This window comes from Sphaeramia orbicularis, chromosome 2 (genome assembly GCF_902148855.1).
Source record: "Sphaeramia orbicularis chromosome 2, fSphaOr1.1, whole genome shotgun sequence".
In the NCBI taxonomy this organism is placed as follows: domain Eukaryota; kingdom Metazoa; phylum Chordata; class Actinopteri; order Kurtiformes; family Apogonidae; genus Sphaeramia; species Sphaeramia orbicularis.
In genome coordinates this window covers 3542691-3603638 of record NC_043958.1, presented here as the reverse complement: position 1 = coordinate 3603638, position 60948 = coordinate 3542691, and the positions used below count along the sequence as shown (strand labels likewise).

Genomic DNA, 60948 nt, shown 5'->3' with positions numbered 1-60948 from the left:
TTGTGATTTAAATTTTTTACACTAAAACAAACTGTCCTTTCACAAAAAATGTGAATAACCTGATCAAATATGACCAACATGAAATATTTTCAGAAAAATAAGTGTCATTTGACCAATATTCTGCCTGTTACAAAATGTTTTGTGTATTTGTAGATCCACTGTGATCTGTAAGTTATAACGCACATGTATAAATGATAAACTGAGGCAGAATATTGTCAAAATTGCACAGGTTTTTCATGTTATTCACATTATTTTAAAGGATAGTTTGTAGATGTAAACATTTTCATAATGTAATTCTACTTTTTTCACTCTAAAATGTGGAGAAAAGTCTGGAGTTGACATTATTTAAAGGTTATTATGTTATTATTTTACTGGTCTGAATATGAACTGAACTAAAATGAGTTTAACAGCCCTGGTTTAAAGCCAGAAGGATTAGTTGATTTATCGTGTAAATGCTAAATTAATTTCCAGCTTTTTCCATAAACAATAACTAGTTTAGGTAATTTTTGGGAGAAAAACAAAATAGAAAATGTAGTAGGTCATTTTCAGCAAATACCATGTCTGGTTTATTCTACAGGTAGAAAATCAAAGAATCAAAGAATAAATTCAGACGGTGTGTTTTCTTTCCTTTCTCATTTGAAGATGAAATATCTCAGTTTTCTTTGAAACCCTGGGTCTAAGTTCCTCTACTCCACCATTCATGTACCCAATAGACTTGGATTTTATGTCTTAATATAATCATTTATTACAAATATCCCTACCATTGTCTTCCAAGTTGTTTGGATTTGTAAAAAAAATCTACCCTTATTTTTATCAAAAGTACACTCTGTTGATTGTTCTTGTAGAATTTAGATTGAAATTGAATGAAAGATTAAATTTGAAGGATTTTGATGAAACCAAAAAAAGACCCAGAAGCAAAACAGGAAGTGATAAAGGGAAAGTGTGAGGTAGAGGAACACGACGAACACTGAAGGAAAGGAAACAGGACGGGTAGAATGTAGTAAGAGGTAGAGAGTGTCCGAAGAAGAAAGACATGAAATGTCATAAACAGAGGCTTCAGTTTATGATTGAGCAGCTGTTTCCACTTCCTGTCTCTGTATTGATGATCCAAGACTTCAAAACCAGACGCTGGGATTTACAGATTCCCCCTGAACGTTGCATTAAAACCAAACATCCGATATCTTTAACATCCAGGACGAACGCCTGAGTTTGAGTTCCCCGACGTTGACACGATTCCACGGCGTCTGAGCTCCATTTTCCACCCGAAGCAGGCGATGTCGACGGTTCAGACGGCGAAGTCTCCGTAGCCGGTGGGGCAGAAGGCGGCGCTGCGGAGGATGTCCAGGCAGTTGACCAGGATGAGCGTCCCCGTCAGGTGCTTCCACCTCTTGGTGATGGGGTTCCTCATCCTGTCCAGACCCGTGTGGAGCTCCTGGATCACATCGCGGTAGCTGTCGCCGATGTGGGCCGCCCACGTCAGGAGGAAGTCATAAGCCGGTTTCCACATGGACTGAAGGATCAGAAACAGAGGGATAAAAGGACATGGTTACATTATTTAATATTAACCCATAAAGACCATAAAAACCATTTACTGATCTAAAGTGTTAAATACCTGCTGATCCACTAATCCTATCACAACATGAAAATAATTGGTATAAAATACAGTTTGTCATCTTTTTGGTCATCAGATATGACCCATTCAGACATTCACAGGCTCTATAGTTACCATGGAAACACCATCATCTTCTACAACACTGATTCACCAGTAAAACCCATGGAGTTGGATCAATGACAGTGGATGGACACACTGGGTTTATGTTCAGTTAATGATAGATTTGACTGGAAAAGTCATTTTTTCCTCCATTTTCTCTGTTTTTCATATAATAATCCTTAACTTTAATTTGAGCTTTTATGGACATTAATCATCATCAGTAAATTAAATGTAGAAAAATAACTGATTTTTGCTTAAGAATGCAAAATACTGACCATATTATCAGAATAAATGTTGATAAATCACTTAAGCAAAGTTAGACAAATAGAGAGAAAATCATTTAGGAACTGCCACAAAAGTAGCACTGGGTCCTTATGGGTTTAGGTTACTATCAACATGGAAGAATAGAATTTTACCACCGGAGAATCCTTTGACAAAAATAGAACCAGTGTCCCTGTATGTCAGCGTCATGTTCTATCAAGAATCAATCCCCAGTTGAATTTGTGAGGTTGTCAGGTTCTGTCTCTGTTAGAGTCCTGTGGTCCTGATGCAACAGAAGAGGGTGGATCTTTCACTGGAGGAGAACTCAACTAATTCAGTCAAAGTCCAAATATGACTTCTATCAGTGATCAGTACGAACTATATTGATATCTGGAACCATTTACATGTTATAAACCATTAAAATATGAACCATTATAATTAAAGGCACATTTTGAATAATTCAGAAAGTCGTCAAAAATTCTAAAATCGAAATTTCTCAAAACTGTAAACTTTGTAGACTTTCCCATGCGATTAATCACTATTTATTATAATATTATCCTCCGTATTTTGCATTTTTCTGTGAAACTCAGGTATTTCCTTATATTTCATTCACTGATCATGTAGATGTTCATAAAAGCTCCGAGTAAATTCAAATATTATATTAAAATAGAAAACTGAAGAAAAAACAACTTTCTAAGTCAAATCCATCAATAACTGAACATAAAAGTGTGTTCATCTTCTTTTATTTAAAATCATTATGAAAGGCAAATAAGCTTCTAATGATAAAAAATAAAAAGTTAAATTAAAAATAATTTAAAAATAAAAATTAACCAGAAAAGCACTCAGAGAGCACAGACCTCCACCAAGGCAGATCAGTGCCCCCCCACCCCACCCCCCACCCCGATCACCACCAAAATTTAATCATTTGTTCCTTGTGCCAGTATCAACATTTCCTGAAACTTTCATCCAAATCCGTCCATAACTTTTTGAGTTATCTTCCACATGGACAGACAGACAAACAGACAAACCAATGCCGACAAAATCATAGCCTCCTTGGCGGAAGTAATAAATTAATTATTGATTTAATTTATTTAAGCTAAAGGTTTTTTTTGCAATAATGTATGGCAAATTTGTAAAAGTTAAAAAATTCTTCAAAAATTCAAAAATCTCAAAACTGTGAACAAACTGTGTGACATTGTTTGAAGAAAACTAATTTCTTTATTTTTTTATAGTTTCACCAAAGTAGATGTTTGAAGAAATTGCTAACGAAGTTGAAGACGCTGACGCTCTATCGCCATTGAAGAGTAGAATCTGATCACCAGTGTCATCATCGACACATGTTAGATTTATTGGTTGTTTTTGACGTACTTCGTTGTCCAACAGGCCGTTTTTGTCGCGGTGCGGCGCCTCGTAGGCCTCCATCTGCTGCCTGGACACACGGGCCAGTTTCTCCGCCAGCTCCCTCCACCGGGACGCCACCTCCACCGCCGTGGTCAGCAGGACAAAATCCAGAACCAACCTGGCAACCAGACCCTGGCAGTCCATCTTCAGCAAAGCCTGAAACAGAGAAACAGACGACAAAATGAAGTTTGGATACTGGACCCGCGCTGCGTTCAATGCCCATGTGGATTATATGAACAGTGGTCGTACGGTCGTCTATAAATAGCCCCGCCCCTCAGGCTGCCGCTGTAAATACGGTCTTGCTCGACTAAAATGAAGCTTTAAATATACTGAGCATTAGTGAAAGCAGCTGACTGGAAAACACGCTGCAGGGGAGGTTTCTTATTTCCTCCTTAGGAACTGCCAGTATGGACAACAAATGCATCCCATTAGTGTTTTCACTCAGAATTAAGACGATCATTTCCCTCTGCAGTTCTAGAGCGAAATGAAAAACTGACTGAAGTCGTCCTGCAGCTGCATCAGGTTCCTCCACTAGAAGAACATGTAGATGCTGTCAAACAAGATCCTGTTTGGGCTTTTACATCGTTTTATCTTCTTGAAGTCTCATCATTTTTATTATGTGTAAGTATTTTTGTCTCTGCATCATTTTTTATCTTGTTTAAGTCTTTGTCTTTTTCACCATTTTTATTTGAAGTCTTTTTCCTTGCTTCATCTTTTTTGTCATTTACATTTTTATCTTGTTTCATTGTTTTTGTATTGAAATTAGTGATGCTCAGATCGGTGGGTTACCTGCGGGATACTTTATTTGCGGGGCGGGTCATTGACTGAGCAGAGACACAAAAATATGTTCAGTATCGTGTATAAATTCCCTATAGCAAGTTACAATTTTTAGCGATATATTCATTCATTCATTCAAACAAATAAGTGTATTTCATGTCTGTATGTTTTTTGATGGAGCCACTTGAGAAGGGCCCAAGAGCCAAATGTGGCCCCGGAGCCACAGGTTGCCCACCCCTGCTCTGTCTCATCTGATTCTGTAATGGGACGTTTTCTTCAAATGATTAAAACATAGAGGGAAAAAGGTTAAAGTCTGTTGAAGTACTGTGATGCAGTGTTTGTACTGGGGCTCTTTGTGTGTACTATGTCCAGTGTCTACAGCAGGGGTCTCAAACTCAGGTTCTTTCAGGGACCACATTCAGTCGGATTTGATCTCAAGTGGACCAGTAAAATAATAGCATAATAACCTATAAATAATGGCAACTCCAAATTTTTGTCTGTGTTTTAGTGCAAAAAACCCCATTAAATTATGGAAATACTTACTTTTATAAACTATCCAAGCAAAAAAGATGTGAATAACCTAAAAAAACCAGAAAATTCTTAAGAAAAATAAATGCAATTTCAACAATATTCTGCCTCAACTTGTCATTTCTACATGTGCATCATGGATCGGATCTACAAAGACACTAAACACTGAGGAACAAGCAGAATATTGTTAAAATTGTGCTTAATTTTCTTTAGACATTTCAGGTTGTTCATATTTGTTCAGGTTATTCACATTTTATTGTTATAGGATAGTTTGTAAATATAAATATTTTCATAATTTAATGTTATTTTTTGCACTAAAACAAAGACAAAAATTTGAAGTTGTCATTATTTGTAGGCATAGTGTAATATTATTTTGTTCACATCAAACTGAGAGGAAAATATGGAGTCATTATTTTTTGAAGGTTATTATTATTATTTTACTTGAGATCATATTGAACCTAAACTAAAATGAGTTCTACAGCCTTGACTGTGGAATTTTTGCACTTTGCAAATTCATTCCACGGGCCAGACTGGAACCTTTGGCGGGCCGCATTTGGCCCCTGCGCCGCATGTTTGACACCCCTGGTCTACAGTGTGTACATGTGTGTCCAACCACAGATGAGATTATGATCCAGAACGCAGGGGTCTGTGCCACTGCAGCGTCTTACTTCCAATAACACATACATGCTTCAAAGTGATGCTCCGTCCTGTGGTGAAACCTTTCAGTTTCTTCACAGGGGAGGTTTTTCTGCTGCCGGCCTCACAGAACACCTGCGGACTTCTTCCTTCAGGGTTTACTCAGGCTTCAATAAGCTTCCACACTCAAGTATCAGGACTCTTTTCTTTTTGACTTTTGTGGCAGTTGCACTTTTCGCAAGTGATTTATCACCATTTATCATAATATTATCCCCTCTATTTTGCAACTTTTCATTGAAAATCTGTTATTTTCCTGTGTTTAATTTACTGATAATTTACTTTATACATCATGCTGAGACTACATTTAAGAATTATTATGTCAAAAACAGAGAAAACTCACACAAAAAAGTGACTTTTTCAGTAAAATCTGAACATAACCAAGTGTCCATCCACTGTCATTGATCCAACTCCATGGGTTTTACTGGTCAATCAATGTTGAAGATGATGGTGTTTCCATGGTAACTATGGAACCTATGACTTATTTTTTTTTGTTAATTTTTATTCATTATTTTATTTGTTTTTGTTAGTTATTTTGTTTATTTTTATACATTTTGTTGCCTCTTGTTATTTTTTCTTCAATTTTGTTCAGTTTGTGGCGTATTATTCCATGCAACTTATTATTTAATTGATTTATTATTCAGGTTTTTTTTGTCATTTCATTGATCACCTCGGCTGTTTTCGTCATTTTGCGTGTCCATCCACTGCCATTGATCCACCTCCATGGGTTTTACTGGGTAATCAATGTTGTAGAAGATGACGATGTTTCCACGGTAACTATGGAGCCTCTGAACGTCCAAACGGGTCATATCTGATGACCATGAAAAGACGACAAATTGTATTTTACACCAATCATTTCCATGGATTGATAGAATTAGTGGATCAACAGGTATTAAACACTTTATATCAGTAGGTGGTTTTTGTGGATGTTTGGGTCTTTATGAGTTAAGTGGTTTAGGTCTTCTCTCAAAGTACTTTGTTGAAGTTGGTAACTGTGTCTCAGTCCAACTAGCCTTGACATGTGGAGTCCCCCAGGGGTCTAATTTTGGACCTCTTTTGTTCAACCTTTATGTGATTCTTTTAGGCCAGTTAATACCAAACTTTAATTGGTTAAAGAGCTAGAACAATTTTTGTGGCAGCCAAACATATTTTTTCTCTACATTTTAGGTTTTCTAAGTGATTTATCAGCATTCATTATAATATTGGTTTCACTGTAAAGCCTCGGAGCTCCATGTTTATTTGTTACCAGACTGTCAATGTTAGTAAACAGTTGTTCTAGTGAAGAAACCTAGTCTTCAAGGCAAGTCGGCTAGATGACAGGGTAAAGGAACGGGAACTCTTTCAGTTTTAAAGGAACTTACAGCTCCTGGTGCTAATTACGCTTTTAGGCATAAATAAGACATGCGATACAACACGTCTCTGAATGAGCGTCTTTGATGTGCACTGGTGTGGTGGAACTGTGAATACATAACTACACAAATGGAAATGAGTGTGTATTTTAGTTCTCAGTTCAGCCTCGGGCTTCATTTTGGATCCGAGTGATCGGTCCTTGTGAAGTGGTCTGAGCCCCCCCCCCCCCCCCCCCCCCCTTCTTCTTCTTCGTCTTCTTATCTGTACAGTTTCCACTCAGTGAACATTCGGTTTATTAACGGCTTCATCAGATGAGATCAGAGGTCAGTGTTGTGTTCGTCGTTGCGTGAAATTCCTCATCACCGCAGATTTCAGTAAAAGATTCGTCTTAATGGCTTTCAGACGGAAAAACAACAGAAAAGCAGCCCCTCGCCTGAACGTAACATTTGACTCATCCTGTGAGACTTTAGATTAGTCACATACATGAAAACATTTCACGCAAATATAAAAAAACCGCTCAAATGGAGGAAAAATGGGATAAATAGGATCAAATGTTTCTGCTGCATTTGAACCAAAAATGGATTTCCTACCATGTTTAAGGTGCTTTTCATCATGTCCAGTCGATGTATGTGTGTATAATTTAACATTTTTGGGGTTTCCATACAAGAAAAATTATTTAATAGAGATCTAGTGTTTTTTTACTGATTGAAACTCTTTGTCAACTGCATCCTCAAAACTAAAGTAGAGATAATGGGATGTTTTCCATCTATTCTGTCGGACATAATGCAATTCTGCTCGTATGTAAATATGTATATATGTAGTACAGAGTTTAATTACTTACAACTATTATTAGAGTTTTTATTTGTACTGTTGGTTTGTTTTTTGAACTATCATTATGCATGCACCAGTGAATTTCTCATTGTGTTGCTTCTGTATTTATTTATTTTTTTCTTTTGTTTATTTTCTTGAATAGTTTGTGCTTTTTTTTTTTTTTACTCATTTTGTTGCCTACGTGTCATTTTTAAACATTTTGTTAATTATTTTGCTCTTTTTGTTCATTCCGCTAGTTATTTATGCTTATTATTGTTCATTTTCATGCCTATTTTGCCCAGTTTTTATTCATTTTTTCTCACTTTGTTCATTTTTTCACAACTGTGCTGCTTATGATTCTGTATTTTTGTCCATTTTGTTCTTTATTTTTTTCATTTTTACTGATTTTGTTCCTTACATGTTAATTTTTTTTCATATAATTTTGTTGTTTATATTTGTCATTTTTATTCATTTAGTTAATTACTTTGTTCTTTTTGTTCATTGTGCTACTTATTTATGTCTGTTTTTGTTCATTTTCTTGCCTATTTTGCTCAGTTTTTATTCATGTCATCACATTTGGTTCATTTTCCATTGATTTTACTGCTTATGTTTGTGCATTTTCTTCCTTATTTTGTTCATTTTTATATCATTTTATTATAATTTTATAGAATCTATCTCTCTATCTATATGCAACAGTAAATTGGAATAATACTAATATTAGTTTGATAAAAACTAACATGATTCTAGCTCTTTCTTCTGTTACTTTAAACGACAACACGCTAACTAGTTACTGATTTATGAGGGAAAATAAAGGTATTCATGAATTCTGGCAGAAACTGTGATAAAATCCCTCCTCCTGCATGATAAAAATGTAAAAGTATACATAGCTTAGTTCACACAGACAGCGAGAAAATGACTGTAAAATGACTAATTATATGGAACTGAAATAATGTGATGATTTCATTGGGTTTTTCTTCAAGCACAAATCACACAGATTAAGTCGTCAATGCTTTGAATTGTCTGTAAATGAAAGGATCATCTTCTCATACAGAGCTGAACATGAATTTATAAATAGACAAACAAAATTCTAATCCTTTATATAAAGAAATTAGGACATAAATTGCATTCAGCAAGACTTGAAACAAAGTAGGACAAAGCCTTAAGGGGATGACAGTGGTTTGTTTGATGCATTACAGTCAGTTAAACGCAGACTGTATGTGTTCTATATGAACTTCTATATATGGATATGAAGCCATTTCTGTGCAGAGTCTGATAACATGATAAAGGGAAGTGTTGTGCAGCGAAGTGAAGCTGCTGTTCTAATATCTGTGTTATATTTGCGTTTTACTAATTCGTCCCATGGGAGGGATCGGACTCTTTGGTGGCATGGTTTTAGTCCCTGGACCATATGTTGGACACCCCTGGTTTAAAACAATAGAAGTACAAATACTAGTCTCAGAATAGACAGAGGTAAAAGAACAGGTGATGATACTTTACTGAGGAAAAAGTGGAAAAATCCAGGCATTGAAATTAGGGATGTAACGATTACACTGGGTTACAAAAAATTTTTTTTTGCAAGTTGTCTAGGTTGTTCAACTGAATTCGGACCATTTTGCACCGCTAAATCCAAAAATGGCATCTGTTTTTCTCAATCAGGTCAGGTTTTTTTGCTAATTTGATTTTGAAAAATTTGATCTTCTCACAAAATTGATTACATTTTTGTGACTTTATCAGTTGGTTTTTTTATATAGTTCTCCCCCAAAATAGGTTTTAAGAGAAAAAAAATCATTTTCTAACAGGATCCCTGTTAGGTACAATGGTGTATTCACCGCAGATGTAGCAGAATACGTCAGGCTTATTTTTGCAAGATCTTCTAGTCAAAGCCATTTCATTCATCTGTAATATTAAAAAAACCATTAATCATAAATTGGCAAAAGTAAATTCTTCAGAACTCATTTATTACAAGAAATATGAAAGAATTTTGTATCATATAATGTGAAAATGCCCATAAATGTAAGCAAAAATGTTAAAAAGCCAATATGTAGCATAGTTCAGAAAGTTGACCTGATTGAGCAAAATTAATGTGATTTTTGGATTCAGCACACCAAAATTATCCTAAATCAGCTCAAAAAACTTAAACAATAAATTTGTTGTTGACCAGTGTTATCGGTATAACGATAAACCGTGGTAAAATTGCCAATGGTTAGTATCACCGTTTAAATTCTAATTATCATGATAACCGTGTTTGATTACCGCACTTTTAGGGGAGAAAACACCTGTGTAAAGATCTGCTTTTATGTCAAATATTTGAGCATAGTTTTATTTTATTACAATTTTAATTTTCTATACCTAATATTTGGAACCAATATTCACTTTTAAAGTCTTTGAAAAGGTTCGTTAAGCATCTGTGTGTTATTTATGCAATAAATTATAGAAATTTTTCTAATCGGATTTTATAAATTTTTTTGTTTTTTGTCCTTTTGTGTACAGTAGGTTAAAGTGAAAAAATAATAGACAGATGAGACAGATGAAGTTGTGCTGAAAAAAAAAAGATCCCAAACATGGGTATAGCAAACATTCATGTATATAGTATATAAAGGCAAAATCAAAAGTGCTGAAAAATGGCCAAAATAGACTCAGATCCCTAAGGGTTAATACTTGAATGTTTCTACCAAGAGAAAGTACACGGTGCCAATTATTTTATTTGTTTTTTTTTATGTTTTTTTTTTTTTTTTTCAAAACATAACTTGGTTAAATTATTTCAGTGTGTGTAGAAGTACTTTTTGAACATTTTGAGCACAATTTCAACAATACCGCGATAATAATGGTAACCGTGATAATTTTGATCACAATAACCGCAATATGAAATTTTCATATCATTACATCCCTAGTTGAAATATCACAAGTATGACATGTACTGTAACTATTAAACCATTGTATATTCTAGTCAAATGAGAAACAATAGAGTTTTATGTCTTTTACATCATTTTCATCTTACTAAATCTTCTACATTCTTGTTACATGTTTCAGTTTTTACATCTCATTCATCAGTTGCATACTATTAACTAAAATAATTTTAACATCCTTGACTGATAATATCCTCAGTGTCATTTTTGCATTTTAAAAATTTTTGATTGGACCCATTGGTGGCTAGTTTTGGCCCACAGACCATATGTTTGACACCCCTGTTCTGAGTGATTTGTGCCATTTATGCTATTATGACAAAAACAGCCACATATGAGCAAATAAATGTGCTTTGAGCCACTTTTATCTGCAAACACAATAATATTCTGAGAGATTCTGTTCAAGTATGTGTTACACATGAACTTCTACATATTTACATAATGCCATTTCTGTGCAGAGTCTGATAATATGATAAAGCAAAGGGTTGTGCAGTGCAGTGAAGCTGCAGTTTTAACCCATACAGTTCATCCAGAGGTGGACCTTGCAGACCCTGTAGACCACATTGGACCTGAGACTGCTGCCTCACTATCCTCACTGGAACTGTTGGTGTCACATGCGGAAATTACCAAAAATAGTCACTTGCCTGATACAGTTAACCCATAAAGACCCATTGCTATTTTTGTGGCAGTTCCCAAATGATTTTTTCCTCTAATTGAAATTTTTCTTAAATCAGCATTTATTCTAATATTATGCTCCGTATTTTTGCATTCTTAAGTGAAAATCAGCTATTTTCCTATGTTTAATTTACTGATCATGTAGATCTTTTGCCTGCAAATTTGCAGAGATTATTTGTTTTAGTATCACAGGATGAAACACATAGAAGGAGGTTTAATTTAAAACAGTAAAAGGTTAGGACGAATGCAAAGCAAATGTGAATTTGTGTTGTGGGTGTCAGGATGTGGAATTCTTTGGCAATGGAAGAGAAGAGCTGCACAAATATTATTCAGTTTAAGAGGTTGTATAAGAAGAGAATAGAGAAGCTTTATAAAAGCATGTAGTGAAATAATTTTACTTATGGATTTTGGATTTGTTTTATTTTCAGTGACTATCATGTAAACTGTTTACTGTAATAGCTGTAACGGTAACTTATCTGATGTAAGCAGATGTTTTAAGAAAGGAGCAGGAATTCTAAGTTTTATTAATCCTGCTCCTTTCCAATCATTTAGATTAGAATGAATAAATAAAAAGAAATGAAATGAAATGAAATGTTCGTAAAAGCCCAGATTAAAGTTGAGGGTTATTGCATCAAAATCAGAGAAAACAGAAGAAAAAGTTACTTTTTTAGTTAAATCTCTCATTAACTGAACATAAACCCCGTGTCTCCATCCACTGTCACTGATCCAACTCCATGGCTTTTACTGGTGAATCAATGTTGTAGAAGATGACAGTGTTTCCATGGTAACTACGGAGCCTCTGAACGTCCAAATGGGTCATATGTGATGACCATGAAAAGATGAAAAACTGTATTTTACACCAATTATTTACATGTATTGATAGGATTAGTGAACCAGGAGTTATTAAACATTTTGGATCAGTAGATGGTTTTGGTCGTCAGTGGATGTTTGGGTCTTTATGGGTTAATATCCTCAGTGTCATTTTTGCATTTTACAAATTCATCCCGTGGGCCAGATTGGACCCATTGGCGGCCACTTTTGGGCCCCGGGCCGTATGTTTGACGCCCCTGTTCTAATTGATTTGTGCCATTCATACTATCGCGAAAAAAAAACAGTCACATATGAGCAAATAAATGTGACTGGAGCCACTTTCGTCTGCAAACACTGCAATATTCTTTTGAAGATTCTGTTCAAGTGTGTGTTATATATGAACTTCTACGTATTTACATAATGTCATTTGTGTGCAGAGTCCGATAATGTGATGAAGGCCAGTGTTGTGCAGTGCAGTGGAGCTGCAGTTTTAGCTGCTGCTTTTAATTAAACTCCTATCTCCAGTGTGGGCTGAGGCCGGGCTGAGCTGTTCACTCTAGCTCATCGCTGATAAAAGCTGCTTCGTGAGGCTCGCCTTGCAGAAATAACAGACGTCCACAGTCACGCTGAGCCATGTAATCGAGCTAAAGTGGACTTTTCCACTGCTGCTACCGGAGAGTGGCTTCTATTGAAAACCACTGATCTGATCCCAGCGGCTCCACGAACCGGCGCTAACGGCATGGACGCTGACAGATACATTATTCACCCATTAACGTCTTTCCCTATTAATCATCGACACTAGTAGGAACCAGACTAAAGGTAGAGACTTTACAGCTCCAATTCTTTTAGATTCTGGCCTGTGACCGAGTTCCTAGGCAGATTTTACATATCGTCACTGTCAGGCGGAAACCTCTTATGTCCAAAACGGTTATTTTTCAGGAAACTGATAAAACCGAAGTATATTCTAAATAAATGAGTGGGGTTAAAAGATGTAGTCACAAGCTGTTTTCAACACTTTTCATTGGTTAAATATTTCTAAAACAGTCAGGCCAATGTGAAGACTGACCAATAGAACTGTTTCATGACAAAGGAAAAAAAAGACCAAAAATGGATTTACGAGGTTTACACCTGACAGTGACGATATAAAACATGTGATTTTAGAAAATGAAGGAGCCGGCTTTAGATGCAATTTATGAGTTATTCCATAAAGAATTAACATTTCAAATTTTCAAATGTATTTGTTCATTTATTTTTTTAAAATAATTTTTAGACTATAGAATATCTTTACTGTAATCGTCATACTGTGTTGTTATTCCATTAAGAATTCAATTTAGAATTTATTTATTTATTCATTAAGGATTTTTTTTTTTTGAATTTGTTTTCTCATTTTCAGACATGTCTTTTTCAAATTTTTGCTATTTTTTCCACAATTTTTTTAAAACAATTTTTTCACATTTTTTCCACATTTTTCCAAGTTTTTTTTCTCAATTTTTTACATTTTTTTCACATTTTACGGATGTTTTTTTTTTTTTCAATTGTTGTTTGTCATTTTCGGACATGCCTTTTTAAAATTTTTAAAACTATTTTTTCCAGTTTTAAACCATTTTTTCCCCCACATTTTAAATGTTTTTTCCCCCACATCTTTAACCCCTCTCCTCCAAATTTTTTACTTTTTCCCCAGCGTTTTTAAAAACTATTTTTCCACATTTTTTTTTAATTAAGAATTTTTAGTCTATAGAATATCTTTACTGTCATTGTCATACTGTCCTGTTATTTCATAAAGAACTGACATTTACAATGTATTTATTAAGGATTTTTCATTTTTTAAGAATTTTTTTAGAATTTGTTTGTCAGTTTCAGACATGTCTATTTCAAATTTTAACAATTTTTTCCACATTTTAACCCCCCCACACACACATTTTTACCCCCCCCCATATCTTTAAACATTTTCAAGTTTTTACTATTTTTAATTCTTTCACCACTTTAAATAATCATGTAGGCAAAATGAAGAAAATAATCCATTGATTAATGGATAGCTCTAGCTCTATCAGTATGGATGTAAATGAAAGTTCATTTGTCATTGTTATTGTTGGTTGCCGGGACGACCCTCAGCGACTCACATCAGCGTCTCTGTGTCGTTCGTTGACTCTGGCCTGAATCAGCCTGAACAACATGCATTGGGGTCATTGTTTAAAACCAACATGAACTGGTTTAAGCTGAAGCCAATTAGCGGCGTGGTCATTTGTATTCCCTATCCTTTCGTCCCCGTCCGTCCCCGTCTGGTTGGACCAGCTGGCCTTTGACGGACACTTTGGCCTGTGCTGTGACTGCTGATTCAGGCTCCCACAGGTTTCAGGCTAAATATAAAGCAGGTCAGACGGACACACACACATAAACAAACACACACACACATGTTCTGAGGCGTCTGGATGGTCTGTGACATGGCAGAGGTGTGTCGTTTAAGCCGGAAAGGATTAAAGCAGCAGACGTGACGGGAAACAGGAAGGGGTTTTGTGCATCAAAATAAAAGTCATTAGGTCATGGAACAGACACACACTGGGATTTAACTTCAACAGCTAATTAGAATCCTGTAAGGTTAATAAAAAGACGGTTTCCTCAACGGGTAGTGGAAAAGTTCTATCTGTCTGTACTTCAACACAGCACCAGATGGGGGTCAAAGGTCGGCCTGAGGTCCTGCTTAAGGACACTGTCAGCTGTAGTTTCAGTTCCAGACGGAGTCATTAACATTCACACGTCTGCCTTTTGCTTTAGCCTCGGTAAGTTCTTTCACTTTAGTTCAACTTTTTTTTGTTTGTCTTAATATGTAGGGAGTAAAATGAAAAAGACAAAAATAAGTCCAAAAATGTAGCCGCACCAGAACATCGTCTACATCGCAGAAGTCAAACTCATTATAGTTCAGTTCACATTCAGCCCAATTCCATCTCAAGTGGGTCGGACCAGCAAAATAATAACACAATAACCTATAACTAATGTCAACTCCATACTTTTCTCTACGTTTTAGAGTGAAAAAAGTAAAATTACATGATGAAAATATTTACATCTATATTTTAAAAATATGAATAACATTTATACTGAAAAACCTTCAAAAAAATATTAAAAAATATGAATAACATGAACAACCTCAAACTTCTGAGGAAAAATGTGTGCAGTTTTAAACCAATATTCTTCCTCGGTTCATCATTTACACATGTGCATTACAACTGACAGATCACAGTGGATCTACAACTACACAAAATATTTAGAATATTGGTAAAGTCGCACTTTGCTTAAGACATTTCAGGTTGTTCACATTTGTTCATGCTGTTCACATTTTTTTGTGAAAGGATAGTTTGGACATGTAAACATTTTCATTTAAATTGACTTCTTTCACACTAAAATTATTGAGAGTTGTTGTCTATATAATCAAAGCCAAGTGGCCTCTGTGTGTGTGTGTGTGTGTGTGTGTGTGTGTGTGCCTGGGGATTCACACTAAATCCATACACAGCTGACTGCTGCAGTTTGTCACACTTATGTATTTATGGTCAAGGAACAGACTAGTGAAAACGGCAAGTTGATAGGACCAATATTTTGGGAGATATTAGTAACTGTGGAATACAATAGCCTTACAATCATGTTGCTATGGCCAGAAAGCTTTGGCGGTGACTACTGGATAAATGTGGTACAGCATGCATGAATACACAACAGCATAAAAACTATCACATCTAGAACCTGTTGGTCAACGTGCTAGTTATTTATTGGTGATTATGATAGTATTTTGTTGGTCTGATCCTCTTCAGATCATATTGGTCTGTATGTGGAACCTGAAATAATAATAATGATGATAAGGATGATGACTTATTTATTTACTGTATTTATTGTACTATGTCAGATTGATTGTTTTGGTGATATGTGAGATATCTGCACTTCTGTTGCAAATCAAATTGCCCTTTGGGGACATTAAAGATTCAATTCAGTCAATCAAAAGGACTGAAAAATGGACAAAATAGGCTCAGACCACTAAGGGTTAATAATTGAATGTTGCTGCCAACAGAAAGTACATTGTGCCGATTATTTATTTATTTAATTTTATTTTTTCAAAATACAACTTGGTTCAATTATTTCAGTGTGTGTATCAGTACTTTTTGAACATTTTGAGCACAATTTCAACAATACCGAGATAATAATGATAACTGTGATAAATTTGGTCACAATAACTGTGATATGAAATTTTCATATTGTTACATCCCTAGCTGATATACAATTAAAACAATAAAATCCATGAATATACAAGAGAACAGCTGTGGAATAGCTGTCCACTGTAGTGACCACTATGTATGAAAGGGTTAACTTCCTTAATTGTTAATATCTTCAGTGTAATATTTACAAATTCATCCCATGGAAGGGATTGGACTCTGGGTTTGGCTATTTCTTTTTTTTTTAACCTTCTTTTTATTGGTTTTTGTTATTTTTTTACATATACAAAAAAAAAAAGAACATAGTTCCAACATATGATACAAAAGTCCATCACACAGACAAACAACAAGCGGAACAAATCCCCCCCTCCCCTGGCACACATCCCCTCAAATCACAGGAAAGATAAAAAATAAACAAATAAATAAACAGTAAATAAAATACAAAATAGAAGTACAAAATTTCCACTTTAAATGTTACGGAAAAAAAAAAAAAACTGTATATCAAAATACTCAGTCAAGAGAAACATGACGGATTGTGGGTTTGGCTATTTCAACTGTTTCGACTTTAAATCGTCATATTTCCAACTAACAAATACAAATAATTCTGGTCTAAAAATAGAAAACCTCAAGTAGAGGCTGGATTATGTGAAAAGCAGGAGATAGTGTCAGCCATATGGAGCTGACAGCTGACTGAACGGCTGTCGGTGAAACGAACCTTACTCTGAAGAGCTTCAACAGGAGAGTCTATTACAATACTGTCAGCACAGAGAGGGAGGAAGAGGAGGAGGACGAAGAGCAACAAAGAGAGACAAAGGACAGAAAAACAGAATAAAAGGAGACGAGATAAGAGGCGAAACACAAGACAAAGTGACACGGTAACATCACACCTCACACGGTCCACAGGGGATGTTTGGCTAAATGAGTTTTAGAAGTGAAATTGAAAAACTAATGGAACGCAGCCTGCCAGGCGTTTGGATAATTATTTACGTGTAAATCAAAGTCAACCCAGAACTACATGTATTGATTTAGGATGAATTAAGGGTTATATCACGGTACTATCTTCCAACATTTAGGTCATTTCAGTGTTTTAAAGAATGGTAAATAGACTCCATTTCAATAGAATAGTGTCGCATTCACCTCATTCAGGACATGTAACGACGGCATTGAACATACGGAGTCATACAGTGGTAACAGTCGCAGAAGAAGATCAGGAGAAAGACAAAAAAAAAAAAAAGAATTCAGTTAGTTAATGTTTGTCATAAGGCTTGGATTATGTTTAATATTTTGCTACTTGGTGGATATAAGCTCATGTACCCAATGTGGCAACATATTAACCATATTGAACTCCTATATTAAATACACTGTCCCATTTTAAATGCATGGTCCGATATTAAATATGATGTCCAAAATTACATAAATAGTCCAATATTACGTAATTGTCCAATACTGTATGTATTGTCCGATATTAAATAGTTGTCCCATATTAAATACATTATCCCATATTAAATACATTGTCCAATATTAATGACAGTGTCCCATATTTAAAACATTGCCCATATAAATACATTATTGCATTATAAATAGTTGTCCCATATAAAATAAATTGTCCCATTTTAAATAGTTGTCCCATATAAATACATTATCCCATATTAAATACATTGTCCAATATTAAATAGTTGTCCCATATATATACATTATCACATATTAAATACATTGTCCGATATTAAAGAGTTGTCCCATATTTAAAACATTGCCCATATAAATACATTATTCCATTTTTAATAGTTGTCCCATATAAATACATTATCTCATATTAAATACATTGTCCAGTATTAAATAGTTGTCCCATATTAAATACATTATCCCATATTAAATACATTGTCCAATATTAAATAGTTGTCCCATACAAATACATTATCCCATATTAAATACATTGTTCAACATTAAATAGTTGTCCCATATAAATACATTTTCCCATATTAAATATTTTTTCCAGTATTAAATAGTTGTCTCATATTAAATACATTGTCCAATATTACATACTTTATCCAATATTAAATACGTTGTACGTCATTAAATATGTCGACATAAATATTGGGACACATCATGGCTACACCTTGTAAGATGTCCTGTTCATGCTAATTTGAGATATAAACATCAATATTACTAATCAACATGATATTTATCCTAATAATATAAAACTACACTCTGACATTTGTCATTATTCTTTTGTTTCCCAGACCCCTGTTAGTAAAGAAACACCTGAATTCGTCGTGTCCACATACTTTTGTCCATATAGTGTATGACTTAGGCAGTTATACTATGTGGTTAACTATATGTTGAAAATAAACGTCGCATTTTGTCCAACTGTCCTTTTTCCACTAACTTTTTGAAGCCCTGTCGTATAGCGATGCACCATGGATACAAAGTCTGTCGTCCTAAAACAAACACAGTTGTCCAGCAGATTAATGCGTCCTTAAACTGAGTGTTCATTGGAGTGTCCATGCCCCCCCCCAGGTCTGAATCATCAGGTTGGCTGTTAAATATTAATAACCTCATTAAGATGCTGATTTTTACTGGAGATGGAGGCGGTGTTACACTTACACGGAAGTCTGGTTTAGTGGCCAGTGGACGACTACTGTGGACTTCTATGACTTCGATCGGTGTCTGACATCCAGGGGGGATAGATCACCAACCCGCCCCCCCCTCCCCCTCAGGAGTGATTCTCCTCCTTCAGCCCTGCCGTTCTTCACTGATCTATTATTAAAGGAAACCCTCGCCGGCTTTTCAGACACTCCTCCTTGGCTTTCTCATGTGTCCTCCACCTTTCGTAACATGATCCATGGCTTTAAAAGATCTACTGGGGTGGTGTCGTATACCCCCCCACCCTCTCCTCTCCTCACCCCCACCCCACCCCCCTCAGGCATCCAGCTAGTCCTGATCAATGCCTGCTCGCATTTCACACGGGAACATCTGCAGACTGACGAGGCTCAGGAGGGAGATATGATGAGACGAACCACGACCACTTTCATTTTCCTGTTGTTTCCACTGACTGTGCATTCAGGTTACAGCTGAGGTGTCTGCACTGCAAAGGATTTAGCTCTTACCAACAGGAAAAAAACTTAGATTTAGAAGTGTTAGATCATTTATCTTGTTTTAAGGGTTGTTACATGTCAGACAGCAGAGGGTGGTGTTTTTTCTGTTGTCCCGCCGTCCTTTTTTTTCCCTGCAGGTGATTACAAATTGGTTTCCACCTGGGCAGGCTGATCCGCCTATGATTGGACCACCAAGCCTCCAGCCAGCCAATCAGAGCTATGAACACCTTTGAAAAGCTTCCCCCTGTGGACTTCCTGCTGACACCACAGTCCTTTGTGTGAGCCATTTTCTTTTTGTTTGAAGGCCGTTTGGTGTGAGGTTCGGGACTTAGGTGAGTTTGGGGTGCCCTAGACACTTTTGGATTTCACGTAGCTTCCTTTTTTTGTTTAGCTCACTAGGGTTATTGGTTGGTCCATCCATCATATGTTTTAAAACCGCAATTTGTAGATAAGTTTAGGCGTTCCTTTTACGTTTCTTTTTAAAAAAAATATATTTAGACGCTCAGTTAGGCCCTGTTTTGTTCTATTGATTTCATTTAGTTGGCACAACCTTCAAGTCCCGGCCTCCACCACATTTCTCAGGTCTTTGTGTTTTGTAGCGGCCTGCATTTTGATTTATTAATGAAATAAATGAAGTAACTGTACATGACCCGTGTTGACTGCTTCTTTGTTGGCTGTCAAGTTACTGTCCAGCATTTCTGTGACATAACAAGGGTTCATTTCTTATTTTAGGTGTTCATACATCTGTACTAGGGCTGCACGATTAATCAATTTTAAATCAAAATTGGATGATCTAATTAGGACGAAGGGTACTCGTCAAAAAGAATTTCATCTTTCTCGTGTCTCCGGGCCACGCCTTCAGGCTACTGTAGGCTCCTCCTCCTACCTGTGAGAGCGGCCTCCACAGTCTTTGGTCTCCACACACCAGTACACTTGCAAAAGAGAGTTAGAAGTTTATGACGAAAAATAGCAAGAACAAGTCGGTTGCGTGGAATTGGTACGGCTTCGAAGTTTACGATGAAGATCAAACCATTCCTCGCTGCAAACTCTGCCTGAAGGCGGTGTCAGTCAAAGACAGCAGCACAACCAGCTTATTTCAGCACCTCAAACATCATCACACGCCAGAGTTGGAGCTGTTGTCTTGCAGTTTTACCCAAAAAACTAAATTGAAAATCGCGTTTGTAAAGGAAAAAAATCAGGAATTTATTTTTGGCCAAAATCGTGCAGCCCTAATCTGTAGACATGCTTATTTCTAGATTTAACAGTCTTAATTCAAGAAATCCTGTCAAGTGAAATTAACTTGCTGCATGGACAGATATTTCACTTGTTCTGAGTACCATTTTCCTCAGATTTAGTGTTTTTATTGTGTTTTTAGACCCCCTTTTTTGCAGTGTGTGGAAATGTCTCTCCACAGCTTTTTTCCTCAAACGATGGACAAATATTATGACAAGACCCACCTTAACCCTTTATCAGGCAAATGACTACTTCTGGTAATTTCCACATACATTACAAGACAGTAGTCGCTTTTCCATTGACCCTCGAATTGTGCGAATATAACTTGTGCATAAAAATTTGCCTAATAGAAAAACGACAACTTCGCAAAAACTGCCATTTTCCGATGAAAAGTTTTCGCGCTTGCCAGAGGCAACTGCAGTGGAAAGACCTTTTTGTGCCGCTAGAGTCACGTGAACAAAAAAAAAACAGATGTTGATGGATGTTAAAACAAGCAAAGAAGAGTTTAAAGCGAACATGGTACAGTATGTGTGGACACACCTGGAAACCCAATCAAGACAATTATTCAAAGTAAAAAAGCTAATTTTACAAAATCAGTCTTGCATATGTCAAAGATGAGCTAAAATACTGACATCGGTGCATTATTAGTTTTCGTCTATCATGTCCACTTACTACAAAAACTACTATAGAAATAGTAATAAATATCAAATTCGTTACATGGAAAACAACAAATTTCTTGTTAGACTAAAGTTTTGACAAATCAACACAGTTTGTAATGTTTTTATGATGAAAACCAGAGTAAAAACAGTCAAAAGCTTAAATTGTGTTGTTTTTTTTTTTTCATTTTTTGACAAAGTACCTGTGTACCTATGTGTACATAACACGTATAAGTATGGATGTACAGAAAAAGTACTTTAAATACTCTTCTATATGTTTGCTGTTCTAATTGCATTTTAATATGTATATTTGGTGTGTGTGTATATATGTATATTTCAAGCTATATATATAGATTTTTGTAGAGTTAATCATTTGCTTCATGCTACTTTTTATTATATTTACACGGAGCAACTGTAAAATACTGGGATTAATAAAGTATTGTGATATTTCCAGTTTTTTACTCTTAAATGTTTCTTTATTTTCTGTATTTTTGCTGCTGTAAACACTGCGATTTCGTCACGGTGGGATCGATAAAGTCATATCTTCTATCTTATATCTATCGGCTCGTCAACCAACAGCTCATATTATTGATTAAAATACGACATTGAAGTTTTTATTTTTACAACCAAAACGATGAAGAATCAACTCTTAACATTTGAATAAAAGCAGTGGATGGAAACATACAAGTGCATCTTCTAGAGCAGATTTGTCTGAAAATGGGGTGAAAAGCTGTGATCCATTTACCCAGAAGCCCGGTTGATATGTGAGCTCTTTTGTTTGTGGTTTGATGGGGTTATCAGTTTTCACATCCCGCCCAAGCCCTCATTTTTATCTGCTTCCTGTTCTCACTATTATGATTAGAAAAAAACCACAGGGGTGAAATAAAGCAGGAATACTTCAGTGAAATGTTGCTCAGTTGACACCTTTTAAGTGTCGCTGTGATTTACACCCACTGTATCCACGTTCTGTCTAATGTTTCACATCAGTCATAAGCGAAAATGCAGAAGTGAAAAGAATCGGTTGGACAAATGGACTTTTCCACTTCTATCACTTAAACCCACTAATTATATAGGGCAGGCGGGGGTATAACAGTGATTTTAAGAATATTCTACCTCAGGTTATAATTTACACTCATTTTAGTTCTGTTCACATTTAGACCAATATGATCTTAAGTGGATCAGCAGTAAAAAAAAACAAAACATATCAATAATGACAACTCCATACGTTTATCTATTTTTTAGTGAAAAAAGTAAAATGACACGATGAAAATGTTTACATCTACAAACAATCCTTTAAAAAATGTGAATGACATGAACAATCTGGAATTTAGTAAGAAAAATAAGTGCAATTTTACCAATATTCTTCCTCAATTTATCATTTACACATGTACATTACAACTTACAGATCACAGTGGATCTACAAATACACAAAACATTTAATAACAGGCAGAATATTGGTCAAACTGCATTTATTTCACTTAAGACATTTCAGGTTGTTCATATTTGTTCAGCTTAGTCACATTTTTTGTTAAAGGATAGTTTGTAAATGTAAATATTTTCATGTAAATTTACTTTTCCACACGAAAATAATTTAGATTTGTCATTATTATTATTATTATGATAGTATTTTACTTTAGATCATGTTGGTCTGTATGTGGAACCTGAACTAAAATAATTAAACATCTTTGATTGTTAATATCTCAAATGTAATTTTTGAATTTCACAAATTCATCCCATTGCCTGGATTGGACCCTTTGGTGGGCTGGTTTTGGCCCACAGGCCGTATGTTTGACACCCCCGACTAAAACATTAGCTATATTATTTTTCACTTTCACAAAAATCTTGTGAAAATCATCCATCCTCGCAAATCATTTTCAGAATTTTACTCTTTACATTTATACTAATTACACTGAAGATACTAACAATCAACAACAACAATGATAATCATGATTATCCTTGATTGTTAATAACTTCAGTGTAATTTTTGCATCTCACAAACTCATCCCACAGGAGGGACTGGACCCTTTGGTGGTCTGGTTTTAGCCCACAGGTCGTATATTTGACACCCTTGACTAAAATATTACATATTTAGAATTTTTCCTTTGACTGAAATCTTGTGACAATCATCAATCCTGATCATAACTCTCACATCATTTTCAGAATTTTACTCTTTACATGGCAAACTGGTGCTGTACATCACATCATTTTGACATCTACCCACTGTATCCCTGTTCTTTCCAACGTTTAGCTTCAATGTTTTCCTAGTTAAACATCTGAACTTGTATCAAAGAAACAAACTGTGCCTGAATGAGACTTAACAGATTCATGTGTATTGATGTTTTTGTTTCTAATCCTGTTAGTTAAGCCTTGTTACTAGAGAGAATGAAGGCCTTGTTTGCGAATCAAGGAATTTGTAGCCTCTGGATTTCAACACAGATATGAATGTTTTATTGAGTAACAATTACATAATTCTGGCTTTTTATTAATACTATACTCCTTTTGAAAGGAAAAGAAAGTATTTAGTAACTCAAGCCTGTGCAACTGTTTAAACCAGGGGAATTTATGTAGTTCAACATGATCCCAAGGGAGTTGGACCAGTAAAATAACAACATAATACCTTTAAATAATGACTTTTCTCTATGTTTTAGAGTGGAAAAAAGTAAAATTACATGATGAAAAGGCTTCCATCTACAAATGATCCTTTAAAAAATGTAAATAACATGAACAACCTGGAATTTCTTAAGCAAAATAAGTGTAATTTTAACAATATTCTGCCTCAGTTTATCATTTACACACGTACAGTAGAACTGTACATGTACAGATCACAGTGGATCTACAAATACACAAAACATTTAATAACAGGCAGAATATTGTTAAAATCTTGAAATGTTGATATGTAGACCTTGGAATTAAAATGAGCTTAACATCCCAGATTGTTAGTATCTACAGTGCAATAAAAGCTCAAAGTAAGTTTAGTGAAAAAACACAGTTTTTTCCAGTTTGTTCTGGAGACAAAATGCTGTTGGACAGACGTTCAGACAAACTGACTATAGTCTAACCACATACATTATCTGCCAGGTGGATGGAAACAAAAGACAGTGGAATGTTGGGTATTGTTTTGCTTGAAAAATGTCGACAATAATTAACTCTTCAAAATACAGGCTAAAGATATTACCTAATGAGACGTTTACAAAGTCTGTTGATTTGAGTTTTGTTTTTATGAACTGATATTTGACACAGAATGAGTAAATATAAGACTTTTTTAAACATTCCGTCACATGTATGGATTATTTTTCTCCATTTGTTTCGATGCAACCGTACATCACTCGATATTTGAACTCTTTGCTTTGGTGGATATATGATCCCACCAAAGTCAACTGTAAAAGCCCCTGTTTGTTATTTTTTATTTGGCCTTGAAGATGAAACAGATTCTGAGCTCGGGAGGAAAGGATGAAGGGGAGCAGGATTAAACGAAGGACACTAAAGGAGTCTTTGTTTCATTTTCCAGTCAATTTGTCCAAAACAGAGTTAGGGATTAGAACAGATCAGACCTAAGAAAGCCAGGAAAATTAAAACTAACACATTAAAAATACAAGAAGTTTATAAATGCATGTTTTCTATAGTTGGACTACCTGGAATATGAAATAATAGCAACTTTTCTTTACAGAGAATTTACAAGAACACAGCCTCACTGGCTCATTTTCGAACCACTTACTGCACTTTCCATATGAATGGAATATCTGGGTTTTCTTGAACAATGCTGCGATGTAAAAGCAGCATCAGCAGCAAATAAGTAGTGCTCGTTTCCCTCAAATTGCCCATAAAGCAAAACACTTTACCCCCCGCTGCTAAGGCAGTCGGACCCTCTGGCCTCATCGAGCCTGCTCTTGGAACAGCAGTGCACGCTTCAGAGGCTCTGCCTGCATAAACACAAGTTAAAACTCGACTTTGCTAAACTATTTTTTGAATAATGGTGCCTGGCGACACAAATGTCTGGGGAATATTTTGCTACCTCCAGGGTGCCGCTGCTGTCAAGAGGAGTAAATGCATTGAGGGCTGGATGTGTGCGTTTGACAGAGTTGTTTTTGCTTAAATTGCAGATGTTCAGCTTCATTTCAACGCCTTCCTTCCCAGGGTTTTTCCTTCCAAATACCCCAACCCCCACCTCCCTGTTTTTTCATGTGAATTCTACTCCTGCTGTGAGCCACCTCAGGCTACAAGACAAGTTGTTTATTCATGTGACTGAGGAAAAGGAATCTAATATGTCCTTTGTGTCAAATGTCCAAAGCAACATTGGTTGAAGTGGAATGAAATCATGTTGAGGAAAAGATCAATCAGTCACTGCATGAAGGGTTTTCTTCACCTGCAACAAAATACTACCTGCTGATGAACAGTGATCAAAATCTGCTCCTGTTCTGGTCATTATGAACATCATTTGAGGAAACAGCTGTTGTTGCAGTTATGTTAATGCCAGGCAAATGGTTTTTACACTTATCTGTGCAGCAAATGTTTCTGCTGAGCAGGATGTTTTTATAGAGGATGAAGAGGAATGCAGTGTAGGGGAACAATAATCCTTGATTGTCTTATCCAAGGATTAGCTGCTCTGTGTTTTGTATCATTTTAAAGAGAATAATTCATGGAACTACTTCTTAGTCAAAACTGATTTACCTAATACCAGCAGTGGGATGTATCTATATCTTACTTATATGTTCTTTACCTAAACCAAGCTACTTTATCCCTTCATTTCTACCTCTTTATCATTATCTGTCTATGTGTCTTATATCTTTGTCCAATCCAAACACAGTGAATTGGAAATAAATCAATGGATGTCATTGCCAGCAATAGAAGGTAAACTGAAGCAAAAACCTAAATCAAATGTTTGGTTTTTTTTTTGCTAAATATAAAAAATTGGGCTGTTGTCTATGTGTTTCATTATCTGCTGAAACATCCAGTTTTGACCTTGATGGAACTGAGCATGTGCAGAAGGGAACATGTAGGTTTGGAGAATGGAATGATACTTGGCAGAGTTCAATGGCTTTAGAGTGATTCCTAATCCAATATATCACAAATGCACTGGATGAACAAAAACTATTGTCCAGCACTCTTTAAAACTGACTCCATTTGGACTTCTACAAGATTAAAATTCTCTCAAATACACTTATAAGTGTCAACACTTCTGTACATATAATGGGAACATTTAAGTACAGGATTTTTACTTGTAATGGAGTAATCTGTTCACAGCGGTGTTTATATCTCTGAAGTAATGGAAACTAAATACTTTCCACCTTTTCCTACTTTACACAGAGGAGTTTTCTGTTTTGCTTTCCTCACCTATTCATCTCAGATGCTGCTTGCAGCGTTTTTAAGGAGGACGAATCAATAAAACCCTGCATTAATGTGCTTAGAGGTTACAGAATTGCTTGGACTGTCGGCTGAGACTACCAACACATAAAAAGAAGCACTCACTCTCTGCACTTGTGTTCTGTTTCCTGCCACTACCAACTACAGAATACAAGTCCAAAATATATACAGGCCCACATCTGAAAGTGACTTAACCAGGGACATGTGAAGTCAGAGGCCAGAGGGTGTAATTCACAGAGTTTGCAATAGTTGGACAACAAAGCATGAGTAGTCAGCTGTCCAAAATCCATACCAATACCTGCCCAAAAATCAAGTGGCAACAAGTATTTGAATGTTTAATCTTGAAGACTTATGCGTGATTAATGTGAGGTAGCTGGGCTTTTGATGTTAGCTACCTGCATTTCTTGGTTAATAGTAGTTCTACAATGTGTTTACCCCACATAATAACATATGATTAACTGGTCTGCGCTGTGGATTCAATCATATCACAATATTGCAACAACAATCATTTGATTTTGAATTAGAACCTTCATTCTTTCTCATGTATCACCCTTTAACAGTGTTAAGAAATAAAAAAAAAAAGTAATTTAGCATTAGAAAACTCACACATACATGTTTTGCATCTTACCATCATGAGTTCCCTCTGGAAGGACTTCCTCTCCTTGTTCTCCATGTTTGTACACTCCTCTTTCAGCTTCTCCAAAACCGATGCCACCTTCTCTGGTTCACTGTCCAGCTCGGTCCGACAGAAATAATTCAGTGGCAAATTCCCGTACCCTAGGGCATCAGCAAACGCCCTCCAGTTGCCCACATTCTCCATTAAAACGGTCCTCACAGTTGCGTAAATGTACGTAAGAAATTTGCAAGGCTTCAAAATCTGCTCCAGCAGCATTGTGGTTGTGAGGTCCGGCCCACACCAATAAATGGGCTTGACCTTACCCAAAACCAAAACATTCTTGGCATGAATGAGGCCCATCTTCCCCTGATAGTATCCAATGTACCACTCTTTGGTCCGAAGCTGCCCTCGTAGTTTGATTTTCTCCTCACTAAGTAAAGCAATAACATCTCCTTTCTTGTATTCCAAAAGGTAAGTGCTCTTGTGTTGCCTGATGACAGTTTTTATCAACTTGCCAAATTTCAGGTTTGTGATGCACCGGTCTTGAAATTTGGGGTATTTGGAAGTGACAGCCAGTGGTGAGAGAACAATTTTATCCACTTCTTTCTTCTTCAAGAACCTCCTCTGGCCTGTTATCCTTGCACCGGTCTTCGGTGGTGGTTGTGGAGTCTGGACACAAAACTGGGTGAGGATACAGTCAAGGGCATCTTTGACTTGTACCCTGAGAGTAAAGTCTGAGATGTTACTGGGGTTGTGTGACGTTATCATATACAGAAGCCTGCTGACCTTCCCCAGTTTGACCTGAAATCCCTGGATAATCCCTGCCCCCTCGGCTGCCTTCACCTGATAGTTGGACATGTTGGAGTACAATCCAACCCGGAGGTCCTGAGGGTAACCAAGCACAAAATGGTGCTTTCCCCAAAGCTGGAGAGCAACAGGTGGGGTGGAGCTAGCTTGTCGGCCTACCTCATTCACCAACAAAGTCTTGGGTGCACAGTCGTGTCCAAACATGGCTATGACTGCCTTGAATGAAGGGTGGATGTGTTTAGGTCCATAGACACCCAGAGTAACTTTCCTCTGCACATAGTCCCAGACTGTTGTATTGGGGCTAATGTAAGGTGACTGAACCACAACGGCCACGTACATGCAAGGTTCAAGACTATCCAACTGCACTTGGACTGTGTCTTTGTAAATGTAAGCGTTAGGGATTGGTGTATAAGGTCCTTCTTTGCAATCACTTCTGACGCAAAGAACCTCTGCAATGTGACAACTCTCCTTCTTTACAGAAACCAACACCTTTATTTCCAGCGTGATGAAGGACTTGGTCTCCATGTTACTAAGCTTGATTTCCACCACAGGGCTGACAGTAGAGCAGTGGTCACCATTGAGTTCCAACGGAGGGTCTAGTAGGGCTTTCATAGAAATCTGCTGGTGGTCTCCTTGGCTGACATGGCCTTCAGGGATGTGAATATTAATGTGGGTCTCTGGAAGCTGAACAACTCCCCCATTGGAGTCTAACCTGCACACAATGTTTGTCTCCACTGGCTGAGTCTGGCCCCACCCAGGGCTCTGGCCCAGGGAGTCAAGGTCATGACAAGACCTGGCTAACTTCCTGTGGTTCAACCAGGCCGTCCTGAAATCCTCTCTGCTCTGAAACTGCTCTGGTAAAGGAGCTTTAAGGCCTGTGAAGAAGCCAGAAGAGGGTAAGGTTGGATTAGACTGGGCCTGCAGGACGGACAGCTCTGACAGACTGTGGGAACGTTTACTCCTGAAGAACGGGTTATCCCTGTGAAGGTTAGGCACAACCTCTTGGGTCGGGCTGGTGGGTATGGTATTATTTATGTGGCAGCTGCTGAGTCCATTTGTCATGAAGGCGCTGCTGCTAAAGTCAGAGCCAGCGGACGGAGACGCCAGTGCATCGAAGAGTATTAGGTCTGCAGAGTTCCTTACACCCATGTCTTTGCGGTTTCTATCCAATGGACAGATAAAAGGGTTCACGGAGAATGGACTGTTGTTGTATATCGTGGCGGGTTTAAGGGTCATCCCTGTCCATTCTCCTAGATCTCCAAACTCCTTCGACCCGTCCTCATATCCCTCTCCTATACTGTCAATCATCCCACTGTCACTAAGCGTTGAGTTCCTGAAGTTGAGTGGTTGTACGTAGGCGGCTGGAATGTAGCCCATTTCTGTGTTGTTGTGGGCATACCACCACTCTCCACCTGATGTATCCAGCACAAAGAGGCGATCACCTTTGGAGAATTTGAGCGTGGTAAAGCTACTGGGACAATAATCCTTTATGGCAACCACTTCCTGCACGGCTCCAAAGCAGGAGGATGTATCCAGCCGCAAGGCACTGGGAGAAGGCACTGCAAGAGACAAAAACATATTAGAAACTGTTAAACCCTGGGGCATTTGTTTCCAGTCGGAATCATTTTAATGTCACGCAAAACACTGGATTAGCCGATAGCAGAAACTTCATTCATTTAAACAAAGTAATGACCGGAAAAATTCATGATCTTCATAAAGTATCGATGTATTTATTTATTATCAGTAGAAATAATCCTTGTACTGTTGGATTTGCTTAGTGTTAGCTTAGCGCTGAACAGTTTGTCTCATCGGTCTGTTGTTTTATTCAATAATTTATAACATACGCTGGTCTCAGACTGTTAGACCGGTTTACACGTCTGTCCATTTAAGTGCTTGTTGTCTGAGTTTTGTTCTGGTTTTGTTTGGTTTTTATCTGATCTTCTTCTGGTTACGTGAATGTATAGAATATGGATATTGATACAAGCATCACATAGCATTGCCATGGTAACAGATATGGATCTGTGGGCACTGGGGGCAACTGGACTTAAGGGGCTACGCCACAATCACTGATTCAGGTGTCCGATTACAAAACTGGTGACTGGTTTGCTTGTGTGGCTCACATAATCTATTTCAGTTTTCATTCTATGTGGCGCTGTTTCCATATTTCCGCCTGCATTACATGAAAGAACAATAAATATATCTCAACAACCACCACTGATCAAATGATGAAAACTGTTTAATACCTGTTGATCCACTACTCCTATAAATTCATATAAATAATTGGTGTAAAATACAGTTTGTCATCTTTTCATGGTCATCAGATATGACCCATTTGGACGTTCAGAGGCTCCGTAGTTACCGTGGAAACACCGTCATCTTCTACAACATTGATTAACCAGTAAAACCCATGGAGTTTGGACGAAGGAGACACTTGTTCTTTATTCAGTTGTTGATATCTTCTCTAAAAAGGTCACTTTTTCTTCAGTTATCTCTGACTCTCAAATATAAATCCTCAACTTTAATCTGAGCTTCAATGAACATCTACATGATCAGTGAATTAAATATAGGAAAATACCTGATTTAAACTGAAAATAGAGAGGATAATATTATAATACATGGTGATAAATCACTTTAAAAAAAGTTAAAAATAGAGAAAAAATATTTTGGGACTGACACAAAAGTAGCACTGGGTCTTTATGGGTTAAAATAAGACGTGGAATCTAGCGCCTAAATGATTCAATGCTCAGGAAAAGAAACATTAAACCGCATTAATCACTGAATCTCAGACAAATAAAAGGAAAACATGAAAAATCACCCCAAATATCATTCTAAGCAGCACTTTTTAGATCACAACATATATGTATGAGTGGATGAGCAGCATCATTAACTGCATAATGTACTATTTCTGGCTGGGCTCATTAGTGTATATGGAGCATGTCAACAAAGCTGTAACGAACTGCAACCAGTAGAGTGAAAAAAGCCAAAGAGGGAATAATAGTGTTTCAGCACAAGCTACATAATTTAACAGCAAAAGATGAAAAGCACAAAATTAAAACAACACATTGAAATTCCAGAGAGAGACTGTGCTATCCCCTTCCTGCCTAAAATTTATTTACAAGAAAATGTATTTGAGGAGGAGGATTTATGAGAGAAAGGATGGAAAACTCAATGAGGTTGACACACATTTAACTGAATTTTGAGTAACAACAACAAAAAAATGCTTGATTAAGGCTTGATATGAGAAACTTTCAACTCTGGTACAAATAGATTTTGTAGATTTGGCTTCAACACCAGTTCTTAAAAGATAGCTTTCATAAGAATTTTCCATTTTAACAAGAAGATCAAGACAACATTAGCATTATTCAGTGCCATAAAAGTATATCCTCTTACTGCCTAAATGTATTTACAATCATAGAAAAAATGTATTACTTGCATTGTGGCTGTGATATTGTTTATTTGTTAATCACATACAATAACTATGATGCAAATCAGTGACATTAGGCATAACTGTCTGGATACCACTACAGCCATCTATGCTATGTTGAAATATTTCATACAATATCCCACTAACTGAACAAAATAAGCAACAGCAAGATAAACAATCAAAAATCAACAAAATTGACAAAAATGATCAATGAAGTAGCAAACTAAAGCATGAAATGAATAAAAAATGTCCAAAATAAGTAGGGAAAAAAATAAATGAAATGAACAAAATCAATAATTTATCTAACAAACAGAACACAAATTAATAAAATAACAAAACATGAGCAAAAATGATCAAAATAATCAATGAAAACATCTCTTGATCTGAATTATTTGGTTAATCAGTGTTTCAAGTCTTATATTCATTTTACTGTGAAATGTCTTGTGAAATTACAAATTGCAGATTTTGTAAAAATGTGGTTAAAATATGACACATGCAGATATAAACCTGATATTAACCCCTGTTTTTAAAAATATTATGAAAATTTGGAAAGCACAGTGTATCGTCGATGTCGGGTGGAAACCTCTTATGTCCAATAGGGTTATTTTTCAGGAAACTAATAAAACGGTGTATATTCTAAATAAAGGAATGGAGTTAAGAGATGTAGCCACAAGACATTTTCAACACTTTTCATTGGTTAAATATTTCTAAAACCACCAGACCAATGAGAAGACTGACCAACAGAATCGTTATATGACAAAAAAAAAAAAACACCAAAAAATAGACTTACAAGGTTTCCGCCTGACAGTGACGACATAGTGTATATACAATCACATAGAGTATTGAACAGCCCCTCATTACATAAACAATGGAATGTTGAGGCGAGTTTGCGGTTAATGCTGACCTTTGACATCGGTGAGACTGGCGCTGTTGACTCCTTCGCTGAGGTCGATGAGCGTCCCTTCAGACTTGCAGCGAGGGAGGATGTGGTTGTTGTTGGTCACTCTGATGATCCGATGGGCAGCCATGGCGGGTGTTTGCCGTGGTGGTCGCTCATCGGCAGCTTCACATCTGATGGAAAAAACCAACATGGGATGAGTTCAGAGTCGGAGCAAACGATGACATTGACAACGGAGCATTTGATCAGATTCATGCATCAGCAGCAAGAGGTTGTCAAATGGAAAGTTAATTATATTATATTAATATAGAAATGGCACGGTTGAAGGCAGAAGCACAAAAAAAGACATAAAACTATTGAGTAAAATTCCGAAAATTATTTAAGATTTATGATCAGGACTGATGACTTTGTGTGAAAAGTGAAAATTAACATAATATATCTAATATTTTTAAGCAGAAGGTCAAACATATGGCCCCTGGGATGAATGTTTAAAATGTGAAAATTACACTAATGATATTAATAATTGATGTATGAGATGTAAAAACTGAAACATGTAACATGAATGTAAAACAATCAGCTTCCTTGAGACAATGTCCACAAAGTACGTTCAGTTTTGAGAAGTTTTCATTTTTGAATTTCCGACAAATGATTGAAAAATGTGCCTTTACTTCTAATGGTCCATATTTTAATGGTTTATAACACGTAAATGGTTACAGATATCAATATTGCTACTATTGATCACTGATAGGAAGTCATATATGTACTTTCATCTGAGTCCATGACCTTTGACCTTGAGTGACCTTGAAGGGTTAAACAGAAAGTCACCAGTGTCTACATTTCAACAATCTTCTCTGAAACTACTGGTCAGATTAATTTTAAAGTTTGTATGTATCTTCTTTGGGACAATGTCTACAAACGTTAGTTCACAGTTTTGAGAAATGTATTTTTTTGCATTTTTTGATGAATTTTTGAAATATTAAAAATGTGCCTTTACTTCTAATGTTCCATATTTTGATGGTTTAAAACGTGTGAATGGTTATACATATCAATATATTTACTATTGATCACTGATAGTAAGTCATATATGGACTTTCATTTGGGTCCATGACCTTTGACCTTGAGTGACCTTGAAAGGTCAAACTCAACATCACCAGTATCTACATTTCAACAATCTTTGAATCCCAAACTACTGGTCAGATTCATGTCAAATTGTATATGTAGCTTCCTTGGGACAATGTCGACAAAGATTGTTCATATTGTTCCTATTGATCACTGATAGATGTCAAATATGGACATTCATTTAATTAGTTGAGTTCTCCTCCAGTGAAAGTACCACCCACTTCTATTGGCAGATTGATCTCCTGCTTCAGGACCACAGGACTCTAACATAGAGACTGAACCTGACAACCTCACACATTCAACTGTGTATTGATCCTTGATAGAACATGCTGGTCAGATACAGGGACACTGGTTCTATTTTTTGTGTATGTTGGACTAATATCAATCTTTATAATAGATCCAGTAATGATCCTTCCACAGGTTCACCTACAGAAACCTTGTTATGACTTTTACTTCCTCTAGAGCAGGGGTGTCAAACTCATTTTCTTCCGGGGGTCACATTCAGCCCAATTTAATCTGAAGTGGGCCGGACCTGTACAATAATAGCATGATAGCCAATAAATAATGACAACTCCAAATTAATAATAATAATAATGGATTAGACTTTATATGGCGCTTTTCTAGACACCCAAAGTGCTTTACATTATTGATCCATTTTTCATTCGCTCTCACATTCTCCCTCTGGTGGTGGTAAATTACATTTGTAGCCACAGTTGCCCTGGGGCAGACTGGAAGAAGTGTGGCTGCTAATTCACGACTACCACCACCAAACATTCATACGCATTCATACACCAGTGTGAGTGGCACTGGAGGCAAGGAGGGTGAAGTGTCTTGCCCAAGGACACAACGGACTGACTAGGATAGAGCGGGATTTGAAACGCCAACTCTCCGGTTATTGGACAACCCGCTCTACCACCTGAGCCATGACCGCCCCAAAATTGTTTTAGTGCAAAAAATACCATTCAATTCTGCAAGTATTTACATTTACAAACTACCCAAACAAAAAGATATGAATAACCTGAAAAATGAAATTTCTTAAGAAATGTAAGTACAATTTTATCAGTATTATGCCTCGACTTATCATTTATACATGTGTATTACAGATCAGATCCACAGAGGCCCAAAACATTTAGTAACAGGCAAAATATTGTTAAAATTGCACTTTGTCTTTAGACATTTCAGGTTGTTCATATTTTATTGTTAAAGGATAGTTTCTTAATGTAAGTATTTTCAAAATTTAATGTTTTTTGCACTAAATCAAAGAGAAAAAATTGGTGTTGCCATTATTTATAGATTATTATGATATTATTTTGGAGTTTGATGCCCTAACTTGCAATTTGCAAATTCCGCGGGCTGGATTGGAACCTTTGGCGGGCCGGTTTTGGCCCCCGGGCCGCATGTTTGACACCTGTGCTCTAGAGCAAGCAGGTACAAAACCGACCGTTACAAACACTCTTTTCTCCCAACATCCATAGCACTGTAAAATAAGAAACTGGATTTGATCAATGGGCCTTAAGTCCTCTGTCTTTTATTCAACCTTGCCTAAGGTTGGGCTTTTACAACCACCCATATTCATACTAATTATGTGTTTCAATGTTTTCTAAATTTTTACTTTTAAGGAATTAAATTACTCCCACCCTTTTAAACTAACTTGTATCACTTAAATTGATTCTATTTATTGGATCTCGGGGGGAAGGGTGTAATAAATGAACTGGGTGTAATACCTAATTGTGATTATGCTGACTTTAACCCTTTCATGCACAGTGGTCACTCCAGTGGACAGATACTCTCCAGCTGTTCTCTTGTATGTTCATGGTTGTTTTAATTCCATGTCCTCCTGAGACCCAGCAGTGCATTTTTGTCCTCTGTAGAGGACTAAAGTTTGACAGTTTTAATTTAAAAAATGCTGTTCATTGCAAAGGACATTCCATTAAAAAATACATAAATGAAAATAATTTTAAAAATGTATCTGAAAAAATAGTTGCATTATGCAGTTTCCAATCAAGATGACTGTTTAACGTAAAAAAGCTAAAGATTTTCACTTTCCTGGGTCTCAGGAGGATATCAGCCAACACAGTGAACGCTCATGCATCATCTACACTGATGTTCAGAACATTAATGGAACTCTGCTGTTCTTGATAAACCTGATCTGCACTAATATGCTTGAGAGGAAATCAACTGATGATTTTCTCAAACAAAAAGTTTTTTTTTTTTTTGTGTATTATCTCCATAACTAGTATTAAAATAGGAGAAAATATGAGAAAACATCAGATTAGCTGCATTAAAAATGTTTTTATTTCATAGTTTTAACACAGTCTATCACTTTATGATGATGGGCTTTAAATATATGTTTCTTTGCTTCAAAAATTAAATGTATGCTGTCCAGCTGAGTGGACATTTTTGTAACTTAATGAAAAATAGATTCATTAAAAATTCTATTGCATTGTTTTTTCCATGCCTAAAGAGAAATAAAAACACTCAGGAAAAAAATCTTGATAAAGGTTCTCATAATTCATGCGTGAAAGGGTTAAGATCATGTGACTGAATTGTTTTGTGATTTTATGTGTCTGAATGTGAATGCAGCAATATGTAGCACTGTTGTCCAAAACAATTAATGGGGCAATAAAGTTTATCCTGATCCTGAGATCATATTACATGTATTACACTGGGTTACAAAAAAATGTTTTTTACAAGTTGTCTAGGTTTTTTCAACTGAATTAGGACCATTTTGCACCGCTAAATCCAAAAATGACATCTGTTTTTCTCAATCAGGTCAGGTTTTTTTGCTAATTTGATTTTGAAAAACTGGATCTTCTCACAAAATATAATAATTAATACCAAAATAAGATTGGTAAGCACACTTTATGAAACTTATGACTTGATTCCTGTTAGGTACAATGGTGTATTCACCGCAGATGTAGCAGAATACGTCAGGCTTATTTTTGCAAGATCTTCTAGTCGAAGCCATTTCATTCACCTGTAATATTAAAAAAAACATTAATCATAAATTGGCAAAAGTAAAATCTTCAGAACTCGTTTATTGCGAGAAATATGAAAGAATTTTGTATCATATGATGTGAAAATGCCCATAAATGTAAGCCAAAATGTTAAAAAGCCAATATGTAGCATAGTTCAGAAAGTTGACCTGATTGAGCAAAATTAATGTGATTTTTGGATTCAGCACACCAAAATTATCCTAAATCAGCTCAAAAACTTCAACAATAAATTTGTTGTTGACCAGTGTTATGAACCCCAGCTTACTGTGTATGTAAAACGCCTAAACTCTGGGTGTTACCATTAGGCTTTAATAACAGCCTCTACTGGAGTCATCTGTAGTTCATTTCACCTCTGGGACTTGTTCTTAATCTATTCCTGCAGGGAATTCAACATCTCAGCATGTCTCTCCGCTCTACTTCATTGCTATAGTAGTATTTACATCTCTGACTGTATCGACCAGTGTCAGAACTGAGCACTGATTCAATTTGTGTATGAAAACACACAGTCAGCAGAGGACGGTAATCTGATTAGAAAGGCAGAGGAAGAAATTGTTTTGCAGCAAAAAACGCCGTCGCCTTCAGTCACCAGAGACTTTATTATTCCTTCAGTATGTGGCGAGTGGTAGCAGCGGGAACATTTGCATTTGCACACTAATGACGCCACTTTAATCTGATTAAAGCGGCGCAGACCGTAGGAGCTGCCATGGAAATGCTTTTCACTGATTATCTTCATTAGAGCTTTAATTTGTGGAGCTGAATTTGTGCCCAGTGTTTTTACACTATACACACACTGTGATTCAAATACAGGTGTTTTTTGTTGTTATCACATCATCTGCTGTCATTCACACATAAATACATAGTACAGATGTTTGAGCAAAAGTAAAAATACTTCTTCAGCTACTGCAGGAAAAGAGAAAAGGTGCATTTTTATCTTTCATTGTATTCGTCTCGTTCCATCATTTTCATCCATTTTTGCTTTTTACATCATTTTCATCACAGTTATTTTGTCATGTAGTTTTTGTCTTGTGTCTTTTTATATCATTTCCTTTGTCTTACATCTTTACATTGTTTCATCTGCTTAAGTTTGTTGTGTGTGTGTATTGACTGGTCGATTCACCAAGTGATCTGTTTCATCTTTTTTCATTCTTACCTCGTTACAGCAGTTTCTCCTTATTGTTATGTTGCAAATTTTCTGTCCGGTTGCATCTTTTCTGCTGTTTTTTAATCTCATATATATGTAGTTTTTCTTGTTGTGTCTTGCTATATCTTTTATACACTTTTCACTGGTTGTGTTTTGCTATGTTTTTTTCTTCTTCTTACATTAACGTCAGTTTTATCTTGTAAGTGGACAAGTTTTATCTTGGTTTTAGTGTAATTTTTCAAACTATCTTTTCACAGAAATGTGAATAACCTGAACACATATAAACAACCTGAAAAGTCTAAAGAAAAACAAATGTAATTTTACCAATATTCTGCCTTTTATTAAATGTTTTGTGTGTTTGTAGATCCACTGTGATCTGTAAGTTCTAATGTACATGTGTAAATGATAAACTGAGGCCCGATGTTGTTATAATTCACTTATTTTTCACAAGAAATTTCAGGTTCTTGATGGTTGTTTAGAAAATTCACATTTTTTTTTCATAATTCCATATAAGTAGAAAAGAAGAAAAAGTAGCATGAAAGGAATTATCAATATTACTACATATATACTATCCACTGAATAAGTGTAAAATACACTGTAAATGTATAAATGTGCAAAATACTGTTGTGTGTAATTACATTTATATGATTATAAGGAGGAATTATACAATGCAATTTACTTGTTTCTGCATTAATACAAAGAGAAATGTCTGAATTTGTTATTTATAAGTTATTATGTTATTATTTTACTGGTCTGACCCAGTTGAGATCTAATTAGTCTGAATGTGGAACCTGATGAGTTTAACATCCCTGGTCTAAATAGTTGCACAGGCTTGAGTTACTAAATCCTTCCTTTTTCTCCCAAAATAGTTCAGTATAAAGAGGCAAAATTATATAATTGTTGCTCAATAAACGCTCTAGAGGTTGAGGCAGACCACAGCGGAGGTGCACTCTGGAACATGCCGTGTGTTTGTGTGTTTAATGGCTGCATCTTTTTAACTGGAGCTGCTGCTGCTGGAAAAGCGCTCCGACTCTTCTGAGGTGACATTTCATTTCCATGGTCCGTCTACGCTCAGCTAAGAGTGTGTCCTCTATCGATAAAACCCTCTTCCCGCTCGAAAATGAGCACTCATTGAGCAGTCTGAGAGAGGCTGTGATCGATAACATGCGGGGACACAAAGACGCTGTCCTCTGCTGGGATGGAACACACAGGACGACGCTACGACAAACACAACAAAGGATCTGATACAGGAAATGGAGGTCTACGCAGTCCTGGACCTGGTCCTCATGGCAGGGTGTGGAGGCTATTTGACCACAACTAAACATTTTTACACTGTTATAGTTGGGATGGCAAACCTTTGGGGTATTTTCTAGACTTCTACAGACTTTCTTTAATCCATAAAGACCCAGTGCTACTTTTGTGACAGTTCAGAAATCAGTTTTTCTCTATATTTAACCTTTCTTAAAGGGGTCATATTTTGCTAAACTCACTTTTAGTTGTCTTTAGTTCAGTTATTTGTGTATTTGGACCCTAATAGTTCATAAAGTTTGAATGTGAACCCTCCAGGTGCTGCAAAGCTATCTTCATATTCATTCCGGCAAAAATCAAGTGGATTTCTACAACCTGTTTGAATTCCTTCTTAATTTGTTACGTTTTATAACTAGTTATGTCAAGACATTTGCACATATAAGGTCAAGACTTCTGATAAACGTTTCTCCAAGTACGGTGAAACGGAACAGAGCAGCAACGGCCTAGAGGGGGTGGGGTGTGAAGTGGCTGATTTGCATTTAAAGGGCCAGTGCTGAAAATGACCTTTTTCGTGCCAATAGTCAGAAATAGGGTTGAAGATGGACCTGTGGAGTTGAATTAATGAAGAATTTAGACCAAAGAATAGCATTTACAGTTTATATAGAACACAGGGAAATGTTTTAAAATGCATAATTCCAGTTAACAAAGTAAAATATCACTCCTTTAAGTAATTTATCACCACTGATTGTAATATTATACAACAGAAACCCATTCCGTTGCACACATTAAGACTTTTTTACAGTTAGAATGAGCCAAAATGACACCTGAAAAACATCATGAATTGGCGTCTTGAGTTCCTGAACATATCATCATATTATATACAAGTCAAGTTTTAATATTTCTTAATCTTTAGTCTTTCTAAATAAGTATTTCCCATACTATGTCCAACTTTATCAGCCAATATGCAATTCCAATTTCACAAATATTGAAAAATGACACAGACTGTTCCAGTTTATATAGTATCTTTTCCCTCCTGAGTAGAAGGGAAATCTCAGCATAGATTTTTTTTTGTTTCTTCAGTTCAGTGTTGTGCAAAAACACTCCCCTCAATAGGGAGAAGCCCTGCACATTGTATTTGGAAGAACATTTCCACATGGGAGTTTCATTATCGGTGCAAAACCTACTCATCCCTTCACTTCCATCGCTATTTACAACAATGGCAAAGAGTCCAACAGCACAGACACTACAGAAGAACTTCTACAAAGATGTTGAATCAGTACTTTTCTAGTATGTTTTAATCCAACTACCTGTACCTCGGACATGTTCACTGCGGGACAAGACGACCCTGCATCGGCTCCCGTGGGTCAGTCCACAGCAGATTACTCAAGTGTGGAAACTCTGGCTTCAGGCCCAGGGTGAGAAATACGAAGAGCAACCTGACGCGAACAACACTGACCTTGATTAAATGTCATCAGCTGCATTAGAACAAAAAGTAGAGAAGCTGTAAGACAATGACCCTGGATTGGACCCTAACCTGTCAGCTGATAAAAATAGAACCAATGTCCCTGTATCTGACCGGCATGTTCTGTCAACAATCAAAAGCAAGTTGAATATGTGAGGTTGTCCGGTTCTGTCTCTATGTTCCAGTCCTGTGGTCCTGATGCAGGAGATCAATCTACCAGTAGAAGCGGGTGGTACTTTCACTGGAGGAGAACTCAACTAATTCAGTCAAAGTCCATATTTGACTTCTATCAGTGATCAATAGGAACTATATTGATATCTATAACCATTTACATGTTACAAGCCATCAAAATATGGATCATTATAAGAAAAGGCAAATTTGGAATATTTAAAAAAAATTCATCAAAAATTAAAAAATCACCATTTCTGAAAATTGTGAACAAACTTTGTAGACATGGTCCCAAGGAAGCTACGTAAAAAAAATTGAAATTAGAAGATTAGAAGATTAGAAGAAGATTGTTCAAATGTAGACATTGGTGACCTTGAGTTTGACCCTTTAACCCTTTCATGCATACTGGTCACTACAGTGGACAGTTATTTTACAGATGTTCTCTTGTATATTCATGGATTTTGTTGTTTTAGTTGCATATCAGACAACACAGTGGACGCTTATGTACCATCTCATACACTGCAATTCACACAATTACTGATAAATACTTGATAAACCTGATCTGCAGTAACATGTTTGTGAGTAAATCAATTGCTATTTGTTATTAGACTGTAAGTAACAGTTTTCTTAAACAAAAAGTTAAAAAAATATATATACATATATATTATGTCCATGAAGTGAGTAATAACTTGTATTAGAGTATGATAAAATGTGAGAAAACATCAGATTAGCTACATTAAAAGAAAATATTTCATAGTTTTCACACAGTATATCACTTTCTGATATTGTATTTTAAATACATGTTTCTTTTCTTCAAAAATTAAACGCATGCTGTCCAGCTGAGTAGACATTTTTGCAACCCCATAAAAAACAGCTTTGTAAAAAATTTCAATGACATTGTTTTTTTCATGCCTAAAGAGGAATAAAAACACTCAGGAAAATATATCTTGACTAAGGTTTTCATAATTCATGCATGAAAGGGTTAAGGTCATTCAAGGTCAAAGGTCATGGACCCATATGAAAGTCCAGATATGACTTCCTATCAGTGCTCAGTAGGAACTATATTGATATTTCTAACCATTTCCATGTTATGTGCCATTTAAATATGGAATAGTATAAGTAGAGGCAAATTTTAAATATTTCAAAAATATGTAAAAACAAAAAAATAAAAATAAAAAAGTAAAAAAAAATTTACATTTCTCAAAACTTAACAAAAAAATACATGAGGATTCAACTAAGTGGGAGGACTATGTCGCCACAAAGTAAGGATGCATTCATCATTTTGAGAAATAACAAGCTCCATTTTCCTGTTGTTTTTCTGCAAATACAAATCAATTACAGCTTTGGAAACAAAATGCAAACAAAGGAAGTTTCCTGGGAGCTAGTGTTCACTGCAGAAGGGCCTGCAAGTTCCCATTCTCCAAATGAAACAGATACTTTCCCCCTACAGGTACATTTATATCAGAGTTGATGAAATCCTTTGCTAACTCATTTCAGTCGGGCTGATAGAGTGGAGGAGTGTCGAAGACGCCGGGGAGTCGAAAGTGTAATTAGCCCAGAGTTGGACGTCCATAATCCCCTGATGAATGTTGCTATAATAACTATTTCCATCAGCCACATGCTCACACACACTTTATCGTTCCTCTGTTGCAGCTGTTTAACATAAATCTGTTACCGTAGAGACAGAAACAGGTGCATCCTTGAATAAAACATTACATGACTTCATTGTTTTGCAGCCACTATTATTACTATTATCCACATTAAACATTTGAAAATAAGCCCAAAACAACAGCAAACAGCTCAAAAAACTAATTTGATACAGACGCCCCATTGTGAACCGTATGCAACCACTAAAGCAGGGCTGTCAAACATACGGCCCATTAAAGAGTCCAATCCCTCCAATGGGATGAATTTGTGAAATGCAAGAATTACACTGAAGATATTAATAAACAAGATCAATTTGATGACCAGTAAAAAAAACAAACAAACCCTAATAAACTACAGAAAATGACTACTTTAAACTTTTCTCCTTGTTTCAGCGTCAAATTACTTGATAACACTTCCATTTACAAACTCTTTTTTGACAAACAACTACGTAAAACCTGAAATGTCTTCAGTAAAATAAGTGCCATTTTCTGCTCACACAAAAAAACTACTACAAAATCATCACACATCAATATTTATTTAATTTTTTTTTTCATTTTGACATTTTTGCCACAAAGGTAACTAGAGGGTGGTAAATTTGAGGAGGGCATAAAGGTTAAGACACACTTTTATATTTTTTCAATCTTTGGGATAGACTCAGTCGCCTTTTAGAACCCCTGAAAAGCAACGTGATACCATGACTCACATAAATATACACGGCACTTTTAATTGACGTTAATTGGCGTGTTACCTGTTATCTGTACGCATTATAAACTTTCCGTGTGTATGTTCACGTTGCGTCAAATACCACACTACACTTGACCAAATGGCATTAAATAACACACAAAAGTATAAAAAACCGGACTTAAAGCACGGCAACTGCCATAAGAGCTGGTGTGACATACAATGCGATTTCATGAGATCAGGGACTTTTCTTGGTTTTACCCTTTTTCACAGCTTTTGTGCAGTTTGTTTTCTTTTGTTTCGCAATTTGCCACCCCTGTTCATATTTTGTTGGATTTAGTTATAACCCATGAAGACCCAAACAGCCCCCGGCAACCGAAACCATCTACTGATCTAAACTGTTTAATATTTGTTGATCCATTAATCCTATCAATACATGTAAATAATTGGTGTAAAATGCAGTTTGTTGCCTTTTCATGGTCATCAGATATGACTCATTTGGACATTCAGAGGCTCCATAGTTACCATGGAAACACCGTCATCTTCTACAACATTGATTCACCAGTAAAACCCATGGAGTTGGATCAATGACAGTGGATGGACACACTTGGTTTATGTTCAGTTAAAAGTAACACTGGGTCTTTATGGGTTAAATGGAAATGTAACATATTCGTCTCATTACATCATTTTCTTGTTGTGTCTTGCTGCATCTTTTATGCAATTTTCATTTTGGTTGTGTTTTGTTATGCTGTTTATGTCTTATATTTGTCACTTTTATCTTCATAAGTGGTAATTTTATCAGCCTGTTATTAAATGTTTGGTGTCTTTGTAGATCCACTGTGATCTGTATGTTGTAATGAACACATGTAAATGATACATTGAGGCAGAACACTGTAAAATTGAACTTATTTTTCGAAGAAATTTCATGGTGGTTCATGATATTTGCATTTTTTTAAAGGATAGTTGGTAGATGTAACCATTTTCATAATGTATGTTTTCCTTTTTTTTTCGCTCCGTTTGAAGTTGACATTAATTATATATTATTATGTTTTATTTTACTGGTCAGATCATATTGAGCTGAATGTGGAACCTGAATTAATATCAGTTTGACTTGCACTAAAGTGTTGGAAAAGTCATTATTTTATGTAAGGTGGTGCCCAGAATAACTTGAAATTCCATGCCTAAGCCTTCAAATATTAGAGGAAAACCCTGAGTACATAATATTAAAATGCAACGCACATTTCCATTCACAGTTTCTCCTTCAAACAGTCTATAATCCGTGATCAAAGTACGAGGCTGAAGGGCTCAAAGTCTTTCGAATCAAGATCAAACAACTCAAAGAGAGTTCCTCAGACTGAAGTCAATCGAAAACAGTTTTATGGTCTTGTTTGCTCAGTCTTTAAATCTTTATGCGCTATTCCCCAGACACAAACTGGTAATCGAATATGTATCATGATGCAGAAGTTACAATTAAATGTATGGTGATATATACACTGCAAATCTGAAATACTTCTAACACAGCAGGAGTGTGAAAAAAAAAAACATCCAAATCAGCACTCACCAACTCAGCTCTAGAAAATTAACACTCCTTGATTTGCTGTGCATTGGAATCAGGCCATTTTCACTTTGTTGACTTTCTGTCTGTTGGTGATTCAGTGACATTCAGTGCCTTTCATTCCCTGCCTGATGACCTGACGACGCTTTCATCTGCACTCTTTTTAATTTTAATACAGCAAAGTCAACTTCAAGTAGTTGCTGAAGTATTTCGCCTGAATCTCCAGCGACCGGTGTTCTAGCAGAACGGTGTGTGTGTCTGATATTAAGTATGTGTGAATAATAAAAGACACTGATATAAACTGTGACAGTACTACATTTTAAAGCAGGGATGTCAAACTCAATTTAGTTCAGTCCACATATGACCTAAAGTGGGTCATACCAGTAAAATAATAACATAATAATCTATAAATAATGTCAACTCTAAGTGTTTCTTTGTTTTAGAGTGAAAAAGTCAAATTACACCCATTTAAAAATGTGAATAACATGAACAACCTGAGATTTCTTCAGAAAAATAAGTGCAGTTTTAACAAACATGAAGAAAATTAATCAGAACTAGAGCAAAACATGCACAAAACTGAACAAAAAATGGAGAAACATCAACAAAATGATGTCAAATATACGATCACATAATACTATCGTAAATATAGTAATAATATAGTAAATACTATAGTAAAATGATACTATCACATAGACTAGTTAAATAATAACATAATAACCTATAACTAATGTCAACTCCAAATTTTTCTTTATGTTTTAGAGTGAAAAAAGTCAAATTACATTTTGAAAATGTTTACATCCTTTAAAAAAATGTGAATAACATGAAAAACCTGACATTTCTTAAGAAAAATAAATGCAATTTTAATGACATTATGCCTGAGTTTATTAACACATTACAACTGATAGATGGCAGTGGGTCTAGAAATACACAAAACATATAGTAACAGGCATTTTTTCCTTTGCTGCATGAGGACCATTGTGTCCTCTGGTTCTTAATCCTTCAGTGTTTTTGGTTGAAAGTAAAAGGCCCCTATTTGACTTGTTTATCAGTTGGAATAAGATGCATCTGTTTCTCTTTGATATTTCATCAAATTCAACTGTTACTACTCTTTTCAAACCTATTCCACTAGGGAAAAAATAGGGTTCAAGGTGTGAAACATAATTCAAATCCAGTTCATAAAAGGTTAAGTCTTTTCCAATTTCCTATTTGTGCAGAAACCAGCCTGTGGCACCAGGGCTTAATTCAGTCCTGACCTTAGGGACACAAACACATTAGTTCTATATGAGTCCAGTACTTCAATGGCCACCCTGCAGCAATGCACCACAGCTCCCAGCATGCACCAGTTGTTTGTGTTTACACCTTTGAGCCAGCAGCAAAAAAGGAACTGCAGTCAAGCATTAACACGTCCTTGAGAGTTTGCATGAGGCCGAAATAGGAAATAATGGAGTAAGTTTCCACCTTTAACCCTAAGGCTACGTTCAAACTGCAGGTAAATGTGGCCAAAATTCAAATTTTTTGCCCACATGTGACCTGTATCTGAACTATTAACAACAGTTTGAACAGCACAAATCCAATGTTTTTTTCAAATCCAGCCCCAGCCACTTTCATATGTGGTCCTAAATCCAATACGTATCTGATGTTTTGCAATGCTACTTCAGTCTGAACAGCCAAATTGCATTTATCCGACTTTTATGCCACTGAAATGCAACAAACGTCACAGTTCTACGTCCCTCCATATTTCCTTCTGTAAACACAGTGCATGCCAGCGTGCTCACGTATTACGTCGGGACCTCTTTTGCATCATTCAGTTCATACTCAAAACTGATAGAAGTCGCATTTAATGTGTAATATGAGCGAGCACACAAAAAAATCAGATTTCATCCAAAAATCCGTATTGTGCATCAAGACCAGCTGTCTGAACATAGCCTACGATGCATATGTGGATCAAAAGTTTTCTTGCAAAATCTCTGTAATGAGAAGTTGTTATTATTTCAGATTCCAGGTGTTCCACAAAAAACATGTTATTGACATCATAGAATTTAAATTTGTAACTTAAATTTTACAGATTTTATTCAACAGATTCATTCAATGGCAAAACCAAAGGACTCACTCACTAAATGAATGTTGACATAGTTCTATTGCTGTTATATACTACTACTATATATTATATAGTATATTGTCGATGTTGGGTGGAAACCTCTTAAGTCCATTTTTGGTCTTTTTTTTTTTGTCATAAAATGATTCTATTGGTCAGTCTTCATGTTGGTCTGATGGTTTTAAACTGATTTAACCAATGAAAAGTGTTGACAATGGCTTGTGACTACATCTCTTAACTACATTCATTCATTTAGAAGTCGTGGAAAAAATTATTAGACCATCAAAAGTCATCAAAAACAATGGGTATGCAATCCAGTACTAACTCCTGTGTGTATCATGTGACTAAAACAGACAGAAATAAAAACATGAAATCCCTAAAAGCACTGTTTTTGTCAGTACAATGCCATAGCTATTGATGTAAGAACTGAAATGATTTTGGTTATTATCAAGAAAACCATGGAAAATGGATAGATATCAGCTCTGAACTTAAACTACTATGAGCTATTTTGGTTGTTCTCATTATATTTGTCCAAACAAATGTACCTTTAGTTGTACCAGGCATTAAAATGAACAAGGGATTGAGGAAAACAAGGGTGGTCTATTAATTTTTTGCACAACTGTTCAGAAAATAAATAAACAAATAAATGTACATAATTTTTCCAGTTTCCTGAAAAATAATGGTTTTGAACATAAGAGGTTTATGTACAATATAAAACTATATCATGAGATTTGCCATTTTTGTTTTATAGAAAAGAAACACCTGAATTCAATGTGTCCCAATACTTTTGTCCATGTAGTGGATCTGCAAATTTCTTCCTTGTTCAGATTAAATGCTGTGTCCTGTGAAAGTGCTGAATATGTCCTGCAGGGAAATAAATAAATAAATAAATAAATAAATACCGGCCTAGAGCTGCTTGGCGTGTGGTCAGCTGTATTAGACTGTGATGGTGCTCAGCTCCGACGGCCGCCGTTCATCACCGTACAAATTCATCTGTAAAATATTACAATCGCTCCTCACAGATTGAATTTCCAGGTAAATGAGCTCGATAAGTGCTGATTTTTACTGCGACTTCCACCTTTGCGCTGAAGGAGATTCTTCAGCGGCTGAGTGATATTTTGAACACGTCGATAGGTCAACTTCAGACCAGTGGATAGTTAAACTGAATATTACCTGTTTTGAACGCATCCATTTCCCTCCAAAGTCTACATTTACAGCCCAGCGGTACTCTATCTGCTATAAACAGATGGATGAGGTAAGGAAATGGCACTTACTGACGAGTGAATCTATTCCAGGAGAATGTTGAAGCAGATGCATGACCACATTTGAAGCATTTAGAATTACATTAAAGGTTTTTTAACTGATGATACTCCTACCGCAATGTCACTTTGCAGTCTAAAAACCTTAAAGTGATGCCATTTAAACAATTTTCTAATCATTTCAGTTGTAATTTAGGCTAATTTTAGGAGTTAGTGAGTTATGACGCTAATTCTACCTGTTTTAGTCCAATGTTTGCACAATGGAACATACGAAGAAATGTTTTTGTTGCACATTTTCTAGATGTTTTTTTTACATATATAAGTGTATATTATTATTATTATTATTATTATTATTATATCTTTTTATTACTATTTTTTTGTTTTTTATATTGTTTGTTTATTTAGGTATATATGTGTAGAGCTACATATATGTATATTATTTTAAATTTTTTTAAAAATTATTTTTGATGTTGTTTGGATATTTAGGTGCGTATATGCGAAACTACATACATGTGTATATTATTATTTTATATCTTTTTTTTTGTATATTTAGGTGTATACATGCAGAGGTACATACTTGTGTATGCTACACACACACACACACACACACACACACACACACATATATATATATATATATATATATATATATATATATATATATATATATATATATATATACACACTTTTTTTTTTTTTTTACCATATTTTCATTATTTTTTATGTTGTTTGTCTTTTGCACTATGTTTAAGTTGCACATTTTTTCTTGAACTTTATTCTGTTGCTGCCTTCACCAGTCAATTTCCCCATAGTGGGATCAATAAAGTCTAATCTAATCTGATCTAATACAAATGTATATACATCTTTTTTTTTGGTAATATTGATAATTTTCAGCACTAATGCTTTTTCTTATACTTGCTGTAACTGTAACTACACACTTTCCTGTGGGTTTAATAAAGTGAATCTGACAGATAAACCATAGTATTTAAACCATTCAGTCGATGCTAGAAAAGCACTGAGGTTCAACCCTACTTATAATAATGTGCGTGTGCATGTGTGTTTATGTGTGTGTGTAGTTCTGTGTTGCACTAATTACTAAATGCAACGCACCTCAACAGGAGCTGTAGAACAGTGACAGGTTTCAGAGTGGGAGGGAATTAAAATTAAAGGCAAAACAGTAGGTGTGAAGGAGGTAAGAGGCTCATCAGAGAGGAAAAATACGGCGATTAGGAGGTAGAAAACAGAAAACTGAAATGAGGAGAATCCTGGAGGAAGCAGGGAAGGAGGTGAAGAAAATAAAACACAAAGTGACAGTCACAACAGGAGAAGAAATGAAGAAGAAGTAAGAGGTAAGAGAGGTGGGAAGAGATAAGAGGAATACAATTAGGACAGCGCTGGGCGGTTTACTCAGGAGACATTTTTATCCACAAAGTGAAAAAAACATCTGAATATAGTATAAATAAAATATGTCAGGAGCCGCCCAACCAGTGTGAACCCTTTAAATTCAGCTACAACAGGACATTTCAGTCTCATTTAACGCATTATTCATGGGTCATCAGTATGTTTCACCACATAACGGCTGATGAATGAGGGGATATTTATAATAAAAAAGTTGCTTCTAAAAGTTGCTTACGTCAAAAACACGTTCTATTCAGACGCATTTGTGACATTAAGCAGTGTTTTATATACAGAAAGAATACATTCGGCAGTAACCATGGTTGTGTCTCAGTACATCATCATCATCTTGCGTCATAATTGACAGCTGACAGTTCCGCGGTGACTACTTTACATAATGAAACCAGTCAGTTACAGTCACCTTATTCTTGGGGGCATCGCTGTAAATGTTAATGGATGCAACGTCTAAATAACAACAGCAACCACAAGCACATCTGTCAGAATAAAAGGACGACTAGACTTCAGTATATACTGTTGTTCTGCTTTGGTTTCAACCACAGTAACTTTTTGTAACATCCTGGAGAATACCTGGTACCTGTCGCACTGTTCAAAACCACGATCCAGCAGCACAGAATTAACCCTTTATAGACTATTGTTGCAAATATGCCTCAATGTTCCACTGGTTTTGTAATGAGGTGCCGTTCAACACTCATTGTGAATGTACATATGTTACCTGTGTATCTATAACGGTGTTACTGTACTAGCATTAACTGTTTTCCTTTTTTTTGTTTTTGTTCGAACGTACACATTTTTGCACTTGGGCCACATACGACTCTCTTTTCTACATTCTGTCCCATAAAACCGATGATTTCCTCAAGTATCCACTAAGAAAAACACACAAAAATCACACATTTACTTGAAAATTTTTAAAAGTACCAAAGTCACTCAAGATGAAAATTTGTCAAAAATAGTTTAAAAATAGGGGGTTTTAACAGTTTTTACCATAAACTTCAGTCATAGATGGATATTTACCTGTTTATCTATGATTCCTGATGCTCATGGATCAGTTTCTACTACTTTCTATTGATATCTGAATCATTTTTGCTTTGATTGATTGTTGACTGATGATAACTGATGAATAGTAGCATCAATAAAATCATCTACATACCTGAGATTGGAAAATGTAATTACTTTTATGACAGTTATGAGTCATAGTTATTGTAGGTGCTTTATTCAAATGAACAGTCACCTCTTAATTTAGCATCTGCATCACAGCAACAACACAAATATTTTATTTATTTATTTATTTATTCTAACAGGTAACAGGTTAAAATAAAGAGTGGAGCTTTTAAAACAGCTACGAGTATCATCAGACATGATTACTGCAATCTAGACAAAAGTAGATATAGAACGTTAACAGGGCAAACATCAGTAGAAAGTAGAAAAAAAAACTGTACATCGGATTTATTACAAGACGCTGCTGGTGAACATGAACGCTCTGACAGGGTGAATCATGCTGTACAGGACCAAGACAGTTGATTAACAGCGAAGATCTGTGGCAACATGAGTTACTTCTGCCAGTTTGACACCATCCAGTGATATATAAGTGAGCAGTAAAAGCAGATCAATCACAGGCCACAGATCAGAGCAGAGTCTGGTCCTGTATGGGCTCAGGAGGAGGCTTCACCGCTCAGTCTGTTAAAGGAATGATATTTAGCTTTTTTAAATGGAATGATGTATTTTAAAACATTTCCCTGTGGTCTACATAAACTGTAAATGCTATGCTTGAGTCTGAATTCTTCATTAATTCAACTCCACAGGTCCATCTTCAACCCTATTTCTGACTAATGACACCAGAAAGGTCGTGTTGAGCGCTGGCCCTTTAAATCCAAATGACCCACTTCAGGCCCCGCCCCCTCCAGGTTGTTGGCTGTGCTGCTCTGTCCCGTTCAGCCACAAGTGTCCATTAATACAACCAACAACTGAACCTTTCTGGTAATCGGCTCGAAGTTTGGACATATTTTCAGTATGGACTACAACCGCTGCTGCTGATAAATGTTCTTCGAAAGTCTTGATCTTATATATGCAAATGTTGTGACGTAACAAGTTATGAAACGTAACAAATTAAGCAGGAATTGAAATGGGTTGTAGAAATCCACTCAGTTTTTGCCAAAATGAATATAAAGACAGCTTTGCAGCACCTGGAGGATTCAAATTCAAAGTGCATGAACTATTTGGGTCCAAATACACAAATAAATGAACCAAAGACGAATAAAAGTGGGTTTAGCAAAATATGCCCCTTTTAAACCAGACAGTTTAAGTTGTCTGGTTTAACTTTAGTAGCAAGATGATACTATATGTATATGTACATATTAGTGATGTCCCGATCTGGATATTTTTACTTCTGATCCGATCCGATTTGTTTGGGATTAGTTTTGCCGAAGCCAATCCAATCCCGATCCAATACGGACTTTTTACAATTAAATTTTCATTTAAATTTGGAGTCATTCTTTATAGGTTATTATGCTATTATTTTACTTGAGATCACAACTGGGCTGAATGTGGAACCTGACCTAAAACAGCTATGACACCTTTGACTCTTATTAACTTTAGTATAATTTTTGCACGTTCCAAATTCATACTGTGGGACAAATTAGAACCGTATATTTTCCACGGCTGTAGTGTGTCTATGGACAGGTCCGTCCAGGTATTATATGGGGGTGCGTTTGGTGCCGTGCGTTAGTGATGTGAGGCAGGTTCCTCGCGGGTCAGGGTCAAAAGAATGTCAGTTTATTTGCGGGGTGGGTCGGGTCAAGTCAAATAATTCCACAAAAGCCCTGCAGGTTGAAAAAAACCCGAATCGCACATCACAACCGGACCTCAATGTGAGTATGTGTGCAGAGGGAAAGTGAAACATATAGATGTTTTATTAGTTCCTCTAAACCCCCACTGCTGTGCAGCTTTTCCTTACTTTTGGAAACTTTCATTTGAGGGGGCAGGACATTTGTGCCCCCGCCCCTCTCAGATCGGCCCAATCTCGCGGCTAAATGTGATCCGATCCTCTAAAACAGGGGTGTCAAATTCATTTTAGTTCAGGGGCCATATCCTCCCAATATGATCTGAAGTGGGCAGGACCAGTAATTTAATAACATAATAATCTATAAATAATGCCAACTCCAAACATTTCAATGTGTTTTATAGTAAGAAAAAAGTAAAATTACATTATGGAAACGTTTACATCTATAAACTGTCCTTTTAAAAATGTGAATAACATGAACAACCATGAAAAAATGGAAATTTATTAAGAAAAATAAGTGAAATTTTAAACTATATTTGGCCTCTGCTTATCATTTGTAAATTTGCATCACAACTTACAAATCACAACAGATCTGCAAATACACAAAATATTTTAGTAAAGGGCAGAATATTAGTAAAATTGCACTTACTGCTCTTAGTTTTTCATATTTTTTGTGAAAGGCTAGTTAGTAAATTTTCACATTTTCATGAAATTTCACTTTTTTACACTAAAACAGAGGAAAAATTTGGAATTGTCATTATTTGTAGGTTTTTATGGTAGTATTTTCCTGATCTGACCCACTTGAGACTAAAGTAGGGCTTTTTATGGCCCCTAAAGTAAGAGGATTGACTGTTAATATCTTGAGTGTAATTTTTGCATTTCACAAATTCATCCCACGGGCCGGATTGGACCCTTTGGCAGGCTGGATTTGGCCCCCGGGCCGCATGTTTGCCACCTGTGCTCTAAAAAATGCCAGATCAGCAACAGATACCAATCTACATCAGGACATCCCAAATGCATATGTAAATGTATATACATATGTCTATACACATGTATATGTATAGACCTATGTCTACACATATGTATAGATGTATATAGCTAAACTCCGGAACAGTCTTCCTGATGATGTAAGACAGGTCTCTAGTGTGACAATGTTTAAATCCAGGCTGAAAACGGCTCTGTTCAACTGTGCATAGAACAACTGAAAGGGTTCCATCTGCACTCTTCTCTTTTACTTTGTTTTAATTGATTATTACTTATTGATTATGTTTTAACTGTAATTGTGTATTTTTAATCTGTGTCTTTTCCATTTTTGTAAAGCACTGTGAATTCCCTGTGTATGAATTGTGCTATACAAATAAATCTGCCTTACCTAGACATACTGTATGTATAGACACATACATAGGTCTATACATATGTTCAGGCTAAATTTACGAGCAAAGAATTTCTTCTGTGTTTATGTACTGGGTGAATAAAGTTGATGATGATTATTATTATCACTACTACTACTAGTAGTTAGTAGTAGTAGTAGTAGTAGTAGTAGTATATTAAATTTTTTTGTATATGTGGTAGTGAATGAGTGAATAGTGGAGGTAAAACAAAGAAAACAAACAACTGCATTCAGACAGAGAAACATCAGAAGGGTAACAGGGAGGGAAATAAAGGCTCCTTCCTGAATTGCGTCTATTATCTGCGCGTGCGTGCCAGTGCGTGCGCGTCTGTGTGCCAGTAGTGCTACCCCTGGGAGCGGGGGGGATGACTGGGGGGGGGGGGGGGGGGGGGGGGTGGAGACAGAGGGAGGGAGAACCACCGGGGGATTTTCGGCTTATCAGATGACCTTATTGGCTCGGATAAGGAGGTGCGGGGAACGCGCGCGCACCGGCCGAATGCGCACACGTGACGACGCACGCTAATTGTCACTTGTCATTTCCAGTTCCTTCCCTCCATCTGCTGCCGAGTCCCCCTACCGTGACTCTCCCTTTTATAGCAGTTTATGAATATTCATACCTTAGACAACAGCAACTAGAGCACGGATTCCAATTAAAGCCTAAAAAATTAACCAGCACACAGGCTGCACCGACAATATTAGCAACAATAACACTTCAATTAAGCATCAATAACACTCCAATAAAGCAACAATAACACTCCAATAAAGCAACAATAACACTCCAATAAAGCAACAATAACACTCCAATAAAGCATCAATAACACTTCAATAAAGCATCAATAACACTCCAATAAAGCATCAATAACACTTCAATAAAGCATCAATAACACTTCAATAAAGCAACAATAACACTCCAATAAAGCAACAATAACACTCCAATAAAGCATCAATAACACTTCAATAAAGCATCAAGAACACTTCAATAAAGCATCAAGAACACTTCAATAAAGCATCAAGAACACTTCAATAAAGCATCAGTTATTATTACTATAAAACCACCTTCATTAAATTATAATAAAGACAGCAAAGAGACTGTTTAGATATTATTAGCCACAAGACAAGATAAGATGTATAGTTAGTTTGTACCTGTAGACCATAGTAAAACAGAAAAAAAAAAAAAAAATACATACAGCCCACAAGATAAAAATTATATATACATAAATATGCTATAAATGTGTGTTAATGTAACTCTAATTTGTAAAAACAATTTAGAATATTGCAATATGAATAATAGCTAAATACAGAAGTATATTAATACTATTACTATAATCTCATCAATATAATACAATATTTCATCACGTCCTATCTTCATTTGATTATAATTAAGGCAGCAAAGCCCTAAAATATTATATAATATAGTAACAATGATAATTAAAAGATACATAATGTCATATAAAAACAAATAATATAATAATAATAGCCTAGGTTTATTTATATATGTATAGTTATACATAATACAGTAAACTATGATATGCATTTTTGTACCTGCAGCCAAAAATTCAGAATTCTGAGACAAAAGTCCGAATTCTGACATTAATAAAATAATAATTAAATATATATACTGGACCTTAATTCAGATTTTTTTTCCCTAGTGGCCCGAATCATCCTCTGTAGCCAACAGGAAAATTAAAAACATTTTTAAAACTTAAAAAAAAAAAGACATGCAGTACACAATATAAAAAAGTTGATGTCCATATGTGAATGTGTGTAGTTTCAGTGTGTTCAGGTACTACAGAGCGGTGCAGAGGTGGACCAGGTGTATTCCAGACCCTGTAGTCCAGCTCCACTGTGGTCCTGCTGGGTCACAGTGGGACCACAGGGCGGTTTTCAGGTGGAATGTAACTGACCTCCTGCCTCCTGTTGGCCGCCAGCCGAGCGCCCAGAGCCGGGGACAAGCTGATGGAGAGTCCCCTCTGCCGACACGTCCTCCGTATCCGACTTCCAGTACTTTCCCTTAAACGTAACAAGAATAAAAGACCGAAAAAACCAGCCAAAAACACACGGGAATAGTAGTTATTCCAGTTCGGTGAGTTGGTTTTCGGTTTATTTCGGTGAAAAACGGTTCCGTCCGCCTCTGTTCCAGTCCACCGGAGAACTGAGCAGCACGAGCGGGTGAGGGCTGTGACGTAGCGGGAGGGGGCGGGGCCTCTCTCTCTCTCTCTGTAGCAACTATAGGCTTCATACTGAGGTGTCAAAAAAACGGCTCGCGGGCCATCAACGGGTCAAATCCAGCCCACGTGATGAATTTGTGAAATGCAAGAATTACAGTGAAGTTATTAAGAATAAGGATGTTAAAATCATTTTAATTTAGGTTCTACATGCAGACCAATGTGATCTCAAGTAAAATAGAATAGAAGAGAATAGATCTTTATTGTTACTGTCACAGGAACAATGAAAACCAGTTTAGCACCAGTGTGTTTAGTTTACCGGCCGACATGCTGTAAGCTACTGTCGTCATGTGGTGTCCGTCATCTTCTGTGGTCCGTTACAAAAATTTCAATCTTCGTCTTCTCTGAAACTACAATTCTGATTGACTTCAGACTTGGTATTCAGCTTCTTTATGATGATGTCAACAAAAGTTAGAGAAATTATTTGGATCCGGATCTGATTCTGGATTTGGTGTGACTTTGAAAAAATTCCCCATTATAACAGATAGGAAGTGGATGGATACAATAACTCAGTAAATATAAATGATATCCAGTGTAAATTTCTACAGTCCAGCCCTGATGGGGAGATGACCAAAACATAATGTCCACATGCTGATCAGGATCTTCTTCTGGATCCGGGAACTTATGGAAAATTTAACATGGGCTCTTATGAGGAAAAAATTTCAGTCATCTTCTTCTCTGAAACTCCAGTTCTGATTGACTTCAAGCTTAGTATACAGCTTCTGTATGATGATGTCAACACCAGGGAATGAAATTATTTGGATCCGGATCTGATTCTGGATTTGGTGCGACTTTGAAAAATTTTCCCATTATAAAAGATGGGAAGTGGATTGATCCAATAAATCAGTATCAATGATATCAAGTTGTAATTTGAATTTTTTACAGATCTGATTGGAATATGAGCAAAACATGGGCTATTTCTGTAATAGAATAAATACACAGAAATGGGTGATAATAAATGGCATCTAGATACATTTCCCAAAGCTTTTAATTTGGCCGGTAAGCTACAGGGCTATTGGTCCTATTTTGCAACCTTGGGGTCGGGACCCCACATGGGGTCGGCTGGAATTCAATGGGGTCACCGGAAATTTCTAGTAATTGATTGAAAAAAACAAAACAAAAACAATTTACTGATGAAAAAAATATATATTGAGTTGAGCGAGACAATCCCAATCCATAACAGACAAACTGTGAGGCTGAAACTGCAGCACTGTGGTTCTGTTTATCTGTCAAATGTTCATTGTGGTCAGTTTCAGATGCTGCAGCTCTTTCATAATTCATAGTTTGAGTTCTTGTTTGTTCAGTATTAATTGTCCTCCTTATAAATCCAAGCTGGACTGACTGTACATATCCTGACCGAGGAAAATAAAATTCTCACTTTGTGCAGTAATCTACACCTGGATTTTCTGCCTCTGTCCATAATAATATACATTATATAGACTAAACGTCCTCTAAAATTAAGCCGTATTTGCAACATAGTATAGCAAACTATTATACTATCAAAAGATAGTAAGGAGTGACACCCCACCCCCCGCCCCCCTCGCTCTGACAACACATTTCCAGATCATGTATTTTCAGAAGGGCCCATAACATTTACCTTCCAAAGGGTCCACAAGTTGTAGCGGTGCCCCAGGACTCCCCTACCCTAGATGGCAGCTAATACCTGAATCGATGTAAAGTCAGCATGATTTGTCTGTTCTGGCTGGCACTTTGGGACAAAAAGCTTTGGCTGTATCTTTCGCAGTTTTTGAATAATTCGTTTCCACAACCTGCCAAAATGCCGAGCACCTCAGCTTCTCTGTCCTCACTTCCATCAACCTGGTCTCACAGAATTCCATGTAAGGACGTGTAATGACCACGGCGCCGTACCTCGAAATCTGTGGTGGTATCACAAAATCGCCGAAAATTTCATGATGTGATACTAATTTAAGTCAGTAGTCGTTTTTCCATTGACTCTCAAATTGTGCAAATATAACTTGTACATAAAAATGTACCTAATGGAAAAACAACAATTTCGTCAAAACTCTCATTCTTTGATTAAAAGTTTTTGCACTAGCAAGAGGTGGTTTTTCAGGTGTAGCGCAAATGGTATATCACGCAAAACTGCAATGGAAAGACCTTTTTTCACAACTAGAGTCATGTGAATAAAAAACCTGGATGTTGACTGTTGACAGACGTTACAAGAAGTGAAGAAGAAGAGTTTTAAAAGAAACATGGCGCGGTATATGTGGACACACCAGGAAACTGAATCATTTTTGAATTTAGTACGGGATAGATGGGTAATATATAATCATAATTAGGGATGGGAATTGAAAACCGGTTCGTTTTGAGAACCAGTTCCCAGTAGATCGATTCCTTGGAATCGTTTGCCTGCCTGCTTAACGATTCTACTTATCGATTCTGCCTTCGTTGTGCATGCGCGATGACGTCACACGTACGCTGCATTGTTTTGGTCAGAACGTGGCCAACATGGCATTGAGGCAGAAAAGGTCTAAAAAGATGACACCAGGTCCACTTACTTGGAACATTTGCAAAGCTTCCATGTCTTCAAAAGGGTGGAATCCCTCCAATATCCTCAAACATTTGTCCACAGCATGTGAATCATTTACAGGAATGTCACGTATTCGATACGCTACTTAGCGGCGCTTGTGAATGTAGCGGCAGAGTGAACGCCGGGCCGGTTCCGGTGTGGGCAACAAACGTCGTAACTCCTCAAATACAAGTTTCCGAAGGTAAGAAGGGAAAGGAAATGAGGTGCACAACAACGGGAGACAAGCCGAGCCGAATCGAACCAGTAGAAATGCGGCAATAGACGAATTAGTAAAGAGTCTTTAGTTTCACTTTCACTGTACGCCCCCCCGAACCGGCCCGGTGTCATCTGTTATTATTATTTGTACATACTGTATACGTTATATATTCTGTGCAGAGATGGAAATATAAAAGACAGTTAATGCAAACCCACCCGTTTGTACTCTTTTATTCCCTCACCCAATGAGAATCGATAAGAGAATCGATAAGGAATCGGATCGATAAGCTATATCGATAAAGGAATCGGAATCGTTAAATTCTTAACGATTCCCATCCCTAATTGTAATGAATATATCTGTAAATCAACATATTTACGTTGGTCACCATGTTTATGGATTGATTTCTCATGTCATCTCATAATAATAAATAAACTAATCATCGCAAAAAATGACATTGCACACCTGTTTTTTTCGACATTTAGTAAATATCTGTAAAGTTTTGCACAGACGTCCACTAGAAAAATGACTAGTGACAGGCATCAGCCATGGTCCACACACGGATCCCCTTTTTCAAATATAACCATGCGTGGACCATGTAAAATGAGTGATCCGGAAAATTTCAACAGATTTCAATATATCATCTGACATTCAATAGACGGTTACCTGGGAGATGTTTTGACGTTGACCTGAAAGAGAAAGGAAAACTGATATGAGTTTGATTTATGAGTCACTTAGTTACAGACTGATTCCAAATTTGATCTCACAAGACACATCATTAGAAAAACATTAAATCATGTCTGGAAGGCGTCTTGGAAGTTTCCATAACAGCATTCAGAAAATGCAGCTTTCATGAAACTAACAGAGCCTCTTTTTCATCTGACTGAGAAAACCCACTCATAGATTTGTCCTCTCTGCCGTATAAAGCTGCTGTCACTGCAGAGTGGGAAGTTACTGTGGAGCCAGCGTCGCCTCAGAAAGACAACACTGGTCGACAAGTAAAATGCTTCCACAATAAATACCACATGTGAGTCACTGGTAAAGAAAAATCAAGTTGAAAGTGCTGGTTGGCTGAAGTTTCCAAGGTACAGTGTTGGGTTAAAATGTGAAATTCCAGAATTAATGAGAGAATGGGTTTAACTCCAAAGGAATATTAGTGTCAGAGCGACCAGATCTACTTCAAACACTGTCTGCACACGACAATACATTCACTTTACAGGTTCTATTTAGTGGAACATTTATAAATCTATTGTATAAATGTACACAAACCAATATATATGTGTAATAACACTTTATCATATACCTGGAAAATATCAGCAAACCAGCACTTTGCTCATTTGTTTTCCAATTAATCTTATTAAAGTACGTAACATTTAGCACATTTAATCTCTGAGGCAGACAGACGAAGACGTAGTGTGCCAACATTTATAAAACAGTCCAAGTTTCAGAGTAGAAACGAGAAAAACTGACACCTTCTACTCAGTTTTTAATTTATTTGGTCACTTGTAGCAGTGGCAACAACCTGTTCACACAATATTAACATTATTTTTTTCTTTTCTAGGTATTAACAAACTGTCACTTATTTACACAGGCCTCAGTTCCAAATAATATAATATTCATAGGTTCAAACTTGTGTTGTTATTCTTGTATAATTGTAGTAAAATCAGAGTCATACTTTCATTACCTTAGAATGAGCTGTGTATCCCATAAAGACCCAGAGTTACATTTGTGGAAGTTACAAAAATGACTTTTTCCTCTCTATTGAACCTTTCTTAAGTATTTTATCACCAATTATTACAATATTATCCTTTGCATTTAACATTTTTTCAGTATAAATCAGGTACTTTCCTGTATTTAATTCACTGATCATGTAGGTGTTCATAAAAGCTCTGAATGAAGTTGAGGGTTATTGTGTCAGAAATAAAGAAACTGAAGAAAAAGTCACTTTTTCAGCAAATCTACCGTTAACTGAACATAAACCAAGTGTGTCCATCCACTGTCACTGATCCAACTCCATGGGTTTTACTGGTGAATCAATGTTATAGAAGATGACGGTGTTTTCATGGTAACTACGGAGCCTCTGAACGTCCAAATGGGTCATATCTGATGACCATGAAAAGATGAAAAACTGTATTTTACACCAATTATTTACATGTATTGATAGGATTAGTGGATCAGCAGGTATTAAATATACCTGCTGATCCATTCAGTTGATAGTTTTTATTGCTAGTGGCTGTTTGGGTCTTTATGGGTTATACAGAGATGGTAAAAGGTTTTTGGACACCCTTAAAATTTTACACAATCTCAAATATTATCATGAAATATTTTGCTGCAAAATTATTTTTGAGTTTCAAAATGTGTAGCTGCACCAGATACACACAAAAAATAACCAAACTAAATGACAGTTTCCACATGTCATGTCTTAGATGTATTTTGATTATTTTGCTGAAACATCCTGTTTTGATTTTGATAGAACTGAGCATGTGCAGAAGGAGCATGTGGGCTTGGAGAATGAAACAATACTTGACACACAGTTCAATGACTTAAGAGTGATTCTTAATGTAATATATTACAAACACATGAACGAACATAAACGTTTTGTCACCACTGTATCCTAATAACGCCTAAAAACCCATTTATTCTATCACATGCTGCACATCTTCTGTATGCAATTACCGCAGGCATAGAAAGGGTTAAAATGTGCTTTTCTGCATTAAATAATAGTGCAATTAGCAACTAATGGACTACCACATTATAAAGACATAAACAGTTAGTCCTGAGGCAAAAATCACAGTGCCATGTCTTTCCAGCACCAACTTTACAC

The 60948-nt window shown here is 36.3% G+C and overlaps 1 protein-coding gene across 1 annotated transcript; it reads right to left on the bottom strand.

The window, feature by feature from the left end:
- Positions 1 to 541: 541 nt before the first annotated feature.
- On the bottom strand, positions 542 to 55310 carry sh3bp4a (SH3-domain binding protein 4a). The gene is made up of 5 exons (XM_030152737.1): positions 55060 to 55310; positions 32209 to 32375; positions 27086 to 29439; positions 3341 to 3529; positions 542 to 1510 (listed from the first exon to the last, which is right to left on the bottom strand). Exons 2-5 carry the CDS (start codon positions 32330 to 32332, stop codon positions 1286 to 1288), a joined length of 2892 nt encoding a protein of 963 aa, XP_030008597.1. The 5' UTR covers positions 32333 to 32375; positions 55060 to 55310; the 3' UTR covers positions 542 to 1285.
- Positions 55311 to 60948: the final 5638 nt, after the last annotated feature.

What these genes read in the sequence shown, in the direction of transcription:
- sh3bp4a (XM_030152737.1), bottom strand. Translation starts at nt 32,332, where the DNA reads ATGGCTGCCCATCGGATCATCAGAGTGACCAACAACAACCACATCCTC. An exon ending in TCCAGAGGGAACTCATGATG is followed by an intron (nt 3,530 to 27,085) that starts GTAAGATGCAAA and finishes TCTCTGTTTCAG; the next exon opens with GCTTTGCTGAAGATGGACTG. An exon ending in ACGGCCTGTTGGACAACGAA is followed by an intron (nt 1,511 to 3,340) that starts GTACGTCAAAAA and finishes CTGATCCTTCAG; the next exon opens with TCCATGTGGAAACCGGCTTA.